At 38.1% G+C, this 71756-nt stretch overlaps 5 protein-coding genes across 10 annotated transcripts; all 5 read left to right on the top strand.

Annotated features, from left to right (window-relative positions):
- The first annotated feature begins 1926 nt into the window (after nucleotides 1–1926).
- LOC138875591 (uncharacterized) lies at nucleotides 1927–4718 on the top strand. The gene is made up of 2 exons (XM_070154435.1): nucleotides 1927–2375; nucleotides 4601–4718. The coding sequence occupies exons 1-2, from the start codon at nucleotides 1927–1929 to the stop codon at nucleotides 4716–4718; spliced, it is 567 nt and encodes a 188-aa protein (XP_070010536.1).
- Nucleotides 4719–29807: 25089 nt separating this feature from the next.
- Nucleotides 29808–41599, top strand: LOC104220995 (uncharacterized). Of its 6 annotated transcripts, none has more exons than XR_011401657.1 (6): nucleotides 29808–30167; nucleotides 30858–31016; nucleotides 39782–39864; nucleotides 39949–40032; nucleotides 40697–40738; nucleotides 41348–41599. XR_011401657.1 is itself a non-coding variant. In XM_070153717.1 (4 exons), exons 1-4 carry the CDS (start codon nucleotides 30092–30094, stop codon nucleotides 41444–41446), a joined length of 300 nt encoding a protein of 99 aa, XP_070009818.1. In that variant the 5' UTR covers nucleotides 29815–30091; the 3' UTR covers nucleotides 41447–41599. The 6 variants fall into 6 exon arrangements, 2 of the variants coding, with proteins under 2 accessions (XP_070009818.1, XP_070009819.1); XR_011401658.1 differs by lacking the exon at nucleotides 30858–31016 and adding an exon at nucleotides 30364–30447; XR_011401656.1 differs by lacking the exon at nucleotides 30858–31016 and having other exon boundaries at nucleotides 29815–30167.
- On the top strand, nucleotides 34024–36615 carry LOC138874450 (uncharacterized). The gene is made up of 3 exons (XM_070152893.1): nucleotides 34024–35728; nucleotides 35818–35936; nucleotides 36035–36615. Exons 1-3 carry the CDS (start codon nucleotides 34024–34026, stop codon nucleotides 36488–36490), a joined length of 2280 nt encoding a protein of 759 aa, XP_070008994.1. The 3' UTR covers nucleotides 36491–36615.
- Nucleotides 41600–55082: 13483 nt separating the features above from the next.
- LOC104220997 (uncharacterized) lies at nucleotides 55083–58665 on the top strand. The gene is made up of 5 exons (XM_070154434.1): nucleotides 55083–55846; nucleotides 55968–57317; nucleotides 57405–57716; nucleotides 57811–57877; nucleotides 57994–58665. The coding sequence occupies exons 1-5, from the start codon at nucleotides 55083–55085 to the stop codon at nucleotides 58663–58665; spliced, it is 3165 nt and encodes a 1054-aa protein (XP_070010535.1).
- A 377-nt stretch (nucleotides 58666–59042) lies between these two features.
- On the top strand, nucleotides 59043–61465 carry LOC104232268 (calcium-transporting ATPase 9, plasma membrane-type-like). Its single transcript, XM_070154433.1, has 5 exons — nucleotides 59043–59094; nucleotides 59785–59852; nucleotides 60343–60480; nucleotides 60597–60697; nucleotides 61411–61465. The coding sequence occupies exons 1-5, from the start codon at nucleotides 59043–59045 to the stop codon at nucleotides 61463–61465; spliced, it is 414 nt and encodes a 137-aa protein (XP_070010534.1).
- The last annotated feature ends 10291 nt before the right edge of the window (nucleotides 61466–71756 follow it).

Here is a 71756-nt window from a genome sequence, read left to right as displayed (position 1 = left end):
TGCTCCTTCTTGCTTACGCTTTGATTATAAATTCTTACAAAATAGTCCCAAAAGGCTCATAAGTTGTGCTTGATTGCAGGTTTGATCGACAAAGTGACGAAATGTCAAAGATTGGCTCAAAATGAGTGAAACCTGCTCAAGTACCAAAGACAAGGCAAACTAAGGACAAACAGGCCTAGTGCGGCTGCACTACACTTTGTGTGGTCTGCACTAGGGGATTCAAAGAACTAGCAAATCAAGCTTCAAGGTAGTGCGGCCGCAATCGATCTTGCACGGTTCGCACTGAAGGCTCCGCGGCCGCACTACCATTTTGTGCGGTCCGCGAAGGAGAAGATCAGAGAGATGTCTAATGACAACTTCAAACCATGTGGTCTGCGATCATGTTTGTGCGGACCGCGCTAGTTGCCTTTGCGGTCGCGGTCCATTCTGCGTGGTTCGTGGAGCTTGAGTTCAGAGAGCCAAGGCTTCAAGTCCCAGAGCCTAGTGCGGCCGTGGTCCATTTTGTGCGGTCCGCACTGATCCCGCAGGGGCATTTTTGTCCAGTTTTTCTAGCTTAGTATAAATAGAACATTTTTCCATTTTTAGGGTATCAGTTATTTTGAGAACGAAGCTGAGCTCGTGAAAAACTATTGTGTAGCCATTTTTGGCATCTTAACTTAGATTTAACGATAGATTCTCTGTATTTACATTAGCTTTTAATTAATATGTCTTGTTCTTCATCTATTTCTCTATTTTCTTCTTCAAGCATGAGTAGCTAAACCCATTAGCTAGGGTTATGGCTCAACCCTAGTGTGGATAATTGATGGGTGTTGCCATCTAGGGTTAGATTGACTATGGGTGTTTGCTATTTGGGTCAATTTTCTGGTTTAATCTATGAATTGGTGGTTGCAAACACTGGTTTATGCTAAGTTGACTTGGCTCTTGAGAAAGAGAGCCTAAGTCTCCAAAATTGACCCAACAAGGAATTGGGATGGACTCAAAAGAATTGATAGTCCCAATTAAAGGTTTAAACCTCGAGAGAGTAATTACCCGACTTGAACCCTAGTTGTTTGAGCTAATTTGCCTACCCATTTGGTCTTGAGAGAGTTAATTGGGCAAAATCACTCTCTCTAACGAGAGGTGTGAGAGTGGGTAAAATTGTGCAACGGTTATAGCATATTTCCCCAATCATGTCAATCGAACCTTAGAAGCATTTACCCGTCAATTAGCCACCTAGGTGAAAGTCACTACCCTAGTGCCTTTCTACCCATTAGATACAACTCTAGCAATTTTCTCATTAGCATAATTTAGTTCTAATTAGTAGTTGATAATATTAGTTTGTTAAAGAAAAATCAAAAGATGTTTGGAAGTGACATTTGGAACATTTACACGACTCTAGTCTAGACAGATACTCAACTCCCTGAGGAATTTGATCCCGACCCTCATATCGGGTAAAAGCTATTGCGGCCCTCTCTTCCTTGTAGTAGTGCGGAGTTGGCAGCAATTAGTTGGCTACTATCATTGCTTTGTGGAGGGATTTTCATCTATTGCAGCCCAATTGACCAAGTTGACTTAGAATGGTGCTCTTTTCAGATGGTCTAATGAGTTGAGGAGAGCTTTCAGAAGCTCAAGACTACTTTGACTACAAACCCAGTGTGGTGTTGCCTACATGTTCAAGGTCTTATACCGTGTATTGCCAACATATCTCGTCGGTTGGATACCCATAAGAAGAATTATCATGTTCATGATTTGGGGTTGGAAGCTATTTTGCACGCGCTAAATATTTGGAGGAATTACTTGTACGGCGTGTCAAGTGAGGTTTACACTAATCATCAGAGTCTTCAGTATTTGTTCAAGCAAAAGGACTTGAATTTGAGGCAACAGAGGTGGTTGGAGTTATTGAAGGGCTATGATATCACTATATTGTATCATCCGGGCAAGGAAAATATGATTGTTGATGCCTTTAGTAGAAAGGCAGAAAGCATGGGTAGTTTGGCATTTATTCCAGATGAGGAGAGGCCATTGGCAACAGATATTCAGGCTTTGGCTAATAGATTCGTGAGATTGGATATTCCTGAGCCTAGTAGATCTCTTGCTTGTGTGGTGGCACAGTTATATTTGTTGGAGTGCATAAAGGCTCGCCAGTTTTATGATCCTTATTTATTGGTGTTGAAGGACATAGTGCAACAAGGTGGTCTAAAGAAGGTGATGATTGGAGATGATGGTGTCATGCGGCTTCAGGGTCGAATTTGTGTTTCGAATGTTGATGGTTTGAGGGAATTGATTCTTGAGAATGCTCATAGCTCACAGTATTCTATTCATCCATGTGTCACGAAGATGTATCATAACTTAAAGCAGTATTACTGGTGGCAGAAGATGAAGAAGGACATTGTTAGGCATGTTTTACAATGTTTGAATTGCCAATAGGTGAAGTATGAACATCAGAAATAAGGTGGGTTCACTCAAAGGTTGGTGATATTGAAGTAGAAGTGGGAGCACATTACTATAGATTTTGTGGTAGGTGATAACTTATATGAATCCACCAAACTATAGAGTACCTGGTCCCGTATGAGACTGATACGTAGAATGCTGTAAAGGCTGAAAGTAAAGAAAGCAAGAGATTTTTCTACATGGAAAAAACCACGACCTACTTTTGTAGGCTTTTAACTCAACTAACTTGTAATCTACCTATTACAAGCCACTTTGCAATCTCCCTATTGCAAATACTTTAAACTAACTTGTGATACAACCACCACAAGCCACTCTCTAACTCTCCTAGTTACAGAGGATTTTAACTTATGACTATTTCTAGTCACAACATAAACTCTAAAGTTTATGAATTTTGTTTGTTCCTAAAACAGCGCTTCTAAGAAAGCAAACTAGGAATTACAATGTAGAACAATTAACAAGATTACAACTCAACTATGGATATACATAATACTTCATTTAGAAACTGATCCTTAGTGGAGTTGTCTTCTTGTTCTTGACACACCAGTGATTTCAATGCCGGATCGATGCTTTTTCTTCTTGAGAGAATATCACTGAATGCACAAATCCTGGAGTGTCTTGCACCAGGTTGTTTTATCACAAAAGGTATCACAATAGGTAGTGATGTCAACTCGTGGTGTACTTTTCCCAGAGAGAAGTGATTGTTGCACTATCTGCACAGCCACTATTAGACAGTTGTATTCTAGCTGGATGGTGGACTTTGTACTTCTGTCAGAACACACCAACGGACTAGGTCCTCGTTGTGTTCCGCTTCTGTAACAGTTATCAGATGGTCACTTTCTTCTGTCACATTCCAGTTGTGTACTTGACCTATACTTCTGTCAGAGAACCTATAGGGAGCAAGTCCTTGTTGTGTTCCTCTTTATATTGATTGCGTACAGTCACTGACTTCTTTGTGCTGGAGAACCCTAAGAGACCGGGGTACCAGGTCCCTGTGATGTTCCTCTTTGTGATCGTTTAGTTCCTTCCTGTTGCTGACTTGTTCATATGAGATGTATAACCTGTGCGACAAGGTTCTCTATCTGGTTTTTCATAACAAGTTTGTTAGATCATCAAAACATAAGAAGTATAAAGCTAAGACATTGAAAACCCATCAATTTCCCCCTTTTTGATGATGACAAACTTAAGGATGAAAAACATTTGTTTAGATCAGGATTAACAATTAATTAACCAGATGAGCCAGCAGTTCCTCCTTAATCTTAGATCTCCCTCCTTTGATCATCACAGACATAGCACATCACAGCATATCATAGTTCCCCCTTATTTTTCTCAACCCCATCCCCATCTTCTCAGCCCCATCCCCATCTATTATATTTCCCCCTTTTGGCATCATTAAAAAGACCAACTAGTATAACAAAGAGCACACGCAGGTAATAAGCATAAAGAAGTCTAACACAGCTAGCTCATGCCATATATGTGCACACAATCATGACAGAAAAGAGAAACCAGAGGAACACAGTGTTGTACATGGAAGAAAATGGGGAGTTGTTTCATTAATATTTACATTGGACTGAGCAAGTCAGGAGCAGTAATGGTTAAGTTCAACATGCCATCACAAAATAAAAACAAGTAAACACAAGTAAACAACAGCCACAGGAAGTTGGAGCAAAAATAGCTAGATACTAGGGAGAATCCTAGGGAGCACTAAGGGAATGAGGCTTGGAGGAAAAGCCAACAATGGTTTTAAGAACCAGGTCCAGTCTAGCATTTGTGGCCAGTTGTTCTTCAAGTAGTTGAAGCGAAGTCTCTCATTTTCCTTTCTCAGTTTGGCAACCTCCTCATGTACAGAATCAAGTCCCTTAGCTGCTTGGCTAAGCTGAATTTCTAGAATGCCATTTCGAGCCCTCAGCCTTCGTATTTCATCATAGGCTACATTTTGGGCGTTTATCAGCTGAGAAATGGTCGAGATGCTTCCACCAACTTTTTATATACATTCACATTCTTCTAGAGTGGTCTTAGAAAATATTTCCTTGTGTGTGCCCACTCTAGGACTTCCCAAGGGAACCTTATAGAATCTGAACACTTGAGTGAGGAGAAAGCCATAAGGTAACCCATGATTGCCACCCTTAAAATTTGCCACCTTCTGCATGTGATCTATCATGATTGCTGACAGGTTGGTTGGTACAAACTCAACAAGTGCTTCCATCAGGACCAAATCTGACTTTGTGGCAATGGAACGTCTCTTAGAGCAGGGTAGGAGTACTTTATTGACCAGTTCAAAGAGAAGCTAGTACTCAGGAAGCAACACCTTCTTATGGACATGTTCCCCCTATTGAATGGCTTGCTCTTTCATGATGACTCTCCGAAAGTTTATTCCACAGACATCCTTAACTGAGGACACACCTTCACATGGAATTCTGAGAATCTTTCCCAATGTTGAAGCGTTGAGTACAATGTCCACTCCATTTACAAGCGCACAGATGTGGTCCCCTTCAACTGTGAAAAGAGATGCATAGAAGGTTTGTACTGTATCCTCGTACACCAGAGGCATGATCCCTTCAAACAAGGTTCCCATTGTTGAAGTTCCACAATCTCCAGAATTTGTCTCATGCCTTCCATCTTCGAGATTGTTGGATCAAAAGTATGTCCCCACAACACTTTTTGAGTTCTTAATTTTTGTTTCCATAGAACACCATCACAGGTCATGGACCTTGTTGAACCAGGTTCCTTTACAGTAGTTTCCCCTTTTTGTTTGCTAGACCCTTCATCAAACTGTCCTTTACAGCTTGCCATCACCACAGTATTGTTTTTAGACACTGTTAGCTTAGTTTGACTCCATTTAGACTTGTTGTTGTTCTTCATGAATGACCCTTTCAGTTCCTCAACAATTCCCTCAACTATCATGGATTTTTGTACCAAGGAACCAGGTTCCCTAGAAGCATCTATATCTATCTGGTTTACTAACACACTCTTGATGAAATCCTTTGGATTCATTTTCCTCTTTTTCCTTGTCTTGACACTCCTCTTACTTTTCTGCAGTGAAGATTCAAGGCTTTCTTCCTGCAGTGACCTGGTGATGGGAGATTTGGAGGAATACTCTAACAACTTGGAGTGAATAGGAGGTTCAGAAGTGAGTTTGCATGGAAGAGAATCAGGTTCATCAGAAGGCTTTTCTGAGGATATCTCATGAGCTAAGGACTCGAGGAGTGTTGTGGTTCTTACATCTTCTAGGAATGGAATTTCTTCCCCCTGGTATTCAGACGAGAGATATTCTCGTTCATTCATCAATGTCTCAGCAGCTACAGCCATGATGCTATGAGCTGCTTACTTTTCAAGTGACTCCTTGAGAGTCGTTGAGTCCAACATGGAAGAGTTCAGATACTGATCAGGATCATCCTCAGGGGCTTCTGACATTTGAGGATTAAAACTTCCTGTGTGGTCTTTGATGAGATCGTATGATTGACTAGTCATAAGATTCCCAAAATAATGGTAGACAGGATTTATCAAAAAATGGGAAAACGGTAGGAGTAGAGGAGGAATCAAGAGTAGATAAGGTGGTAGAAGACGTGAAACAGTGGTGTTTATGGAATGGTTTCAGAGGTGATAGTGAAGTGGGAGCGGTGTTAATGGTGGAAGAATGAGGTGATTTTTCAATCGCCATTAGATGAAAGCTTGGTAGACGAGCAAAGAGAGAAAGAGAAAGATGAGAAGAGGATCCTAGCTCTACAAAGGGGATGAAGGTTCATGACTTGCCCTGAGAGAGAAAGAAAGTTTTATTGGAGGAAGGGCTTATGATGAGTGAAGAGCGAAACAGGTTCTGAATAATTCTGAAATCGGTGGCAGGTTTGTGGGGAAGTGTTACCGTGTAGAGAGGATGAAAGGATGTGACAAGCAAGACATGACACTCAGATGTTTGAACAATTAGATGATGTAGCAGATGAATTAGTTTTGTAAAAAATTTGTTTGGTGAGGACATGCAGAATTTAAGCACATTACTACTAACCTGAGGTGTAGGAACCTGATGCCAGAATAAATTTTGAATAAGTTTTTAGTAGCTTCTCTCTCTCTTCACCTTTCACACATGTGCCTTTATCTTCTATAATCGACATGCATGTTTACCTGCAACAGTATTGATGTGAGCTAGGCTTGGTCAGAAAAAACTTTAGTTGTCTTTACCTGGTGCTATCTTACATAGCCAACTAATGGAGGATCAGGTTCTTCATTTGGACCTTGTAACTCCATCTTCACATTTGATTGATCCAGAGTTCTCTACTCGAGGCTTTGATGCAGATGTCTAGAATTGTGTCTTCTATTTCTTCAATATGCTCGACCTTCTTCCCTTCTTTTTTGATTTGAAGACCTTCTTCAGTTGTTGATGAAGCCATTTGAGTTATGCTTCATTGTTTCCCAAGGGATGAGGCGTGCATCATAACAAGAGAACCGTTCCAAAAGTGTTTTCCTTTTCCATAGAAAAACCTGCATAGATAACATTTTCATACCCCAACAGGATTAACAAAACTGTCACTTGAGGGGTAACATATGACCAAGTCCTGAGTTCCTCTAAGGTATTTCAACTCCTTTGTGGACACCCTACAAGTAGGATTCCTATGGACTTGCACTTTGGATTCTATTCAGGAGCGAAGAGAGAAAGAAAACATATTTATCTAACTCTCAGAATAAAAGAATGATTGACTTTGATTAAAGAGGGAGATGTGGAGATTAATTTGATTTTCCACACTTTGTGTTCTGCTACTTGTGTCGTGCCATGGGCTGCATCCTTGCTCCTCTCTCAGCTTTAGCGGTAAGAAGTAATGTACCAGGTTCTTTGTGAGACATGGAGAATGATATTGCATTGCATTTTGCCAGTCCCCTTCATCTTACTCATTTTGTCATCGTTTCTTTCTTGGCAAGAGGAAGTGTCTTATTGTAGACCCCATGAGCACCCCCTATCATTCAGTGTGCCCTTTGTTGGAGACATTCTGGACTTGTTTCGTGGATTATATTCCAGAGGAATTCCTTTGCTCATCCCTTTTCATTGAGCTTCCCTGGCTAATCCTTCCTGTTGTCGAGTACATGGTATTCTTGTCTGTTCAGTTCTTTCTTTCAGCAATATCACTCTATTGTGAAGTCCTTGATTGTTGGGAAATTGTGCTTTGATCCCTTCTCCCCCTTCCTTCTTCCTTTTGTGAACTCATGTTTGGGGACACTTGAGCTGACAAACCATGGGCCAGGTCCTGCTGAGTTAATTTATTCGGAGGTGAGAGATTTGCATATACCAATCCTTCGTGCCAAGGTTGCGACTTACCTCATCTCATACCACCAGCTTGTGGGAATTCACACTTAGTTGGAGTGGATGTTCTTGTTTCCTTTGTTAGCTGAGACCATTTGGCGAGTTATCAGATTGGTGACTGCACTCTTTAGGCCATTCACATAGTGCACATTCCCACTTGAGTGCCAAAAGAACTTATCTACCTTTTCATTCACTTGAGAATGTACCCTTTACTTCCTTCTTAAGGATACATTCCCTTCCTGTAGGGATGTCAGTGCGAAGAGATTCATGTTGTTTTTAGCTCCATGCTTTACGTATTCATTGTCCATGATCCATAGCAGTCCGCTTCCTCTCATTGTTCCCTGCTCATGCAAATCAAGGGTTAGATTTAGGAACCCAAACTAGTTTGGGTCCCTTGCTACTATAAAGAGGATGAATGAGGGCTTTCTTAGTCCACGCAGGCAGCATACACTTTTTGCAAGTGGTACCTGGTCCTTTGCTAGTAGTCACTATCTTAGTAAATGCTTTGTTCTTCTGAGCATACTGAACCCTGGCCTGACAATTTTCTTTAAAATGCCCATTGTTTCCACAGTGGGTACAAAGCCAGTTATCAGGTACAGTGACATACTTGCTGTGTGGGTTGTAGGGAGTTTTCTCCCTTTGGAACCCGATGCCCTGCTTGTTCCCACTATTGTTGAGATACATGGCAGTGACTGCATCTGAGGACCATGTCCATTTCAAGGATTTTTCAAGATCATTTCTTACTTTTTCTGGCTCAGCTTGGAGTTGTTGATTTCTCTCGAGTTCATTGCAAAGATTGATTTTTACAACAGTTAACTCCTTTTCGAGCAAGATGTGTGACTCACTGGCTACTTCCTTCCCTTTCCCAAGAGTTACATTCCTATGTTCTCTATTGAGTCCCTCAATGGTTTCCTTTAGATCAGCGCATATTACTAGAATGTCATCTCTTTCCTCCTCAGTGGAGGCAATTTTTTCTTCTAACGAATGTTTCTCATTGCTAAGAACTTCTATTGTTTCTTTTAGATCAACAACTACTACCATCAGATTGTTTCTCTCATTCTCCACACTGGTTATCTTTTCATTTAGGGCCTCCTTCTCTAGTTCAAGATTAGCTATGGTTTCATTTAAGTCTACTACACAGACCACTAGATCATCTCTAGATTGTTCGGCCTCCCCTAGTTCTTCAGTCAAGATCTCCTTATCATTTACAAGAATATAATAAGCATCAATTAGGACATTTGATAAAGACCTTAGTTTTTTAGAGGAATAGGATTTCAGATTTCTCTGAACATCCCTGAAGTTTACCTCATCGTCTTCATCTTCTTTATCATCATCATCTGACTGAGCCATCAGCGCGAACAGTGAATCGTACTTCGTTGTTTCAGTTTCCACTGCCATCATGGAACTATTTTCTGCATCTGATTCCCTTTAGGATTCACTTGAGTAGTCTCCCTAAGCAGCAAGAGCCTACTTAACGATATTGTCTGCAGCACTTTTTTAATTGAATCTTTTCGCTGGAACCAGGTTCCTTCTTCCAGCTTTGTCAGGATTTTGCTTGTACTGCTCCTGTTTTGCGAGAGGGCAGTCTTTGATGAAATGTCCTGGCTTTCCACATCCGTGACAAATATCATTGTTCCTTGTTTTGCTTGAACTGCCCCACTTTGGTATGCCACCATTTCTTCGAACCATTTTTTGAAATCTCTTAGTAAGATACGCCATGTCACTCTCTTCATCACTTAAATCACTCCTTTCAGCCTTAAGCACCAGGTTCTTTTCCTTCTTAGGCTCTCTTCTATCACTATCTTTCTTTCTTTTCATCTCGTATGTTTTCAAATTACCAATCAACTCATCCATGGTCAGAGTCTGTAGATCTTTAGCTTCTGTGATGGAATTTACCTTACTTTCCCAAGACCCAGGTAGAACACTTAGAATTTTCCTTACAAGCTTATTTCTGGAAATGACGTCTCCAAGTGAGTGAAGCTCATTTATGATGAAGGTGAATCTGGTGTGCATATCTTGCATGGACTCATCATCTTGAAGAGCTCATATTCAGTGGTGAGCATGTCGATCTTGGATTATTTGACTTGAGTGGTTCCTTCGTGTGTAGTTTGTAAGGCTTCCCATATCTCCTTGGCAGTATCACAAGCTGATACTCTATTGTACTCATCAGGTTCTATGCCACACATCAAGATTTTTTGTCACGATAGTTCTTTTCTACAGCTTTTTTGTCAGTGTCGCTGTACTCTCTTCTCCCTTTGGGCACCAATAGTCCTGTTTCTTCAAGTTTCTTCATGGGAACATGTGGACCATCACAAATGATGTCCCACAGTTCTGAATCTTCAACCATTATGAAATCATGCATCTGAGTCTTCCACCAGCCGTAGTATTAACCATTGAATTTGGGAGGTCTATAGGTTGATTGTCCTTCTTCAAAGTTTGGTGGAGTAGCCATTTAGGATCTTTTCTAGGTGTTAGCCTGATAGGAGGAACCTGCTCTGAACCAATTGATAGCTTATATGAGTCCACCAAACTATAGAGTACCTGGTCCCGTATGAGACTGATACGTAGAATGCTGTAAAGGCTGAAAGTAAAGATGACAAGAGATTTTTCTACGTGGAAAAATCCCACACAAGGGGATCAAAAAATCACGACCTACTCTTGTAGGCTTTTAACTCAACTAACTTGTAATCTACCTAGGGTCATTGTGAAAGGATTGACCAAATTTGTGCATTTCATTCCGGTGATGACTTGTTATACTTCAGAGAGGTTGGCTTAGATCTACATCAGAGAGATTCTTCTCTTCTATAGTCTGCCCATTTCTATCATATCATATAATGGAACTTAGTTCACTTCGCTTTTTTGGAGAGCTGTTCATCGAGGGTTGGGCACACAAATGGAGCTCAGCAATGCATTTCACCTATAGATGGATGGCCAGTCTGAGCTGACTATCTAGATCCTTGCGGATATTTTGAGGGCCTGTAGTATTGATTTTGAAGGCCAATAGGACCAGTTTCTACCATTGGCAGAGTTTTCCTACAACAACAGCTACCAGTCCAATATTCAAATGGCACCGTATAAGGCTCTATATGGTAGGCAGTGTCGTTATCCTATTGGTTGATTTGATCCTAGCGAGGCTAGTATGTTGGGTACGAACTTGGTTCATGATGCCTTAGATAAGGCAAAGTTGATTCAGGAGTGCCTTCGGGCAACACAGAGCAACCAAAAGATTCATGCGAATAGGAAGGTCCCTAATGTGCCTTACGTGGAGGGTGAGAAGGTACTTTTAAAAGTCTAGCCTATGAAGCGCGTGACGAGATTTGAGAAGAAAGGCAAGTTGAGTCCGAGGTTTATTGGCCTATTTGAGATCTTAGAAAGAGTTGGAGAGGTTTATATAGGCTTGTATTGCCTTCCAGTCTAGCAAGGGTACATTCGATATTTCATGTTTTTATGCTTCAGAAGTATCATAAATACAAGTAATCACATGTAGTGAACTTCAGCATGGTGAAGCTTGATGAAAATATGACTTATGAAGAAGAGCCAGTAGCTTTTGTAGATCGGCATGTTTGAAAGTTGAGATCTAAAGATGTTTCTTTTGTCAAAGTGCTTTGGAAAGTTTAGCCAACCGAGGAGGCTACTTGGGAGTCCGAGTCTGATATGAGTAGTAAATATCAACATCTTTTTGCCAATTCACATACATTTCTATGTCCACTCAAGAACAAACATTTCTTTTAGAGGTGGAGAATGTAACTGTCGACATGTCATTTTGAGTTCTAGCTTCTCATTTTTCCATTTGAGACCTTATATAGCTTTATTTAATGATTTCTGACTTGCGTGCGTGGTACGTTTTATTTTCCGGAAAGTTCAAATGTGATTTTTAAAAGAAAACTTAATTTTTGAACTTTAAAATGGTTAAAGTTGACCGCGATGAATATTATTGGTAAACGATATCGGATCAGTGTTTTGACGATTCCAATAGGTTCATATGATAATTTTGGATTTGTATGTATATTTAGTAGGGGTCGCGAGTGACCCGAGGTCATTTCAACGCTTATTGTGAAAAGTTAAAAATTTGAACTTAGTAACTTTGAAATCTTTGAGTTTTGATGTGTGATTTTTAGTACTTGACATTAATATGATATTTTGAGCTTACGAGCGAGTTCATGTGAGGTTTATATACTTCTATTGATATTTGGAGTGGGACTCGAGGGGCTCGGGTGAGTATCGAATAATTTTTGTCCTTGTTGAGTTAGATGTTATGCTAGTGTTTCGCAGTGCTTTGCAATCATAGAGCATGTCTTGTGATTGCGTAAGAGGATTGGGGTTGGGAGTTGGTTATTCTTCGCGATCCTGTAGCTAGTACCGAGTCTTGTGGCGCTAGAGGAAAATGCTTTCCGCGATCGCGATGGTGATCTAGCAATCACGTAGTAAGAGTTGGGGCCAGGGGACATGTGTTCTTTGTGAATATGACTGTAGGATCGCTAATGCGAAGGCTTCCAAGACTTCTGGGATAGTGGGATCGCGAACACATGAGGCATGCCACGAACGCGAAGAATAAAGTTCGCCCAGGTATAAGTAATACTGAAAATGATTTAGCCACCTTTCACCATTTTTGAGACCTAGAACACAAATTTGGGAGATATTTGAGAGGATTTTCATTCCAACTTTTGAGGTTAGTAATTTTTACCTAGTTTTGACATATTCTCATGAATTTTCATAGATTTTTATCCCCAAATCTAGTACTTTTAAGTATAGAAATTAGAATTTTGGGAAAAACTTATGAGGGCTAATTTTGGGAATTTGAACCTCGATTTAAGGTCCAATCTTGAAGTAAATCACATATTTGGACTCAGGGAGAATGGGTAAATGGGAATTGATCTTAATTTCGAATTTCGGTCATGTGGACCCGGGTTGACTTTTTGTTGACTTTACTAATTATGTTAAAGATCAAACTTTTTTGATAGTGTTGATACCCAATTTTTCCTTATGTATTTCTATACAAAATACTTTCAAAATAGCGTGTACGTGCATATGTAAGCACACCCAACAGTTTTGGTATTTTTAATGATTTTAAAACCTACCTACTGCCTATTTTTACACCACAAAAATGCAATAATTATTCCCAAAATTATCATTTTGGTGAATAACTCATTTCGTTCTCACGTTTATGCCAAAATATAATTAAGGTAATTTTTGCATATTTTACAAATTTATTTGGCATTTTTAAAGCTAAATTGTATGTAATTGCAATTATAGCCTATTTTATGATTTACAATATTTTATAATTATAAAATTACTTCCAGCGTTTTTAATTTAATATTTGTATATTATTTATTAATTTAGTACCTTCAATTGGTTTCAGAAAAAACTTTTACTATTTTTATAAAATAAAATGGGAAAAATGGCTATTTAAAATTTAGCCCCAATTACATTTCAATTACAGCCCAATTTGCATCCCAATTCAACCCAACCCCAGCCCCCAAATCAATTTCAACCCAATTACCTGATCCAATTGCCCAAACCCGCCCGTTTCTTTTTTTAAAAATCTGAGCTGTTGATCATTTTTGATCAACGACCTAGATCTTTTCTTTCCTTTTTAATTCCAAACGACCCCTAAACCCTAACCCATTCTTTTAGAAGCGCCGCCTCTAACTCCTCTCTTCTCTCAAATGCTCTCGAGCTCTCTCAAAACCCTAATCGCTCTCTGCCACCTCCAACCCCAAATCCACTGGAATCCATGGTTATTCTGACCATGGACGACCTATACTCACCCCCTACTACTCTCACATGCTTGATACCTGAAGTTTCAAGGCCATACTTCAAGGGTCTTTGCCCAGACCTTTGTCAATTCGAGGTTTTCAGCCATCTCCGGCCTTGCTCCGGCGTGTCCTAGCCTCCTAAGTCTGATTCCGACCTTATCGACTCCAGATCTGATCTTGTTTCTTCCAAGCCTTTCTCATTTCTAGGGTTCTCAGAAACCCTAGCCTATTCGAGGTTCTCTTTCATTTATTTGTTTAGATTTGTGCTTGATCTGTGCCATATTTGATGTTTTATGAGTTTTCCCCAAATTTCCTTTTCCAAATCTTTTGATTTCAAACTAGGGTTTCTGAATCTGTTTGTAATGTTTTGTTCGATTCATCTGCTTATCATCTCTAAGTTCGACTAGTGTTGAAAACCTAATTTTTGGAGATTTGTTTGAGTTTCTGAGTCTATCTGTTTGATTTACTTTGCTTACACCAGATTAGTATTGAAAACCCTAATTCTTTGGGGTTTTATTTGAGATTCTGAGACTGTTTATTTGTTTCACTTGCTTATCGCCTCTAAACTCTACTAGTTTCGAAAACCCTAGTTCTTTGGGGTCTGTTTGAGTTCTTGAGTTTATTTGTGCAACTCGCCTGTTTGAAATCGCTTTGTCTGATTCCTTTACTTCTGCATCTCATTTTCTTTATGTGACTGTTTTGGTTCTGAGTTCTTGCTACCTGTCAAACTCGACTATGATTTTCACTCAACTCTTTGCATGTTTTTGATCCTTTTCTCTATTACTAAACCACTGAAACCTGACTATCATGCTTCGAATGCTTGCTCTATGCTACTACTATATGTTGTTTCTTTTGCCATAGCTTGGCCTCACATGTCTATTACTTGTGCATTCCTTTATATACTGAGTCCCTTCTGTGATTGATTTTCAAACTCATAACTAATTTCAAAACTTTTCGCTCTTACTCGCCTATTAAGGGTTAATTGATTCTCTTTCTTGGTTTGGCCTTACTAAACCCTTTCCAAAAATAAATGCAATCCTGTACTTGGACTTAAGTACCTATTGTATGATTTTACTGCTCCTTTTATGGCAACAACCATTCTGCTTACAGATTAATTTTCTTTCCTTATTTTTGATCCTGTTAGTATCCGTTTGAACAATAATCCCTTGATTAAAGGGAAGTCTTGTGTTAATTGATTCTGATTGTGATCATGCCCATATTTGTGTTAAAGCTATACTTGTTACCTTATTCTTTACTCGTTTTCAAAACTATAAATACCTATACTCTTCTCTTTCAAAGACGAACACACACAACATAAGTCACTACTTCTTCTCTCAAATACTCTTAGTTTTTCTTAAAAGCATTCGAGTTATTCTCTGAACTCATAAGCTAGAGTCCTCTTCTCTGATTGTGCTTTGGCTGCAAGTATTCTGCTTTTCTTCCTGCGTACTTTTCTGCAATTGGTATGTCTCTTCTTGTTTAAATTCTGCCTCTCTCTTATGTGTTTATGCTTCAGTCTTCTCTTTGTTTATTTTACTGCTTTTTGCAAGTTTGTTTATTCCTGCTCCTATATGAATCCCTATCCCTAAACCCTTTGTATGCTGAGTTATGGTTCAGAAAACATGACAACACTTGATATTGTTGTTCATGTATATGGACTGGACTCCCTGAGTCCTAAACTCTTTCAATTCCCATTCCCCTTTCCCTTTACATGTATTCTGAGTTTAAGACTATGGTCTAACAATGTCCTAATCATTGTCTGGACCATAGTCTGACCTTCAACATGTCTGTGCTCATATTTGTTGGCTGAACAGGCTTGGTCAGGGGTGTGCCAGTCTACCTTATGACTAGGTATGACCACCAGCTTGCCTTGGCACCCTTACCCCTCTATTGCACTTGCACTCATTCTTAAAACATTAAGTTCTGCCCCCTCTTGTAAGCCTTGCTTTGGGATCCATGAGCTCCCTCTAAACTTGGACACCTGAGGGTTGGCTCTTCCACACCGCACTGTAACTCTTTCTAATTAATATCTTGGGTGTAAGCACTGCCGAAATCTGGATCTCGGAAGTGGTTCAATCTCATATTGTTAGATACTAAGTCTGAATTAGGCTGCTCGGATGTAGCTGTAATTTCTGATGTATTTTTAATTCTGTCTTATTTTTCTGGTCTGTAATAATTTGTATAAACTCGGGGATCTAGTGAAAAGGGGAGGGGATTTACGTTTATGCACAAAAGGGTAGAAACCATGCCTATAGGCGTTTACTGTTAATCTATGCAATCTCACAAGTAGAAACCATGCTTATAGGATCTAACTTTCTAATTTCTGCAACTATGCATACAAATACCATGCCTATAGGGATTTGCATTTCTGCATTTATAATGAAATTAGGCAAACCGTTAGGTTTAGTGATAAATCAGCATATAGATATCATGTTTATAAGGCTGTTAACATTTGAAAGGTATTAAAATCAGTAACTCGTAGAGATCATGCCTATAGGAATTTCAAATCAGAATTGTTTCACTCGTCTAAAACAATACTGACCCTTTTTGCTAAAACAAGCGACTTTCTGCACGTTTTCTGAGCCCTTAAAACTTTTCTTGCAACCAAATCAGTGCATCTTTTTCCTTCTTGATAAATATTCTCAAATCAGTACATATTTTCTGAAAACTTACTGCTTTCCTGATAATTTGACAAACATTTTTTCAAATCAATCTGAATTCACTTCTTTGTACTTATCTGATAAATCTTTTGAATCAGTCTGCAATTCAGTTCTTTTGTTAAAACTCGGCAACTCTTTTTCTTAAACAAGTATGTTTTCTGAAACTCGTTTTAAACCATTTTCTTTGTATTAAAGCTGCAATCTTTTCTGAAATTTATCTTATTCTGCAACTCCTTTACAATCAGTAGTTCTGTCCCACACTTAAGGTAAAATTGACTAATTAAAGTGGCTCAGTCTTTGACAACTACATTCGAGCGAGCCTAATGCGACTTCCTGTCTAAAAGTATGAGTTGAACCAGTCCGCTTATCGCTTTAATTTTAAAGACCAAACCAGTACATGCAAGACATGCTAAACTCCATGGCTTATCTGATTTAAGGAGGTTTATCTGAGCCTTACCTGCTTATTTGCTTTCCCCTCTACTTGTATTATGTGTTTTTGATTGACGCCCTAGTATTTTTGTCCTTTGAAAACTCTCAAAAGGCCCCAAATATATTTCCCTTTAGGATTAGTAGTCCTAAATGCCTCCGGGACTGATAGGATTGGGACGGGTACTAGCATGCAATAAGTAACAAAACTTTCCGCGCTTTAATACCTTAACGGAGTGGGAAGGGTAGAATATAGATATGATGACCGGTGCGCTAATATCACGTGCGACCCCTCTTCTGAGGAGAGATTGCTGGATATTGCATTGATGTGATCCATATTGTTTGTAAACCTAGGACCCCCTCTCCCCTTTACTTGTTAATTCTTTTTAAGTTTTCTTTTAAACTTTCTAAACTCCTTCTACTTCTTTTCTTTTTCAACTCTTAAACTTGTCTGCGAAACTATGTGAAAACCCTTTTTTATTTGTCTTCTTAGAGTCACAATTTTAGCATGGACGGGAACCATACTAGTGGATCTTGAGGGGTGCCTAATACCTTTCCCTCGAGATAATTTCTAGCCCTTACCCAAACTCTGGTTCTTCATCTCAATTCTTTTCTTAAAAGTGTCCTAATGCACTATAATCATTAGGTGGTGACTCTTCAACTTCTAAGACCCAATTCTCGAAAGGGAATAGAGTTGTCCTTCCAATGTCGTATACCCGATTTCGACACACATATAGAAAAAGGGGGCGTCGACAGCATGGCGACTCTGCTGGGGATTCTTTAGGCTTTTACCACTGCATGCTGCTTGTGATTCTATTATCTCATTAATTGCTTTATTTACTGTCTTTTATTCTTTCACTACAAAACTGACTTGGCTCTTCATGTCTTTTCTTTCCTTTAACTGCCTTCCTTTACTGCTTTATTTCAATACTGTTGTAATTACTGCAATTATTGTAATCATTTATCTTATGAACGTGGAAATACATGTCAATTTGTTTTATTCTTGTAAACTGCATCTTCAACATCATATTCCACTCGTGCCAAACAAATACCATAGCAACGCTTATAATGAGTGGTTGCGCTCTTCCAATATTATCACCCTTTAAATTCGACAAAGGCGTATTTGCGGTAAAACTAGTCGATCAGCGGTGCAGTCGACGGTTCCGTGCCTTTCCCTCTTGAGTTGTCCCCTCAAGAGTACCTGTCTAATACCCCAATAGAAACATTACTCTGTTCAATTGTACATGCATCATGGTCAAACCTAGCTGAGTCAGTTATGTTGTCCGCATAATGACTCATTAAGATAGCCTTGTCCAAAGTCCATCGGGTTTCCCTGAAACCCAAACGGACACCTACATGTTCTGTGCATTTATTTGGAGAACTAAATGCTTGCTATGCTAATTATTGGTTTAAATAGTCGAGTCTAGCGGGGTAGGGGTCTAACACTCTGTTTTGCATAAAATGAGGCACAAAGTCCCCAAATTTGGCATGGTAACCAACATTCATCCAAGGCTGCTAAATTGGTGGAAAGACCTCCACTCCAGTGATCAGACACTCGTCCGCAAATACTTAGGGAATCTGTTCTGGGATAGTGACAGGTCTGTGTTCCGCTTCGGGGACCTTAAAATGACTCCTTTGCTCGAAGAAATAGGAGGTTTAGCTGGTATTCCTTGGGAGACTCCGGGTTTGTTTATGCCAGAGAATCGCAAGGGTAGGGGTTTCCTTAAGATGATGGGACTGAAGAAGAATCCAGACTTGACCTGTTTGAAAGACTCCTACATCCCATTCGACTATCTGTACGAGAGGTACGACCATAGCAAGTCATACCGCACCTACTTAGACGAATTTGCCCTCACCTCACTAGGGCATATTCACAGAAGGGTCTTCGTATTCATGTTTTGTTTCCTGGGGATGATAGTGTTCCCTATGAAGAAGGCTAGGATCCACACTAGACTGGCCATGGTAACCAAGACTCTGATGGAAGGAATTGGCGGATAGCCTTTCAGTATAGCGCCCATGATCGTTGCTGAGATATACCGAGCCCTGGACAACTGTCAGCGAAAGGCCATCCATTTTGAGGGATGCAACCTATTACTTCAGCTCTGGCTTATGGAGCACCTCTAGAAAGGAGAATACCGGCAAGAGATCTCACGCATAGACTGGGATGATCACATTGCCTTCCACCAGCCAAGGCGTATGAATTATATGCCTAACATGTTCGCTTAGCCAGAGGATGCTGGAGAATGGGTGGAGTTATTTGAGAATCTAAAAGAAGACCAGGTACAGTGGATGGTCGAGTGGTTTCCTACGGAAGAATTCATTGTTCGATCCCGAGACACACCATTTCTCATACTCATTGGTCTAAGAGGAACTTATCCCTACATTCCCCTCTGAGTCATGAGGTAGGCTAGAAGAAAGCAAATTATACCAAGGGTCGACAAAATGAGTCACTTTAGGGCTGATTTCTAGGACGATGATAGCCCTCACAAAATGCCAAGCTCAGCACATGTGGCATTACAAGCTCGTTTCGGGGAGAGAATCTATTGAGCTAGACAGGTATCACGTCGGTTGTGTGCCGCACTATTTGGGTTGGTTGGAATATAATTACAATGGTAGGGGTCAACCCGGGTTCATTCGAAGACACAAAATTATCGACGAGAAAGCTGAAGCGCGAGTTAAGTACAATCAATTGCGCAAGAGAATTCGAGAGTGTGAAAGTGAGCATCGGGAAATACAAGAAGTCCATCAGAAGTTGATCGAGGAATGGAAGGATATGGCTTTCAGCGCCAACAAATGACTAGGGTATTTGGAGCGGGGTCTAGTGGAGCTAGAAGGAAAGTTCCTCAAGAGGATTGAAGACTGTCGAAACGCTGAAGGGAATGCAGGCGAACATTTGGCCCAAGCTTATCTGCTGCTAGGACTGCGCGAGCTGGTGAAGCTGTTCGAGGGAGACAAAGATGCCGAATCTGGGTAAGGTCCTTCTGGGACCAAGTAGTTAGGAGTATTTTGCTTTAACGATGTAATAAGGCCGATGGCCATTAGTGACATTTTTACTATTTTAGTGTCGTTTTGGATTCGTCTTATTTTTATCAATAAAATGAGGCATTTAGCATTATAAGTTCTCCAAATTAACTTGTCGCTAGGCCTACCTCGGGCACAACGAGGCACCCAAATTAGGACACGATTTATATTCTTGCACAATATGTTTAAATATTGCAACATTTTTCCTCATAATCCGCACTAACTTGTTACCTTATTATTTTTCTTTTATTTTTTATTCCTCTCCCCAAAAGGTTAGTTCGTGCATTCTGGTACCATCATCATATAGTACGAGACCACCAGGGCCCGGAAAGCTTTGGGGTAGCAAGGCTAAACAAAAGCACCATGCATCACATTTTTACTTTTTACTAGCTGATTTTATTTCCGCATTGTCTTTAATTTTTAAAAGAGCTCTGATATTCAAAACAATTATGAATTCAATCGAAGCGTTTCAGTTTATTATATATCTCGCTCTTATTATTTTTTCTATCATTCACTTTATTTTACAAAACATTACTATTACTTGCCTTGACGTTGAACCAACAATTGTGACTTGCAACGAGACAATGCAACAAACGGATACGGATTCAGAAGAGGTCGTCAGAGGGGTTGAGAATTTTGAGAATAGGCCTAAGTCTAACTTGGACGAAACTGAGGTCGTTAATCTGGGAGATACAGAAAATGTCAAAGAAACGCGCATCAATGTTCACCTGTCACCATCAGAAAAGAAAGATTACACGGAATTCCTAAAGGAATATGAAGACATATTCACGTGGTCGTATGATGATATGACTGGTCTCAGTACGTCCATTGTAGCTCACAAACTGCCAACATATCCATCATGTCCGTCGGTAAAGCAGAAGCTCAGGAAATTCAAACCCGACATGAGTTTGAAAATCAAAGAAGAGGTTACCAAGCAAGTCAAAGCCAAGGTTCTCAGGGTAGTACAGTATCCGACATGGTTAGCCAACATCGTGCCAGTGCCAAAGAGGGATGGGAAAGTTAGATTTTGTGTTGACTACCGGGATCTTAACCGGGCTAGTCCTAAAGATGACTTCCCCTTGCCGAACACACACATTCTAATTGACAACTGCGCCAAGCATGAGTTGCAGTCTTTTGTTGATTGTTTCGCTGGGTATCATCAAATATGGATGGATGAGGAAGATGCAGAGAAAACGGCTTTCATCACGCCATGGGGAATGTACTGTTACAAAATGATGCCATTCTGTTTGAAGAATGTTGGTGCCACCTACATGAGAGCCATGACTACCATCTTTCATGACATGTACACAAGGAGATCGAGGTATACGTAGATGATGTCATCATCAAATCCAAGAAAGCCAGGGATCACATGGAAGACCTAAGAAAGTTCTTCAACAGACTGAGGAGGTACAATCTGAAACTGAATCCCGCCAAGTGTGCATTCGGGGTTCCTGCTGGAAAATTATTGGGTTTCATCGTGAGTCGTCGGGGAATAGAATTGGATCCATCAAAGGTCAAAGCTATCCAAGAATTGCCGATGCCAAAGAACAAGAAGGACATGATGAGTTTCCTAGGGAGACTCAACTATATCAGCCGGTTCATAGCTCAGTCCACTATCATTTGTGAACATATCTTCAAAATGTTGAAAAAGGATGTTGCTACCAAATGGACTGATGATTGTCAGAAAGCCTTCGACAGAATCAAGGAATACCTGTCAACGCCACCAGTCTTGGTTCCGCCTGAGCCAGGAATACCCCTATTGCTTTACCTTGCGGTATTGGATGGAGCATTCGGTTGTGTTCTGGGACAACATGATGAAACAGGGAGAAAGGAGCAGGCCATCTACTATCTCAGTAAGAAGTTCACACTGCACGAGGCCCGGTATTCTCTTTTAGAATGCACTTGTTGTGCTCTGACTTGGGTCGCGCAGAAGTTGAGGCATTACTTCTGTGCTTACACTACTTATCTCATATCCAGAATGGACCCTCTGAAGTATATCTTCCAGAAACCCATGCCCACTGGCAAGCTCGCCAAGTGGCAAATCCTGCTAAGTGAATTCGACATTGTTTACGTAACCCAGAAAGCAATCAAAGGGCAATTCTTGGCGGATCATCTCGCCGAGAATCACGTGGACGGAGAATACGAGCCCCTAAAAACGTATTTTCCCGATGAAGAGGTATCTTTCATAGGAGAAGATATTGCAGAATCCTATGATGGTTGGAGGTTGTTTTTCGACGGAGCTGCAAATTTCAAAGGAGTTGGCATATGAGCAGTCCTAGAATTAGAAACCGGCCAGCACTACCCGGTATCTGCCAAGCTCAGGTTCCCTTGCACCAATAATATGGCCGAATATGAAGCCTGCATCTTGGGGCTCAAAATGGCCATTGACATGAACGTTCAGGAGTTGCCAGTGATCGGGGATTCAGACTTGCTCATACATCAAGTTCGAGAAGAGTGGGCAACCAAGAACTCTAAGATACTTCCCTACTCGCATCACATACAGGAGTTGAGGAAAAGGTTCACAAAGACAGAATTTCAGCACGTCCCAAAAGTCCAGAACGAGTTTGCTGATGCGTTAGCTACTTTATCGTCCATGATCCAGCATCCAGATACAAATTTCATTGATCCCATCCCAGTAAAGATTCATGATCAGCCAACTTATTGCGCCCACTTTGAGGAAGAAGCGGATGAAAAGCCATGGTTCCATGACATCAAGGAGTACTTGACAACAGAGGAATATTCACAACTTGCCAATGCTACTCAGAAGCGCACACTTCGTAGGTTATCCAACAACTTCTTTCACAGTGGAGGAATCCTGTACAGGAGGACTCCCGATTTGGGTTTACTAAGGTGTGTCGAAGCAAAAGAAGCATCCAGGATATTGGACGAAGTGCACGCAGGGACCTGCGGGCCGCACATGAGTGGTTTTGTCTTAGCAAAGAAGATACTCCGAGCAGGGTATTTTTGGATGACTATGGAAACAGACTGTATCTGGAATGTTCGCAAATGCCATCGCTATTAGATACATGCAGATATGATAAAGGTGCCTCCAAACGAGCTTACTGCAACAAGCTCACCATGGCCATTCGCCGCTTGGGGAATGGATGTTATCGGACCTATCGAGCCTGCCGCATCAAATGGGCACAGGTTCATCTTAGTGGCAATCGATTATTTTACCAAATGGGTCGAAGCAGCATCATACAAGGCGGTCACTAAGAAGCTTGTGGCAGATTTTGTCCGCGACCGCATTGTTTGTTGGTTTGGAATTTCGAAATCAATCATCACCGATAATGGTTCCGATCTCAACAGCGACTTGATGAAAGCAATGTATGAAACATTCAAGATCAAACACAAGAACTCTACAGCCAACAAGCCTCAGATGAATGGAGCTGTGGAGGCAGCCAACAAGAATATCAAGAAGATACTAAGGAAGATGGTCAAAAGGCACAAACAATGGCATGAGAAATTATCATTTGCCTTATTGGGATACCGTACCATAGTCTGCACGTCGACCGAAGCAACTCCCTACATGCTGGTTTATGGAACAGAGGCGGTCATCCCCGCCGAGGTAGAAATTCCCTCCTTAAGGATCATACAAGAAGTAGAGTTGGATGATGCAGAATGGGTAAAAGGTCGCTACGAGCAGTTAGCCCTTATAGATGGGAAAAGGATGAATTTAGTTTGCCACGGTCAGTTGTATCAGAACAGAATGTCCAGATCCTTCAACAAAAGAGTTAAGCCAAGGAAGTTTACATCGGGGCAGCTGGTGTTGAAGAAAAAATTCCCACATCAAGATGAAGCCAAGGGGAAGTTCTCTCCCAATTGGCAGGGTCTGTACGTGGTTCACCGGGTTCTAACTAGAGGAGCCCTTATTCTTGCAGAAATGGACGGAGAAGTCTGGCCAAAGCCGATCAATTCAGATGCAGTAAAACGATATTATGTGTAACCACTTATGATTCCCTCTATAATATAATTTGAATTACGCCTGACCTGATTCCCGTTTAAGAGGGGATACGTAGGCAGCCCTATGGGTTCGGTCACAATTTAATAAAAATTCCATTCCCCTCCCCCGCTATTGGAACTGGGGCAGAATTTTGAGGAGGACCCTCAAAATTCCGAAGTTGATTTTAGTCCATGCATCGCCAGAAGCGCCAACCCAGTAAACTGGGGCAGAATTTTGAAGAGGACCCTCAAAATTCCGAAGATGATTTTTTTTAGTCATTCATCACAGCCGTCAAAAATGTCCGCTCAGCAAACTAGGGCAGAATTTTGAGGAGGACTCTCAAAATTCCGGAACGAAAGAGGTTGCAATGTCTGGAACCACGTCGCAGTCGTTGGTTCATCTAAAGAAAACTATTTTCGATTATATACTTACGTTATATTTACTAAATCATGCATAACTATTATCCGGATTGCTGTTGTTTAGCGATGCTACCCCAATGACACACAACGTCACGAGCCCGGGGAAGACGAACTAACCTTTTCCCCTTACAGAACTCACGATTTTTCTTTGGATGCAGGCACTCAATTCGCAAATTAGATATATTTATGCACTCACATTTTCCCAAGAATGTAACTTTTCAGAACCATCACGTGCCCGCAATTGCTATCCGTACACAACCTCCCCATCAACCATATTGTCATAATCGGCTACCAGCTAAGAGATCTTACTACTAATCATCCTTTTACATTCTTGCACTGCATAAGGCTACTTTTCTGCCTTTCGAGACTAAGCCCTATCTCCATCTGCATTTTGCATAAGGCTACTTTTCTGTCTTCCGAGGTTAAGCTCTACCTCCATCATCATCTGCATAAGACTACTTTTCTGCCTTTCGAGACTAAGCTCTGTCTCCATCATCGTTTGCATAAGGCTACCTTTCTACCTTCCGAGACTAAGCATTGTCTCCATCCTGCATTTCTCATCATTTGCATAAGGCTACCTTTCTGCCTTCTGAGACTAAGCATTGTCTCCATCTTGCATTTCCTTGCATTGCATAAGGCTACCTTTTCTGCCTTTCGAGACTAAGCTCTGTCTCAATCTGCATTTTGCATAAGGCTACCTTTCTGCCTTCTGAGGTTAAGCTCTACCTCTAGCCTGCATTTCTCTGCATTGCATAAGGCTACCTTTCTGCCTTCCGAGACTAAGCTCTGTCTCCATCCTGCATGGCTGAAATATCGCCACTTTATTTTCTTGCATCGGCTGAAAGATCGCCACCTTATCTCTCTCGCATGGCTGAAATATCGCCACCTTTTATTTACATCTTGCATCGGCTGAAATATCGCCAAATCCTACATTTTATGGGCTGAAAGATCGCCACCTTCTGCATTTCATAGGCTGAAAGATCGCCAAATTGTCCAAAGGCGTCATTGTTCGGAGGCACCATTTGCATAGCCCGAAAACGTCATGCCATGACCTGAGGACCCCATTTTATCTTTTGCATATCATTATTCAAAGGCATCATAGTTCGGAGGCATTATCTACATGACCCGAGAACATCATTTCATGGCCTGCGAATTTTTATTTATGCTCTTCACAGCCAGGGACGTCATGGTCCAAGGACGTCATCCTAACCGTCCAAAGACAGCATTCATGGTCCAATGGGAATTTGCATCATGTTTAAATTTATGCACAATATATTCGTATTGCTCATTTGCAGGTAAACCGACTAGCAACGGCTGTCTCATCAGGAGCGATCTCGCTCCGGTTCCCGCAGCCTATCGATTTTCAGAAACCTCTCTCAATCTAAACATCGTGTTCATCCGTTTCAAATCTCCATCGGCATATTCCGTCAATGGTTCCTAAACTACATATGGCCTGATTCATGTAAGACCAGGGATATGTAGGCGGCTCAAAGACCAGAGCTCGGTCAAAACTCCTTTCAAATCACCACTTTCGGTCAAAATTGGCCATCATATCTTTACCCGACAACTCTTTCATCCTCCTCGGGTAAAGAGGGGTAGCTGTTGAGACCCAATTTTTCCTTATGTATTTCTATACAAAATACTTTCAAAATAGCGTGTACGTGCATATGTAAGCACACCCAACAGTTTTGGTATTTTTAATGATTTTAAAACCTACCTACTGCCTATTTTTACACCACAAAAATGCAATAATTATTCCCAAAATTATCATTTTGGTGAATAACTCATTTCGGTCTCACGTTTATGCCAAAATATAATTAAGGTAATTTTTGCATATTTTGCAAATTTACTTGGCATTTTAAAGCTAAATTGTATGTAGTTGCAATTATAGCCTATTTTATGATTTACAACATTTTATAATTATAAAATTACTTCCAGCATTTTTAATTTAATATTTGTATATTATTTATTAATTTAGTACCTTCAATTGGTTTCAGAAAAAACTTTTACTATTTTTATAAAATAAAATGGGAAAAATGACTATTTAAAATTTAGAACCAATTATATTTCAATTGCAGCCCAATTTGCATCCCAATACAACCCAACCCCAACCCCCAAATCAATTTCAACCCAATTACATAATCCAATTGCCCAAACCCGCCCGTTTCGTTTTTTAAAAATCTTAGTCGTTGATCATTTTTGATCAACGGCCCAAATCTCTTCTTTCCTTTTTAATTCCAAACGACCCCTAAACCCTACCCCATTCTTTCAGAAGCGCCACCTCTAACTCCTCTCTTCTCTCAAATGCTCTCGAGCTCTCTCGAAACCCTAATCGCTCTCTGCCACCTCCAACCCCAAATCCACCGGAATCCATGGCTGTTCTGATCATAGACGACCTATACTCACCCCCTACTACTCTCACGTGCTTGATACCTGAAGTTTCAAGGCCAGACTTCAAGGGTATTTGCCCAGACCTTCGTTGATTCGAGGTTTTCAGCCATCTCCGGCCTTGCTCTGGCGTGTCCTAGCCTCCTAAGCCTGATTCCGACCTTATCGACTCCAGATCTGATCTTGTTTCTTCCAAGCCTTTCTCATTTCTAGGGTTCTCAGAAATCCTAGCCTATTCGAGGTTCTCTTTCGTTTATTTGTTTAGATTTGTGCTTGATTTGTGCCATATTTGATGTTTTATGCATTTTCCCCAAATTTCCTTTTCCAAATCTTTTGATTTCAAACTAGGGTTTCTGAATCTGTTTGTAATGTTTTGTTCGTTTCATCTGATTATCATCTCTAAGTTCGACTGGTGTTGAAAACCTAATTTTTGGAGATTTGTTTGAGTTTCTGAGTCTATCTGTTTGATTTACTTTGTTTACACCAGATTAGTATTGAAAACCCTAATTTTTTAGGGTTTTATTTGAGATTCTGAGACTGTTTATTTGTTTCACTTGCTTATCGCCTCTAAACTCTACTAATTTCGAAAACCCTAGTTCTTTGGGGTCTGTTCGAGTTCTTGAGTTTGTTTGTGCAACTCGCCTGTTTGAAATCGCTCCGTCTGATTCCTTTACTTCAGCATCTCGTTTTCTTTATGTGACTCTTTTGGTTCTGAGTTCTTGCTACCTGTCAAACTCGACTATGATTTTCACTCGACTCTTTGCATGCCTCTGATCCTTTTCTCTATTACTAAACCACTGAAACCTGACTATCATGCTTCGAATGCTTGCTCTATGCTACTACTGTATGTTGTTTCTTTTGCCATAGCTTGGCCTCACATGTCAATTACTTGTGCATTCCTTTATATACTGAGTCCCTTCTGTGATTGATTTTCAAACTCATAAATGATTTCAAAGCTTTTCCCTCTTACTCGCCTGTTAAGGGTTAATTGATTCTCTTTCTTGGTTTGGCCTTACTAAACCCTTTCCAAAAATAAGTACAATCATGTACTTGGACTTAAATACCTATTGTATGATTTTACTGCTCCTTTTATGGCAACAACCATTCTGCTTACAGACTGATTTTCTTTCCTTATTTTTGATCCTGTTAGTATCCGTTTGAACAATAATCCCTTGATTAAAGGGAAGTCTTGTGTTAATTGATTCTGATTGTGATCATGCCCATATTTGTGTTAAAGCTATACTTGTTACCTTATTCTTTACTCGTTTTCAAAACTATAAATACTTATACTCTTCTCTTTCAAAGACGAACAGACACAGCATAAGTCACTACTTTTTCTCTCAAATGCTCTTAGTTTTTCTTAAAAGCATTCGAGTTTTTCTCTGAACTCATAAGCTAGAGTCCTCTTCTCTGATTGTGCTTTGGCTGCAAATATTCTGCTTTTCTTCCTGCGTACTTTTCTGCAACTGGTATGTCTCTTCTTGTTTAAATTCTGCCTCTCTCTTATGTGTTTATGCTTCAGTTTTCTCTTTGTTTATTTTACTGCTTTTTGCAAGTTTGTTTATTCCTGCTCCTATATGAATCCCTATCCCTAAACCCTTTGTATGCTGAGTTATGGTTCAGAAAACATAACAACACTTGATATTGTTGTTCATGTATATGGACTGGACTCCCTGAGTCCTAAACTCTTTCAATTCCCATTCCCCTTTCCCTTTACATGTATTCTGAGTTTAAGACTATGGTCTAACAATGTCCTAATCATTGTCTGGACCATAGTCTGACCTTCAACATGTCTGTGCTCATATTTGTTGGCTGAACAGGCTTGGTCAAGGGTGTGCCAGTCTACCTTATAACTAGGTATGACCACCAGCCTGCCTTGGCACCCCTACCCCTCTATTGCACTCATTCTTAGAACATTAAGTTCTGCCCCCCCTCTTGTGAGCCTTGCTTTAGGATCCATGAGCTCCCTCTGAACTTGGACACCTAAGGGCTGACTCTTCCACACTGCACTGTAACTCTTTCTAATTAATATCTTGGGTGTAAGCACTGCCTAGAGTTCTTGAAACTCCTTGGATCTCTGAAACACCCTAGATAAGAGAAGGCTTTGGAAATCTGGATCTCGGAAGTGGTTCAATCTCATATTGTTAGATACTAATTCTGAATTAGGCTGCTCAGATGTAGCTGTAATTTCTGATGTATTTTTAATTCTGTCTTATTTTTCTGGTCTGTAATAATTTGTATAAACTCGGGGATCTAGTGAAAACTGTTAATCTATGCAATCTCACAAGTAGAAACCATGCCTATAGGATCTAACTTTCTAATTTCTGCAACTATGCATACAAATACCATGCCTATAGGGATTTGCATTTCTGCATTTATAATGAAATTAGGCAAACCGTTAGGTTTAGTGATAAATCAGCATATAGATATCATGTTTATAAGGCTGTTAACGTTTGAAAGGTATTAAAATCAGTAACTCGTAGAGATCATGCCTATAGGAACTTCAAATCAAAATTGTGTCACTCGTCTAAAATAATACTGACCCTTTTTGCTAAAACACGCAACTTTCTGCACGTTTTCTGAGCCCTTAAAACTTTTCTTGCAACCAAATCAGTGCATCTTTTTCCTTCTTGATAAATATTCTCAAATCAGTGCATATTTTCTGAAAACTTACTACTTTCCTGTTAATTTGACAAACATTTTTTCAAATCAATCTGAATTCACTTCTTTATACTTATCTGATAAACCTTTTGAATCAGTCTGCAATTCAGTTCTTTTGTTAAAACTCGGCAACTCTTTTTCTTAAACAAGTATGTTTTCTGAAACTCGTTTTAAACCATTTTCTTTGTATTAAGTCTGCAATCTTTTCTGAAATTTATCTTATTCTGCAGAAATTTATCTTAAGGTAAAGTTGACTAATTAAAGTGGCTCAGTCTTTAACAACTGTATTCGAGCGAGCCTAATGCGACTTCCTGTCTAAAAGTATGAGTTGAACCAGTCCGCTTATCGCTTTAATTTTAAAGACCAAACCAGTACATGCAAGACATGCTAAACTCCATGACTTATCTGATTTAAGGAGGTTTACCTGAGCCTTACCTGCTTATTTGCTTTCCCCTCTACTTGTATTATGTGTTTTTGATTCACGCCCTAGTATTTTTGTCCTTTGAAAACTCTCAAAAGGCCCCAAATATCTTTCCCTTTAGGATTAGTAGTCCTAAATGCCTCCGGGACTGATAGGATTGGGACGGGTACTAGCATGCAATAAGTAACGAAACTTTCCGCGCTTTAATACCTTAACGGGGTGGGATGGGTAGAATATGAATATGATGACCGGTGCGCTAATATCACGTGCGGCATATTCGACTACTTAATTATTGAACACAAAATAATTAGGCATAAAATTATACACTACAAGAAAACGGATCACTTGCGGAGGTTCTTAATATCCCCACAAAGTGTATCAATTTGGGGAGTGTCATTAAGTGACACAAATAAACCTCTGCTACCCTAAAAATAGAAAAAGAGCGCCTTCATTTCCCCCACATTTTCACCTTTCCCTCATTTTCCCCAACCTTTCATGCCTTTAACCCCTTTCTCCAAAAACTTCCGCCTTTAACACCCTTCTCCCAGTCCCCTCCTCCCCTACTTTTAGTATTCATCTAGTTTTGTAAATCGTATCTGATAAATTAGTTTTATAACTATCGCTATAGAAAAATCCAAAAGAAACTCCTCTATCAGGAAAACGAAGGCAGAGAACGGCGATGGCGTTGAACAACGGCTTACGGTTGTGTGCTTCCAAGCTCATCAGCTCATCTGAATCAATTTTCTCCAATACTGGTCGGTGTTTATCTCTTCGAAATTGATATAATTCTTTGGTTTAGATTTTAAAAAAAATATATCATTTACTTTAATGAAATGAGCCAACTAATTTGGGGGCTGATATATAGCTTATTGATATTTGTTTTTTAATTTAAATTTCTTGCTATTTCTGTATGCTGAAACTGAAATCTCACCAAAAAAATTCAATTTATAGTGTATAGATTTCCGCTTGTGTGATGGCTTCTAGGGATCTATTTTGATGGGTATTTATCGCTTTTTAGATCCGCCCATTTTCTAGGTCAGTGCAATTGTTATTCTTGGTTTCTATTAATGAGAACTATTGTATACTTTCAATGCAATTGGTTTCATCATGTAAAAAATAGAAGTTATGAAAATATGATTCTTGGTAAGCATTTCGCAAACTTGATTCAATGAAATCCTTTTTTCATCTCAAAGTCATTTCAGATGAATTCCAGACAGAGGAAAGAATTATAGTGAGTTATAGTTATGACAATATGATTCTATTTGAAGATACTTCAAATGCTTTAGGCTTGAGGCATCATTAGCTAAAGAGATCCTAACCAATATGACTTTTTTGATGTATGTCGGTGATGTAGGCATTGGAAATTAGTCTGTGAATACTGTGCTTTACTTTACATTCTGTTATATTTTACATTCTTTCCCTATTATTTCCTTACTTGATTGTAGATAATGTGTCGAAGACTACGCGTTTTCAGAACTTGCAAAAGTCAGTGTAGTCGGTGCTTCCTTCACAACCTGTATTACAACCTTTATTAACAATTGAATCATCACATTTGCATGTTAATCCAACATCACCACAAGCAACATTCAGTAAGCATCGTAGACGTGAGTCTATGCATCATTCTTACCTCATTTATTTTGTTTTACTGATTAAACTTATTATGTGACTGTTCTTCTAGTTTAGTAAAGTTATTCGTACTGTTTACATAAATATACGTTATTATCCAGAAGCAACAGAGGGTTGAGGTCCCTGATATTCTTATTGTGAAAGTTGACTCTGTTATCTTCATTTCCAATATTAGTTAATTGATGAACATGTACTAATTACTTAATTAGTTTAACTATATTTTATTGTCAAAGTCCCATTGTTAAAATTGTGCTTGTAGATTAGAAGCATGGAGCTTTGTATTCTTTGCTTTATTGTATACACGAGTAGAAAATTATCACTGTCAATATTCAGATTTTATTTATACACTTGATACTAGTTGAAACACCATTGCCACAAACATATTTTGGTGTTCTTATATATTTTCTTTCTGCCTTTTTTTCTCTTTCGAAGTGTGGAATATTGGAGTTTTGTCCAAGTATTTCCTAGAGTTCTCGTTGTGAAACTCCATTCAAGTATGCTTTAATTGGTTGACTAAGCTCCATGAGATGTGTCATGGGCTGCTTTCCAGACATGCCCCATGACCCCTTGGCCGCGCCCCATGGCGGCCTAGCAAGCCTCACAATGCCTAGCGCCATGGTCGGCCCCGTGGTCTTGGCTGCGCCAAGTGACAAGCGCGCATGTGCCTCTGTCGCCCCACCGATGCCTCTCGCCAGCGCCCAAGGGCTGGCCAATGACAACAGCGCCGCGCGCCCTGACAATGCCGCGCGCGCAGATCCTGATGCCTCGCCAGCGCCCAGCTGCAGGCCCATTCCAGCAGCGCCTCGCGCACAGACCCTGATGCCAAGCACCAGTGCCCAGCCTCAGGCCAGCACATCAAGTGTCGCGCGCGCCCACAGCAACGCGCGCGCAGACCCGCAAGACAAAGATGCTGCCATCGGACTTAGTTTTTCCTTGTAATAATCTAAGTCCTTTTCATTGTAATCATAGACTAGTTTTCATCATTTTCATTTCAGTGTGCTTCTACAGCTTTATTAGGACTAGTCTTGTCATGTTGGTTTATTTTTTTAAGCATTATTAAGGGGGACCAAACAATCAAACATTTTCAAGCAAGCATTTTCTGGTGTCTCTCCCCCTCGACACCGCATCATTGTAATCAGCATTTTCATTCATCAATAAAATCATCATCATCATTCAAAACCCAATTCTCTCTCAGCTTCCGCAATTGCTCACGACATTGGTTTTCCCGCACGGCACTGACAATCTAGTCTAGCGTGCGGCGAGGACCTCATTGGCGGACAGCAACCGCACTGACATCGGTTGCTTAGCCTTACGTTGCCCTTCCAAAGATCATCAGGAAGGCGTTGCGTAACAGTTGGTATCAGAGCCTAGGCTCGACATCGGACGAGGGAAAACATTTGCCATCATCACCATTTCTGACCATGGTGAATCATGGGGAGCGTCTAGCATCCCTAGAAGAGACGGTTGACCGATTACGACCCATCGTAGAAACGGTGCCTGATCAAAGCAACAACCTAGTGCAAAGGTTGGACGACCTGGACCGCCGAATGCGGCAGGCGGAAAATGACATTGCAAACATCAGTCGTGACTCCGACGAGGACCGACAAACGGCAGCCATCGAAACTGCCAATATTCATGGCAAATTTGAGGACCTCCAACAGGAGCGTGCCGACGATTTAGCCCATCAGCAACATGAGGCAGACAGACTAACTGCCATGCAGCAAACCATAAACGACTTGACAGACAAGCTCAACGTTGTCAATGCTGCCTTACAGAGCCTACTTCGAGAAGGCAACCATCACATCAGGGGTGCAGCAGACCTCACCCCCATTCCACAAAAGCTTAAGATACCGGAGCCAAAGCCATACGACGGATCCCGGGATGCTAAAGAAGTGGAAAACTTCATCTTCGACATCGAACAATACTTCGATGCCGTGGGCCATTTGGAGGAATCCAAAAAGGTAGCGACTGCTGCCATGTATCTTCAGGGCGATGCCAAACTTTGGTGGCGGGTCAAACACGAAGCCATCAAGGCCGGTGAAGATACTCTTCAGACATGGGACGAATTGAAGGTAGCCATACGCCTGCAGTTCTTTCCCGAAAATGTGGAATACAATTCCAGGAGAAAGCTACGGGACCTCCGCCACACCAGATCAGTGAGGGAGTACGTGCGCGAATTCTCCGCACTCATGCTAAACATACGCGACATGGGGGACAAAGACAAACTCTTCGCATTCATAGAAGGTTTGAAACCTCATGCCCGTATGGAACTACAGCGACAACGGGTAGACACCCTGCCCAAGGCCATTCAAGCTGCAGAATGCCTTGGCGACTATCATTTGGGAACTCAGAACGACAGGCCCCAGCCGTCTGTCCGAGGGGGATCCAACGGGCACCATCCCAGCAATGGTGGCCCAAGCAAAAGTGGGGGAGATCGGAGTGCATCAAAAACTAAGACTCCTCCCTCCAACAACAACAGTGCTGCATCCATCAACAACAATCAGGGGAGAAAGCCTCCCTCAGAATGCCGTCATTGCGGCGGGGCACATTGGAACAATGAATGCCCAAACATCAAAGTCAATGCTCATCAGACTGTCGAGGATGAGACAGATGCATCAGACACATCTGAAGACAACCAGGTAGGCGCCTTCAATGCAATTGTTGGCTCTATCCCTCATGCCTTAGCGGGGACCAGTGCATGTCCTCCTAAGAAAACATCAGTCCCGATCACCAGGAAAGGGAAAGAAAAGATGGACGAAGGACCTCCTAAACAAGCGAGGACCCTCATGTTCGTCGAATTGAATTTTCTTTTGCTTCTGCTTCTGTTGCTTCTTCTTCTGATTTCTTTTCAGAAAATAGACCCACTGATTTTTTAAATGTTTTTTTCAGTTTATATAATTAATTATTATATATATTATTATTATATGTATTTTCAGTTTATTGATTATGTTTTTTTCTTATATCTTAAATAATAGGGATATTAAAATGTCTCAAAGTTCGAAAGAGAAAGACCCGGCTTGGCAATATGGCGAGAGAACTAATGAGAAGAATATAAATGTTGTATGCAAGTTTTGCAACAAGATTACAACGGGTGGCATTTATCGCTTTAAATACCATCTAATTGGTGGCGATAGAAACGTCACAAGTTGTCCGAAATGTCCACCGGAGGTGAGGGAAGAAATAAAGAATTTTGTTGAGAAGAAGAAAGAGCAAAAAAATCAAATGGTTCATCAACCAATGGTGGCCAATCTTGATGATGATGATGATGATGATGATATTGAAGAATTGTCACTTCCAACAAAACGGGGAAGAGATGGGTCAAGCCATGGATCATCGACTAAAGGTCCTATGGATTGCTACTTCTCAAAGAAGCCGGGAGCAAAGGGCGGTGGAAAAGATGTACAAAAAATTGCTAAAGACATTTTGAGGGATCGTGCGGTTAGAGCTTTTGCACGATGGGTCTATGATGCCGGGCTCCCCTTCAATTGTGTCAACTATGACACTTTTGGAGACTTTATTGAGGCCGTTGGTCAATACGGACCTGGAATGAAGCCTCCCACTTACCATGAAATAAGAGGTCCTTATCTAAATAAGGAAGTGGAGGAGACTAATAAAATTGTTGAGGAGCATAAAGTTGTGTGGAACAAGTACGGCTGTTCCATTATGATGGATAAGTGGACGGCAAGAACGGGGAAAATGATTATTAATGTGTTGGTGAATTCTCCCCGGGGAAGCTTGTTTCTTGAGTCCATTGATGCTAGTGACTCATCCACTGACCACATCAAAATGTTCACCTTGTTTCAGAATACCATCGAAAAGATTGGTCCAAGCAAAGTTGTTCAAGTGGTCACTGATAATGCAAGTGAAAATAAGAAAGCAGGTGGCATGATTGAAGGAGCGTACAAGAATGTCTATTGGACTCCATGTGCGGCTCATTGTATCAACTTGATGTTCGGGGACATTTTCAGGGAAAAACCCTTCTCTACAGTTTTTGGCCAGGGCGTTAGGTTACATTCTTATATTTCTCAGCGGCCCTTGTTATTGAATATGATGAGAAGATTCACCATGCAAAAAAATTTGGTGAAACCGGGCAAGACAAGGTTCGCCACTGCTTTCTTGACTCTGCATAGTATCCACTGTCAAAAAAACAATTTGAGAAAGATGGTCACTTCAGAGGAATGGAGCAAGAGTAAATTTGCAAAGGAAAGTGCGGGGAAAGAGGTTGCACGCATTATTCTTTCTTATTCTTTTTGGAATAATGTCCTTCATGCTCTTAAAATTGGTGGCCCTTTGGTTAAAGTACTCCGTTTGGTGGATGGAGAGCAAAAACCATCAATGGGCTACCTCTATGAAGCTATGGATAGGGCCAAGGAGACTATTCAAGCATCATTCAGTGATGAGCAGAAATATGCAAAGGTCTTTCAGATCATTGATGCAAGATGGGATGAGCAACTTCATAGACCTTTGCATGCAGCTGGACTTATTCTGAACCCATCACTCTTTTATGAGCAGCATGAGAAGAATTCATTGGCTAAAGAAGTGTGGACAGGATTCCATCAGGTTGTTATCAAGTTGAACCCAGATGAAGACTTGCAAGAAAAGATAGTAGATCAGCTTGCTATTTACAAGGCAGCTGAAGGACTTTTTAAGCTCCGACTTGCTATTAAACAAAGAACGACGAAGTCGCCAGGTGACCAAGTGTTTCTATATTTTATAGCTCTAACTTCAATGTATTCTTTATACTTATTAACTCTTGAACATTTTTTTTGACTTCTATAGTTGAATGGTGGGACCAATATGGTGTAGAGACTCCGGAGCTACAGGCTTTCGCCATCAAAGTTCTAAGTTTAACTTGTAGCTCATCTGGATGTGAAAGGAACTGGAGTGTTTTTGAACACGTGAGAAATAAAAAGAATTATTTCGTATTTTGAGATAAAGTAAATTATATCTCAATTGTCCAAACTCCTACTAATTAGTTGACACATCTTTTTTGCAGATTCATACAAAGAAAAGGAATCGACTAACCTTGAAGCGCCTCCATAATCTAGTGTTCATAAAATACAATAGAGCATTGAGGCGTCGCTACAACCACCGCAATATAATTGATCCAATTCTTTTGGACAATATTGATGAGGCTAATGAGTGGCTAACCGGAGTCCCCGAAAATTGCGAAGGTGAAGAAGTATTTGAAGGCGACTCCGATTTCACTTGGGGTGATGTTGCGGTTGGTAGTGGAGTTGGGGAAGATCCTTATGGTTTAAGGAGATATACTCCAAGTTCAAGCTCTATTAGGAAGGGAAAAAGTGTGGCTACTACAAGTCGATCTCTATCCCTAATTGATGAAGATGAAAGTGATCATGAAGAGGAGGGGGAAGAAGAAGATGACGAGCAATATGAAGATAATAGAGGAATTCAAGATTTTGACAATCTTGAAGAAGAAGAAGAAGAGTAGAAGAATAAGATGTTGATTCTAGTGTGGATGGTTTGTGGATGATTTGGTGGTACCTAGTACCTACTTTTAAGTATTTAAATTGAAGTTTTTGATTATTTATAATTTTACATTATGTTTTTTAAGAATTGCGCTTCACTTTAATAAAGCGTGCGCTTCGCTTTGCGCTTCGCTTTTGAAGCGAAGCGAGCCCTTGTCGCTTTTTTGCGCTTCGCGCTCTCAAAAACACTGCCCCAGCCGTCTGTCCGAGGGGGATTCAACGGGCACCATCCCAGCAATGGTGGCCCAAGCAAAAGTGGGGGAGATCGGAGTGCATCCAAAACTAAGACTCCTCCCTCCAACAGCAACAGTGCTGCATCCATCAACAACAATCAGGGGAGAAAGCCTCCCTCAGAATGCCGTCATTGCGGCGGGGCACATTGGAACAATGAATGCCCAAACATCAAGGTCAATGCTCATCAGACTGTCGAGGATGAGACAGATGCATCAGACACATCTGAAGACAACCAGGTAGGCGCCTTCAATGCAATTGTTGGCTCTATCCCTCATGCCTTAGCGGGGACCAGTGCATGTCCTCCTAAGAAAACATCAGTCCCGATCACCAGGAAAGGGAAAGAAAAGATGGACGAAGGACCTCCTAAGCAAGCGAGGACCCTAATGTTCGTCGAATTGAAAGTGAACGGCAAGCCCCTTCACGCATTGATAGACACGGGTGCCACCCATAACTACTTGTCATCAACGCAAGTAGAGCGCCTAGGTCTTGTGGTACAAAAGAGCAAAGGCCGCGTCAAGGCTATCAACTCACCACCTCAGACATTGGGTGGAACAACTACAAATGTCCCAGTGAAACTTGGCCCATACAAAGGAAGCATCGACCTGCGCATCGCAATCATAGATGACTTCGACATCATAGTGGGTTTGGAGTTCATGAGGCAAACCAACACCATTCCAGTACCATTTGCCAACATGCTCCTGATGATGGGAGAAAACGGGGCCAAGCCCTGCACCATACCATGCTTTCCCATAAAGATGGCCGCTGAAAACATCTCGGCCATGCAGTTGGAGAAGGTAGTCAACAGACATGAACCTCAGGTTCAGGCTACCCTTCGCAGCAACAATCAGCCATCATGTCATCGGCCTCAAAAGACTGGTGACGCTCATCATCGTGTGAAGACTTGTCAGCCATGCCACAAGGACAAGTCGGATCACTCATCACAGCCGGGACCCTCGCAGCCATTACATGTCCCTCAGAGACCATGGGAAAGTGTTTCCCTCAGATTCATCACGGGATTGCCCCAAGTCGGCAATCTTGCATCCATCATGGTTGTCATAGATCAGTTCTCAGACTATGCAACTTTCATAGCAGCCCCGCAAAACATCTCAGCAGAAGATACAGCTCGACTCTTCTTCTCGCACATTGTCAAACATTGGGGCCTGCCCAAAAACATTGTTAGTAGGCGCGACTCACGCTTCACTAGCAACTTTTGGACCCATCTCTTCAGGTGCTTTGGGTCAACATTGAGTCACAACTCAGACATCCATCCACCATCGGATGGCCAGACAGACCGGTTCGATGACATGCTGGAGGAATATCTCCGCAACTTCGCAACCGGATCACAGAAGCATTGGGTGAAGCTCCTGGATGCTGCTCAACTGTGTTTCAATTCTCAAAAGAGCCATCATACAAACAAGAGCCCTTTTGAAATTGTTACCGGACAGCAACCGCTTCTCCCGCAAACGGTGAATGCATCAACCATGCCGAAATCTCCTCGAGCTGCCAACTTCTCGAGCGAATGGGAGCGCAACATGGAGATAGTGCGGAGCTATCTCATCAGGGCCCAAGAGCGGGCAAAAAGGTTCACCGAACAAAATCTTTGCTTTGCCCAACATCAACCAGGGGACAAAGTAATGCTATGCATCCCAAAGCGGTACTTGTTTGCAGAAAGGACCCATGACCCTCGCCTGCAACAAAAATACATCGGGCCCCTGCCCATTGAAAAACGCATTGGGAAGTCCACATACCAGGTAAAAACTCCATCCTGGTGGAAGATCCATCCAGTCTTCCATGTCAGCCGCATGAAATCATTGCTTCGCTACAACAGCAAGCTCAAACAACAGAGGGGCGCAGACCTCCCATCCAACAACCATCAGAAACATCATCATCATCATCATCATCATAAGGCTCCGAGGACGGCGCCAACTCAGGTGGGGGAGAATGTCATGGGCTGCTTTCCAGACATGCCCCATGACCCCTTGGCCGCGCCCCATGGCGGCCTAGCAAGCCTCACAATGCCTAGCGCCATGGTCGGCCCCGTGGTCTTGGCTGCGCCAAGTGACAAGCGCGCATGTGCCTCTGTCGCCCCACCGATGCCTCTCGCCAGCGCCCAAGGGCTGGCCAATGACAACAGCGCCGCGCGCCCTGACAATGCCGCGCGCGCAGATCCTGATGCCTCGCCAGCGCCCAGCTGCAGGCCCATTCCAGCAGCGCCTCGCGCACAGACCCTGATGCCAAGCACCAGTGCCCAGCCTCAGGCCAGCACATCAAGTGTCGCGCGCGCCCACAGCAACGCGCGCGCAGACCCGCAAGACAAAGATGCTGCCATCGGACTTAGTTTTTCCTTGTAATAATCTAAGTCCTTTTCATTGTAATCATAGACTAGTTTTCATCATTTTCATTTCAGTGTGCTTCTACAGCTTTATTAGGACTAGTCTTGTCATGTTGGTTTATTTTTTTAAGCATTATTAAGGGGGACCAAACAATCAAACATTTTCAAGCAAGCATTTTCTGGTGTCTCTCCCCCTCGACACCGCATCATTGTAATCAGCATTTTCATTCATCAATAAAATCATCATCATCATTCAAAACCCAATTCTCTCTCAGCTTCCGCAATTGCTCACGACATTGGTTTTCCCGCACGGCACTGACAATCTAGTCTAGCGTGCGGCGAGGACCTCATTGGCGGACAGCAACCGCACTGACATCGGTTGCTTAGCCTTACGTTGCCCTTCCAAAGATCATCAGGAAGGCGTTACGTAACAGATGTCATTGGTTAGTTAGTTGGTTGTACAGTGCAAGCAGAGAAGACAAAGACGCAGAAAATACTAAAGCTTTTCAAGTTTATTTCTCTTGCAAGGAAATTTTCCAGCTAGACTCAGAACTTTTACTTTTCTTCCTTCTCTTTTTGGTATTCTCTCAACAATAGGCATTCAAATTATGGTGTCGCTGCTTCTATCTTTATCATTTTATTGCTGCAAATGCTATTGCTAATTCACTTTATGCCGTGCATTCTGTAGGCTCTTTTTATTCAGTCAGTTTACGTAATAACCACTCATGTGTAGAGAACTCCATGCGGCATCATTGTCCTATTTGTTATGAGGTATTGTATATTAAGTGTATTCTTTTGCTGTGGATTCTACCGCCAATTATTTTCATTCATGCTGCCATAATTTTTGAAATGCAGTATCTCTTTGATTCTCTTAAGGACACAACAATACTGAAATGTAGGGCACACGATGCACAATCACGAGATGATAAAGCGTGACAAGTAATCAGTTTATTTTATTTATTTATAAAGTGTGAATCCACTTGTTTGAATAATTGCTCTTGTACTGCTTATGCTTTTGATGACAACAAATGTCTGACTTAGGATGGAGACCTCTTCAACTTGTAGCAACTCTCCGAAAATGATGCAAGTGGAATAACAATTTGTGTAAAACTAGCTGCTTCTGAATTTTTAGCTATTCACAGATTATATATTCATCCTCTTGGGATTTACTTATTTTATTCTATATGACAATCTTTCCTGTTAGCATGTTATCAGGAAAAAAGGCATTTTTTCTATATTTGAAAAAACTATTAACCTTAAACTCCCAAATTTATCTTCAATGACACTCATAGTCTTTTTTGTAGAATTTTTCTGCACACATGAAAGCTTAACAAAGGTTAATTACTCTTCCTAAGCACATTTCAAAATTTTCTGTTACTTCAAAAGGGCTCAAACCTCAAGACAGGTTTATAGCATGCTTGCAAATGTTTGAAAGTGCTTAAAAACCTTTTTGGTTTTCTAGTTTCAGTTAACAAAGTTTGAGCTGGAACAAAATAGTGTTATTCTACTTGTATTTCCCAAGAACTTATGTTTAACTTGTTTTAAAGAATCTTGTAAACTTAGAACTCATATCCTGCCTCAACTTCCAAATCTTCTCTTTCAGATTGAAGAGACAATCATGCCTGAAGATCTTAGATACAAGAAGGTACTTCTATTTTTTTCTTAACCCCATATTTGTGGCCTTGAACTGTTTTGGCAGTAACTTCACTTTTTTTGATGTCAACTTTAAATGGTTTCGGAATTGGTTTGATTTTGTTTAACTAATTATTGGATTATCAATCCTATTTTGTTAGTATATTATTTTCTACTTTAGTTTCCGAGATGCTGTTATCTTTGATTTTAATGCAAGTTTTACTTTGTTAGTCATTGTGTTGGATTACCAACTTATAATACTTTATTTGTTTGATTCTAGTTCTAATGTTAGCCAATTGAGTTTAACTATATTTTGGCAATAATATTTTTTCAAAGCTAGAAAGGCAGTGGTGTTTATTCATGATATACGTGGAAATAAATATGTAATTAAGCTTTTGCCGTGTGAATTTCTACCAACTTCAGCATAATGCCCTTTTTATATCAAGTGGCAGATTTAACTGCTAGAAGATTTTTATTTTGTTTCTTTTTTATGTAACCAGTCCCTTTCTCCGTAACTAAATTTGAGCATTTTGGATGTTTGCCTACTATGATTGACATATCATCAGAGAAATGCTAGTGTCCTACAAGTTTCTCATCAAATATTTTAATTTCATTATTTCAGCTTGATGGAGGGTCTACTTTAGAGTACAAGGATCATCGGATGACAACAATACAAATCACCAAGCAAATACAAAGTACTATAAGTTTCCATTCCGAATAATAAATATTTGAGTTACCTTGCAGGAGTAGTTAGTATTAGTTTAGTTTGATTGGGATTTGAACAATTGATGTTTGTTAATTGTTATTATGGTTATTTGTAGTGAAGTTTGATTTATGATATAAGTTATTCAATAAAATTATTTATTTAATTCCATTATTCATTATTATTTTTTAAATAGTGAGATCATATTAAGGGGGTTATAAATCCCCATAAGTAATTTTTTTAAAACATTGATATTTTTTTTGTGGAGGTTATAAATTGTCACTAATTGTGTTGAAAACCCCTACAAATTAAAAATTCAATTTGTGGGAGTCGTTGTGGGGGTTTTAAAAAACCGCTTCAATATTGCTCGTGGCACTCATAACTGTGGCGTTTTTAAAAACCGCCACAATACATTTTGTGGAGGTTGAAAACCGTCACAAATTGTCAAAATAACCCCACAAAATGAGCATTCTTTTTGTAGTAATATGATCCTATCCTGTTGATACTTCCTTACAAAATAATGTTCTTGATGTTTATGTACTCCATAAAAGGTCAAACTTTAACGTTATTTTGCATTAACTGCGTTGAGTTCTTCTGAACCTATTGAGAACTTTTCCCTTTCTACTCATAAAGAAAAAAGTTTTTTTATTCTTTCAACCAAAATTAAACTTGGCCCTTAAAAGTAACAATCAATTAAGGCTTCAAAGCGAAACTTTCCGCGGCTAATCACTATAAATATTTTTTTTGGGTCAATGTCCATTGCAGCATAAAAATGTGTCATCTACCTTGCTATCACTGTAACCTTCTTTATAATCTCTATTCTGTGCATAAATATGCAGTGGATTTAATTTAAGTGTAGGTTTTCACTGTATTTGGAATTATGTTGCCAAGCATTGGCTTCTTGAGCCAGTTGTTCCAGTAGCAATTCAAGCTCCACATTTTTGTGGTCAATATCTTCAACCTATGTGTCTCTTCTACGTTTGACAAGGACCTTTTCCTTATATGAGATAGTTTCAGGTTGATTTGCCTGAACTTGCTCCAAAATAGCTTAAAATGACCATTCATCCATATCATCTTATGTCTCTCTGAAAGTTTTGGAAGGTTAATAACGGTTCAAGCATGGAATGACTGTAATGAACAATTTAATAGCAAAATTATAAAGGAAGATAAAGAAAATGGAGAAACCTTAATGTCCGTAGCTCTCAGTTGATCCATGAAAGTTGACGCAACGGCGAAGCCAAGAGACGTACCAGAGAGGTGCAAGGCATCGTGAAGCTTCTTTAAAAAATGTAGCGATACTGACATGGGAAACGACGATATACTCGCATTACAACTGAGATATTTTGCCTTGGCCTACTGGAGCTGAATCCACATGTAAAACCATAAATCAAAATAATTTATGATGATGACGATATCTTATCTTTGTGCACATGCTCCTGCCATTGAGTCTATGACGTTAACGAAATTTCATGTTTTTTATGCATCATGTCGTCATGGATATGAACTAAAGATTTTGAAGTCGAATGGATGATAAATTTGTCTTTTTTACTTCAGAAAGAACATATGGAAGAAATCAATGATCTTGACTGTGACTATATATATCTAATTTTATTTAAAATTTTAAGCATTATCATTAGTCCTAATAATTAAGAGTGTGATGTATCCAATTTCTTGTATTTTGATTTTACCGTTTTGCATTTATTACACCTTTCCGAGGAAATCAAAGGTCTTTCTAAAAATTGACCATCTGAAATGTGTCCGACGTTTGTCTTTTTTCTTTCTTATATTTAACTTTTTTTTCTCTTGTTGTTATCTCTATTTAAATGCACGTATAATTTACATTGTATAAGAAGTGCTATTGCAATAGTATTGCATGATGGCCAAGATGGTCATTTCACTTTTCAAGGATATTTTGGTATTTTGACTTTAGCCTGTAGAAGTTTCCCACTTTTATTATAATATGATGATTAATTGGATAAATTCGAGTTTTTTGGAAGGTTGTACTAAAGGAAAGGCAGTTTTGAAAGGTTGAATTGTTCCGGAAAGAGGTAATTGTCTTAGTTAACCTTATTTCGTGGATTAGGATGTGATTGTGTCTATTTGTTACGTGCTATATATGTTGAGAAAAACGTATATACAAGGTGACGAGTGTATGTGCGCTGCTACGGATCAAGCATGCCGGTAGAACTACCTTATTTATGTTATTTTGCTTTTATATATCATGACTTACTTGTTTTAAATAGATTGTAAAATTCTTGATGTTATTCAGATTGATAGCAATGTTGGGATTGTTGAGACATTGGGCGTTAGAAGTTCTTGAAATATTGGTTTGACTATTGGCGCAAAAGTGATGGTTATCTCCCTTATGATGTGTTATATTTAACCACTCTTGTTGTTGTTGTTGTTGCTCCTCACCTAGTTTAGAACCGATTTTACATATTCTTGGTGAGGATGAGTAAATATGCATGACAGACGTTTTCGTGCTGTGAGGCTGAGAGATATTGCACGACGAATACTTCCGTGCTGTGAGGTTGAGAGATATTGCATCATGGGTGCTTCCATACTATTAGGTTGAGAGATATTGCATGACGGGTAAATTGTGGCGGTTTATTTATGGTGGTCATAAAAAACTCTCACTATACGTTTGTTTTGTGGCATTTGAGCCAACCCCCACAAAATAATTCTTATTGTGGCGGTTTAAGTGTGGGGGTCGTAAAAGACCCCCTCTATACATTCAATTCGTGGCGTTTGTTCCGACCTCCTCAAAAAATTTCTTATTATGGCGGTTTTTTGTGAAGGTTTTTGATAACCTCCACAAATATATCAATTCCAGGTGTTTGAGAAATTGTTATTATTAAAAAAAAAATTAGTTATTTTTTCCACCTTATTTCTTTAAAATTAAATCAAAATACATATTTTAGTTAAAACTTTGCGTATTAATGCAATTTACGTCAATATCTATACCTTCTAGTTTGTCATTTTTATCTCTACATTTTCTTCAACTACAAAAAGAAAGGTTTTCCATTATTTCTCTATGTCTAACTCGCTAGTTTTTCTTTGATTGTCTTTGTGAATTTCTTTAATTCATCTCTCTATATTTAGCAAAAAATAACAATGACTTCTATTTCATTTCTTCCTCTTAGGTTTCTTATTTCTAGATTTATACGAAATGTCTACCCATAAATACGAAACATATATAATTTCTAACCCCGTGAGTATCGTGAATCTTTAGGTGCAAAAAAAAAAAAGAAATTTATCTAACATTGGACCACAACATTAGGTAACAAAATAATAATGCAAAATGAGCCATCACAAAAGTTGAAATGTGGCTCAACAAAAGCAAGAAATGACCGTTGATTCAATTTGGTCTCACCGTCACAAGCGATACTTGTCTCCAAAGAAAAAGACAACAATACAGAGAATTGAATGCATCAGGTATTCAGTGAATCTCACTGAACAAATATGGTCGACGAGGTCTAATATAAACGAAAAAATATGCTTTAGATTAATCATAAATAATATCTGCATTCATAAGTAACGACTACACATCCAATAAACAACAGATGCAGGAGAGACATCCAAGTGTTGTAATTATCTACACAAACATTTGATTTTTTTTATTTTGTTTGAGATAATTTAAAATTTAAAGGGATATAAATAATTGCAAGAATTAGCATGCAGATTTTCTTTATTTTTATTATAGTAGGTGTTCTATGTTCAAATAGTATTTTTAAAGGAGGGTGTGAGGCAAGCTATTTTACTACAGGGCAAGGCGTAAGCCCGATACCTTTAAATTGTTTAATTTATTAATGACGCATAATAAACCAAAAAAAAAGTATATTAGAGTTTAAGAAATTTTAAAAAATAAACTCATAAAAAATAAAATATCTTGTATGTTTTTACAAGTATAAATAATACAATAGTGTTAAAGTTACTGTGAGATACAACTATAACGTCTTAACTGTCAAGCAATTAAAAAATTATAATTTCTTTAAAAATGTATCAAGTTATACATTTTACCTCCCTACAAGTAATTAATCAAGAAAATTCATAAATACTATAATTTAAAAGATTACTCGTTCATGTATATACAAAATTACTTTCAAAGAGCAAAACAATAAAAGCCTGATAATTTAAGACATGAAGACCAATGGCAATAAGATACAATTTTTACTATCTAATTTAGAAAAAATAGTCTAATGATATTCATACTCACGATATTCTCAAATAGTAAATATGCAATTACGTGGCTCGTTATTTGAGTTATTCTCAAATAAAAGTTTAATCATAACTTTGTTAAAGAATTCATGAGCATCAATGGTGTCAATTAGAGAATTTGACACACGATTTAAGTAGGAACTATAGTCAAACCTCTCTATAACAACCTCGTTTATTCCGATATGTTTTGGCTGCTATAGTGAGGTGTTGTTATAAACACATATATTATAACATAACATAAAAATCAATTCCGAAAAAACTTGACTTTTTATAGTAAATGGTTGTTATATAGAGATGATGTTATAGAGAAGTCTGATGCGTTATGCATGTTTTTGGTTGCACACTCGGATGCTTTAGAGCGTAAGCTCACATAACTAAGCTCCACACATATTCTTCGGGACTTTTTGAATTGTCACGACCCATTTCCATAATAGGTCATGATGGCGCCCAACACCGTTATCAGGCAAGCCAACGCGGAAGTATTAGTGAATTCTTATTTTACTTACCCAAAATAATTACAACATTGTTCTTAATTTGCAAGTAAAAGTAGGTGATAATATGCAGCATTCAATAATAATTATACAATCCAAAAGAAACGTCTACTAATGTGTGTGTCACAAGCTGTGGGCAACTAGTAGAATATACAAAATAATATATCTATCCTACTGTCTGAAACATAATAGACAGTCTAAAGTAAGGAAGACTCCATCCAGCTACTGATTGGCACAAGAAGGGAAAGCAGCTCACTGTGAAAGTCTCGGACTATGATCAGGGATGCGCACCAGTCTGATAGCCAGATGAACCTGCCTCAGAGCATGTACAATTAAGTACAGAAGCGTAGCATGAGTACATAAATATTATGTACCCAGTAAGTATCCCGTCTAATCTCGAAGAAGTAGAGACGAGAGGTCAACTTGATACCTACTAGGGCCAAATAATATAATATGATATTATGCCAGGTATGATGGTCAATATATATAACAGTTGAAATAAATATTTCTAAGTCATGTCATTTTAATACCCCAGTTAATCCTTTACAATTTAAACCATGTATCAGGCAGGTCATCAATAATAAATTCACATAGATATATATCATGCACACCTTATGCCGAGGTCGATGGCCCAATCCAACATAAAAGAAACTGTGCACTGCCAAAGGATCGAATGGCGTGAACCATAGATGCATCTATTTCTACCAAGGCGATCGGCCCAACAGAAAAAATATCAATTATCAACAGAAAAATACAAGAAGGCACATTTATATTCAAATAAACTCATACAAGTGTTCAACACAAGAAGGCGCATTTACAGACATGACTTAAATATTATATTAAACATGTACCGGGCTTCGGAACCAAAATACGGGCCCGATACCAATGAGATCAAACATTAATCAATTTCTTGGGACCTCAGATACGTCCAGGTCCCATATTTTACTACGGACCTACCGGAATCGTCAAAATACGGGTCCTAGTCCGTTTACCCAAAACGTTCACCGAAGTCAACAAAGATCAACTTTTTAGGCCAAAAATCATTATTTCATCAATTTTTCCACATAAAGGCTTTTCAAAAATACGTCTGGATTGCGCACGCAAAGCGAGAAGAGATAAAATAAGGTTTTAAGGCCTCAAAACACGGAATCAGGTTCTAAATGAGATATTGATTGTCAAGTTCCCTAATAAAAGTAAAATGTATTTTAGTTTTGACTTCGCTAAAGATGATACCAACAACTATTACTAGGACGAATACTTAAATACCTAGCAATACATAACCCTTCACTATAGAAGTCCCTTGTCATAAGATAATAACTTAACAATCGAATGGGTAAAGTGACACCTTTCAGACGTAAGAACATGAAAAACGTACTTTATATGAAATTATAGGAAGAAATTTCTTCTCAATTTATCCTTTAATCGTAGCAAGGGATATACGTGCAAATCACGTACATAGAGACTAGTTATTATAAAAGCATGAATGTTCTACGCTAAAATATTGGACAACACAAATATCCCTGAAATATTGATAGATTTTTATACCCTTGAAAATTACATTATTTCTTAAAAAGAGATTATTCCAAATTAAATAAAATGATAATATTTAAATTTTACCGTGGATACTTACAAGGAATCAAATTCTTCAATTAAAGATAAATTCAAATCGGATTTGTATCATGCTATAATTAGAAGTCGATTTAGTGTCATATACTAGCTAGTATATTTGAAGTCAAAGTCACGCTCCTTGAGATAAAGTGATCTTCACCATTATTTGATGGGAAAAATCTGTAGCTCAAAACGTGGTACTGCAGCAAATTTAGAATTCTCTTGTAATTGTAATAATGAAAATTAAACCGAGGAAAAGTAAAGAAACCACTTTACTATTTTCCTTTTTAATTTCCCTCGTTTTTTAACTCAACTACTCATATAACTTCTCTTTATTCCCGCCATTGTTTCCCTCCATATTCCCACCTTCTCCTCGACCCCTCTTCTCCCATTATCTGCGTAAGAAACTTCCATTTTCAGAGCTATATATTCACCATATAGTTCCTCTTGGAGAGATGAAATTCCTGGTGAGCATTAGGTCAGTTCTCTCTTTTCTTTTTGTATTTTAATTCTTTTAAGTTTGTTCATTTTAGTTTCATCAATATGATTGCTGGACACGCATTTGTGTTTTATATTTAGGATGCAGATATGTAGTTTATTTCACTGCTTAGGTTTACCAAAATCATGACATTATGTAGTTCGTTGATTTTCTGTGTTCCTCTTTGCCAATAATTTGGGTTTGACTGTTTGTAGAGTATATATTATTTTGTTTTGTTTTGGAGTTAAAAAAGCAGATCTTTTGGGGCTCTAGATTGGATTTGTTGGGTAGTTTGTGGACAATTTTTTGTATCATCTTTTGTCTGATGTTTACTCTCTCTTCATATTTGATTCACCTCTCTCTTTTTCTTATTAATATGCAGCCATGCCAAAGATTAAACGTTTTCGGAATCCACTAAAATCAGCTCGTGAACCACATGATGCTCATGGACATTCTTCATAATCAACAACTCCACTCCAATCACATGCTATAGAGCCCGCAACAATAGTACAAGCCCTCCCACATGTTCATGAAATCCCGCAACAAGAACAAGCTCCAATTCTTCCTTCTAATTCAAGTGCAGCATCTCGCCGTGCAGGACGTGAATCTACAAAGTATTGGACAGTAGAGGCTAAAGGTATATGCCTTACATGTATTTGTACTTCAATTTATGAGAATCTTTTTTTTTGTTCCTTTTTGGTTGAGTAACTTGTTTTCTTGTTAAAGACTCGGAAAATGCTATCAAGCAAATTAGAGTCAAGGTCAATGAAGTTAACAACCTGACTGTTGGGGAGCGCATCATTGTGAATTTTGATGACTACAACGCAGCATATGGTGAAGCGCAAGGATTACTTGCTGGATATTGTGGATCGCTGGCAATTGATTGTAATTTGTTTCCGATTAGTTTTGAGAAGTGGTCAGGGCCATCGTGCATGCCTAAGAAGTACATGGAAGACTGCTTTGAAACAATATTGAAGGTACAAGTGTTATACAAACATATGTACTTATTGCACCTAGATTTTTATACACATGAAAAAACTAACTTCCATTTTTGGTTTGAAGCCTCGATTTGATTTTCGGGTAAGTGAGTCCATTGCATATAGATACTGCAATGCTAGTCTTTCAAAGAAGTGGGCTACACATAGGCAGAAGTTGTGGAATGAATATTTTGACCTAGCCAAAAATAAAAATGAAATTCTAAGTAATGTACTAATAGGTATAAATAAAGATCAATGGGCTAGTTTTGTTGCTTACCGTCAAAAATCATCAACAATGATAAGATTCAAATTATTTTAACAAGTTTCATCATAATTAAATGAAGATGAATTTTTTTAATTTGTATTTATTTTGTTGATAGGAGCTTTGTAGAAGAAATAAAGAAAATCAAAAGAAGCAAAAAATGCCGCATACTGGTGGATCAAAAGCTATCTAGAGAAGACGACATGAGCTGGTATGCACATTAACTTAATAATTTTACTATTTCTGTAATTAAAATGTTTTGTAATAACTTTTTAATAGTCTTTCTTAGTTTTTGGAAACTGGAAAAACTCCTAGTCGCGGAAAAATATTTATTGAAACTCATAAGAGAAGCAATTGATCGTTTGTAAATGATGCAGCAAGGACTATAGGGGTAAGCATAGCTTTGGTGCATTTTTATAACATTATTTTTATTATTTTTGTATAACATTTTGCATCTCAAGTTTCACTATCTTGTACTACTAATTGATATTTTATCTGCTTGTAGGAACAAATTGAATTGAATATGACTCAATGTGATACTAATGAGTGTGAAGTTTCCCCAAATGATGTTATTGGCACGATGTTAGGGGCAGAGCACTCCGGGAGAGTACGATGTATGGGTATGGGAGCTGCTCCTTCAAACACATTCAGGAATAGCAAAGGACGACTTAGTGATCCGAGTGCTTCTTCATCTAGCTACAGTGAATCATCTGCAACATATAACCATTTGCAACAAAAGCTTATGCGTGTGGAATCCCAACTAGAAGGCACCTTAAATGCGCTGAAGGTTTACGTGATATCAAAGGAAGGTTCGGTTCCAGAAGAATTTGCGGGTCTGTTTGCTCTTCAACCACAGGTAAGGAGTAAATATAGCTTGTATTTCTTCTGTTACAACTTCTGATCAGTTCAATATATAGCATTGTACTTCTATGTGATAAAAAATATGAAATCAACAAAAATTGTTAAACATAGTTCATTAGATCAAGCTCTTTTGTGGAAGAGATTCACTATGTCTAAATATTGCTCTCATAATGAACATACTGCTGATTCTTTAGTATTTTTAGATGTCCCAGTTGTTGATGTTGTCTCATCCACCATTTGTTGCACATTCTCGTCATCCTTCTTCGCAACACTAACATGATCCTCAACCAATACATCAAATGAGTTTGAAATAATGGTGTTCATTGATGCTGTAGTCTGGTTTTTAGAACCTTGAGAATTTCTATTGTTAGGTGAGTGATTTACAACTTTCCAAGCCCTATGTTCTGCTTGTGCAGATGCACGTTGCCATTGGTGATTAGGTTGTTCAACTACTGCTAATGCTTATGACCCATTTGCACTCCCCAAAGCAGCAAAATCTTTATTTTCTTGACCCTCATCTTGCACAACATTATATGTTAAATCTGTTTGTTTTTCAGCTAGAACACCCTATGCACCAGTAGTGTTGACAGCTACATAAGTAAGTCGATTACCAGATGCACTCAATACATTAGTAACCGCCAATGTTAAACCTGCAGTTCTTGGTTGATTTTCAGCTTTTTCAAATTGGCCTAACAACAGAAATATAAGTGTGTTCCTAATTTAATTGAGAAGCATGTCTTATATCCAAAGTTTTTCATTTTTCTTTAATAAGTAGATACTTTTTGTCTTTTTGACCAGATTCATTGACCAATATCATCTAAAGTTAGTACAATATACAGTTTAGTATCATCTAATTCTAGTAAAACTTGTTGCTAACTTTGCTAAAGATGGAGGTGGTGGCAAGGAATTTCCATCTCCTTGCAGAAGCTAAGGCTTTGATTCGAAGCTTTAGGATAAGGGCTACATTTGATTCAATCTTGTTTCCCGATCTCGTTTGGAATTAATCTATATAACTTTCTCACCAAATATCATTTTTATTGTTTCAGCCTAATGATATAGAGAATGAACTTACTTCACCAGTTGATGTAAGAGGATCATCGGCAGATAACAACGCAAATCACTAATCAAATGCTTAATGCTTTCGTTGTGCACTACGTTTGCTTTCTAGGAATTTAAATTTATAGTGGTTGTCTAGACTTGTGTTTATATTACTTTAGTTAGTGCTTAATATTTTCGTTGTGGACTACTTTTGCTTTCTAGGAATTTAAATTTGTAATGGTTGTCTAGACTTGTGTTCATTTTACTTCAACTAATGCTTAATGTTTTTGTTGCTATCTAGACTTGTGTTTATATTGCTTAGTTTATTGTACAGTATTTCAATTTCTGACTTTTACTATTATGGATACTAGGTAGAGTGAAGGGATCGAACCTCCTTCATCGAAAAATTACACAATATAAAAGAATGAAAACGGTCTTCTTTTTGTTATATGTGCACTGTTATGAAAAAAAATCAAATGTAGTTGTGAAGGAGGTTCAAAATTACTATAGGCCTTAGGTTCAAATTCCAACTATGACGTTGTAGATTTTTTTTATCCCGTTGTATAAATTTTTGGTTCTGCTATTGTTTACAAGCTTGAACTATAGTGAAATTCTACTAATGAAATGGTTATGGAGATATTCAAAGAAGAACAGTAGCATTGGATAAAGCTGGTACAAGTGAAGTATAGGGAGCTGGTATTCTGGTGCACAATCAGTAAGTTCCATGTATGGTGTAGGATCTGTAAGTGCATTAGGAATCACTGGCCTGATTTCTCAGAAACAGTACAAATAAAAAGTGGTAAATTGGGAAAAGATTAAAACTTGGCTTGACTTTGTTTGTGCACATCCCTCTAAGAAGCAGAATCCTGAGATCGTTGCTCTTACTGCAAGTCACTATTCTACAATGTAAATCTGGTTACAATTAGAGTTTAATCCTCAAACAAAGTTGTTCTGATTGAGATATCAACAGTGTTGCAAAACTGTTGAAAGGAGTTTATTGCTTGGGAGCCTGTTGGGAAAGGAGGTTTTTTTCCGGCAGGTCATGCTATAAGAAATTGTCAGTGGGAAATTTAGTGTTTCAGTGGCCATTGAAGTTTATACATGGCCCAAAAGCTCCACACACTGTGTTTGACTTTTTCTGGATTATAGTTCTGCTACTGCAACCTCAATTTTATTCTCTTGAGGTCAATAAGTCCTAAATATGAAGCATTCCTTATTCCTTTTCTTGTGTAGATCTTGATGGTCCTTGCTCAATAGTACTTGGAATTTCGAAGTTATATGTACACATATTTGCAAAGAACTATGGTCTTTTGTGTTAGGTTATACCAGATGTTGGATACTGATTCTTTTACCTCTTGTGCGTACTCTATTTTTGGAAAAATGGACTTTTGGTTTCACATACCATCTTTTTATGATTCCTGAGTTGTATCCTTGAGTAACATTGAGTTTTAATGTATTGATTGATGAGAATGTATAAAAACAAAGTAGTTTTCCTGGAAGTTGACCATTTTTACTCAAATGCATATCTAATTTAGGACTTCCAGACTCTGAAATGTTTGTCCCTTTAGTGTCACATTGAATTGGCAAAGGGATATTCAGTTCTATATAAAACTTTCTGCAGGGTCCTCCTGGTACCGGAAAAACACTAGTATATTGGCTCTTGCTCATGAGCTTTTAGGACCAAACTATAAAGAGGCCGTTTTGGAGCTAAATGCATCAGATGATAGGTATATTGAGCGTTTGATTCAAAGTATATGTGCCCTGGTCCGATTTGCAAGATTATTTGACCAAGAGATCCTTGGACGCCTTATGGCTGTGGTTGCAGCAGAAAAGGTACTAGCAATCTTAATCCTCGACACACATGCTATTTTCTTCTAGTGTTCCCTTTGCTGATCCGAAATGGTTTCTTTTGATCCTTGTGTTAAATCAGTATTTTTGTCTGTACAGTGAGTCAGATAGCATGTTATTATACCTTAATCTGTTGCCGCACAATGAACCTCCCAGTTGCTCTATATATTTCATGCCTTTCATTGCTAGTTAATTTGGTTATGAGCTAACCAAGATTATGAGCTAAAGGGTAGGAACTTTAATTTTCTGTATCTTTCAGCCTCACAGGGCGTTGTGAAAGTTTCATCTAATCACTTCAATATGCAGTCCATTTTGTTTTTACCTAATGTTATATGAGCTTTCAATCTGCTCTCACTGTTGTTTTCTCCCTATTGTGTCACATAAGAAATTATCACTAATGCTTTTGTGTTCAAACCGTGTACCTAACATGCATGTGTTATCTGAACTTTCTAGGTTAACCGCAATGTTAAATCTCCAGTAGATATATCCATGGATATCACCAGATTGATCAGACACTCAATATGTCAACAACTGCATTTAGAGATGCTGTTAAATTGACACTTGAAGCTGAACTTGCTTCAACATCATACCAGAAGATGGTTCATTGGATCTTATATTCAAAGTCCTTAAGCAACCAATAACGGCAGCATATTGGTGTGACATACCTCAAAAATTCTGTTATAAGATAATTTGATCTTAAAGGAAAAAATACAGTTTTAGTTTATCTATGAAGTACATTCCAACAATATTTATATGCACTTAATTTTCTATTCAGGTGTGATTGCAATGTCCTGGTGCCCCCTTGATAGCTCCTACTTGCTTACATATTGTTAAATATTTAGATAGTATTCAAATTCAAATTTAAAAATCTTATCAATTAAAGTTACTATGAGATAAACTTCAACTTTAACATTTTATCTTTCAAACGATTAAAAGAACATAATATTTTTTAAAAATATTATCAAATTGCACGGTTTACCTCTCTAAAAATTAATAATCAATAAACTCCATCAATAATGTAATTCGAAATATTACTCCTCATGAGTAAATATAAAATTGCTTTCAAATAGCAAAATAATAAAAGTTTGATAATTTTGAGAGACATATAACTAAAATATGAAAAAAATGTTAGATGTTCCTAAGAGATGTAAATTTTGGTTATTCCAATGATACTCATTTTTTGATGTTCCCAATTAGTAAATATGTGATACTTTGACTCATTATTTTGAGTTATTCTCAATCTTCATATAGATGAATAAAACTTTAATCATTCATTTGTTAGAGATATTTGACAAGATTCTTCCTATGATCTTGCTAAATATATCAATAGTAATTATTTTCAAGAGCTTATATTTTTTTAAAATTTTATGTTATAATTTAAATCTATTATTTAATTTTAATTTTATAATTAATTATATAGACTCCTAAAATTAGTAAGAATTAAAATAAATGAATAGAGCACAAGCTATTTAGTGCCCCAAAGTTATTATTTCTTAACCCTAAACGTTATTTTTTCATTTCTAAAAGTTTACATGAAAGAAAAATCCTACGGTTTATTTTAAGCAAGGAAAGCGGCAGGGAAATATCGAAATTATTAGGTTTTCTTCGTTTGTAGTTCTGACCCTCTTTTTTCTACTGCTTGTTATCCTTTGCTATATGAACAAACTGATACATAAGGAGTCCTTTGTGGGAATTCTTCATTGGTTCTTTCTGTCCTTTGTCAGTTTCTGGAATTAACTTTGTTTGAAAGAACATTTGAAATTGTTGGAGTAGATTGGAAGGATAGTCAAATCTGAAGGTACCTGTGGACTGGAGGATTGGTTTTGGAGGTATATTCTAAAAGGGTTCATGTTAATTTATTTATCATTCTTTAATGGATAAATCATGGATTGAAAAGCCACGGAACACAAACGAATACTGGCTTGGTTTGGATAAATTTCTTGATTTTGCGTTTAAGAATGCGGCTGTGGAAGATACAATTAGATGCCCATGTCCTAAATGTGGATTTGGCAAGTGGCACACTAGAGAGATAGTGCATGATCATTTGATTTGCAAGTCATTCCCTCAAAATTATGTTATTTGGAATCTTCACGGTGAGAAACAGGTAGTAGCGCCTTCTGGAGATAGAGACGTTATGCAAGAGATGTTTCACCCAGAAAATCTAATAGAAACAATGCTTAATGATGCATTTGGGTACGATAGGCACCAAGCGGCTGATGGAGGGATATCTCAACCATTGGACTCAAATGAAATATCAAATGAGGCGCATAGGGAGGATACTGGCGACTTTCATGATTTTCTCAAAGATGGAAGTGAGACACTGCATGAAGGGAGCAAGTATACAAAGCTAGAGTTTTTAATAAAATTGTATCATATAAAGGTCTATTGTGGATTAAGTGACAAGGCTATGACTATGATACTAGATTTGTTGAGAGATGCATTTGAATATGCAAAGTTGCCGCCTTCCTTTTATGAGGCCAAAAAAACCATTAGCAAACTTGGCCTTGACTACATCAAGATACCTGCATGTCCAAATAATTGTATGCTATACTGGAAAGGCGATTCAAAAATGGAAGCATGTAAGCATTGTGGTACATCTAAATGGAATCCTAACAAGAAAAAAAGCAAGCTGCAAAGGTTTTGCGTTATTTTCCACTGAAACCAAGGTTGCAACGATTATTTATGTGTGGTAAGACTGCAGAACATATGAGATGGCATGCTTAAGGCAATAATGCTGATGGATTGATGAGCATCCAAGGGATGGTGAAGCATGGAAGACATTTGATCAGACTCATTCTGGATTTGCTTCGGATCCTCGAAACGTTCGCTTGGGCCTTGCTAGTGATGGTTTCAATCCTTTTGGAACAATGAGTACTACCTATAGTATTTGGCCAGTCTTCTTGATTCCATATAATATTCCTCCTTGGATGTGTATGAAGCACACCTCCTTCATCTTATCAATGATTATTCCTGGCAAGCACATGCCTGGAAATAATATAGACGTGTACTTACAACCCCTCGTTAAGGAATTACGTGAGTTATGGAATGATGGAGTTGAAACGTTTGACTCATCATTGAATGAAAGTTTTAGAATGCATGCAGCTCTTATGTGGACAATCAGTGACTTTCCGGGATTAGGTATCCTATCTGGCTGGAACACTCATACTGGTTTTGCCTGCCCAACTTGTAACTTTGACACAGAACCTTGTCGTCTTCGTCATAGTAAAAAGTGGTGCTTTATGGGTCATCGACGTTTTCTGAGAAGAAATCACAGGTTTAGGTTAAATCGAGTACGCTTTAATGGAAGTACAGAGGAGCGGAATCCACCATTAAAATTATCAGGGTCTGCCATTTTGAGACAAATCGAAGAAGGTAGAGGAGCAGGGTTGAATTGTACAGGGAAAAGATCTAGACGAGCAACTAAGCAATGGAACAAGAGAAGTATATTCTTTGAACTTCCTTATTGGAAATCTAACTTGTTGCGTCATAATCTAGACTTTATGCATATCGAAAAAAATATATGTGATAATATCATATATACGTTGCTCCATGATAAATTAAAATCAAAAGATAATATTAATGCCCGAAATGATCTAAGAGAAATGGGCATAAGGCGTGATCTTTGGCCGGATGATAGTGGGAAATATCACCTTGCTGTGTTTTCACTTATGACTGATAACAAAAAGAAGCTGGACACTAAAAAGTTGTTCATTACAACTTTGAAGAATATTAAAGTACCAGATGGCTACTCAAGTAACATTTCTAGCTGTGTTGATTTGGTACAAAAAAAGATTTTTGGGTTGAAAAGTCATGATTGCCATATTATTTTAGAGCAATTGCTACCATTGGCGATCCGCAATGTGTTGCCCGACCATGTAGTTGCAGTTTTGGTGGACTTCTGCTCATTTTTCAGAGCCCTTTCTAGCAAAACCTTGAATGTTTCGGAGCTTGATAAGCTCCAAGAGCGCATTGAAAGCACACTTTGCCACCTAGAGATACTATTTCCTCCAGCATTCTTTACATTAATGGTTCATTCGTCTGTCCATCTAGTAGGGGAAGCAAAACTCGGAGGTCCAGTACATCATCGAAACATGTATCCCGTTGAGAGGTAAAACATTGTAATTTCTAATTTGAAGATACTTGTATTCTGGTCTCTTGAAATAGTTTGTACACTTATGGCCTATTATTTTTGTAGGGAATTAGGCCATTTTAAGTCCTTTGTACGGAATAAAGCACAACCAGAGGGTTCTATAGCTGAGGGTTATTTAGCTGAAGAGTCTCTTACCTTTTGTTCTCGATATATTGAGGATATTGAGACAAGATTCAATAGACCTAGGCGTGTTCGTGATGAACCAAATGTCACTGAGCCTTCTGGAACATCCTCTATATTTCTTCAATTTGGTAAACCTGCATCAGCTTCGATTACATTCCCTTTAACTGATATGCAGAAACTACAAGCTCATCGATATGTGCTTCTGAATTGTGCAATAGTCATGCCATTTGTGGAGTGAGTAACTCATATAATCTTTACATTCTTTATCATTGTAATGTTTGATCCGGCTAGTCTTGTTCTTTAACATTAATGTAGTTATTTCATATAGCGAATTTAGACAGTACATAAGGAGGAGTTCAAGAAGAAGACCTTCACCTACAGAGATAGAGAGGAGAGTTAATAAAGAGTTTGTTGATTGATTCCAAAAGCGGGTGAGTAAGTAATCATTAGTTATTGTTTACATTTGGTTTGAATGAACTAACTTCACTAAGACAATATTTTTTTGATTTAGATTATAAATCCAGACACAATAGATACAATGTTTATTGATCTAAAGTTTCTTGCACGAGGTCCATCAGTAGTTGCAAGAAGGTTTACTGCATATAACATCAATGGGTCCAAATTTCGAACTTTGGCTCGAGAAGAAGGTCTGAGAACACAGAATAGTGGAGTTTTTTTAACCTCTAAAACATCATGTGTTGCAAGTAGTATTGACGGAAATTTAAGGCAAGCAGAGTTACCATATTATGGGAAGTTAGAAGATATTCTTGAGATTAATTATTATGGTCGATTCAAGGTTGCTCTTTTCAAATGTAGATGGGCCGATACTGCTCGAGATAGAGGGTATAAAAAGGATCGTTGGAACTTAAATTGTGTTAATTTTGATAGATTGATTCATACCGGTGAACGTGAAGAACATAAGCCTTACATCGAAGCATCTCAAGCACAAATGGTGTACTATGTGGATGATGTTGTCAATAAAGGGTGGAGTGTTGCTATGCATCTAAAGCCAAGAGATCTGTATGATATGGGAGAAGAAGTAGTGGAAGATGAAGTATATGAGAATGAACCATACCAAGAGCAAGAACTCGAACAGGCTTTTGGTGATGGTGATGAGTATGTACAACTAGCTACGGATCATATAATTGATGATGTAGTAGAGACAAATGTTGCTACTAACTAGCAGCAGATACATACATGTTTGAATAGAAAATTTGTTTAATATGTTGCTTTATCTGAAGGTAATAGTATTGCATAACTAAGTAGTGTTTATTTTATTTATTTGATGTATAAGTATGTTTAAAAATGGTATTCATATTTGGTTTGAAGGCATATTTAAAAGTGATAATCATATTTGATTCGTGTTGCTATGCTCTTATTTATGAGCAAATGCTACCTAAGACGCGAAATGCAGCTTACCTCTGCTGTAGGAAAGAAAATACAGAGGCACAATTGAGAACTGCTAGCCCTCCTGGAGTTGTAGATGATCTTGTAAGCCAGTTTGAAATTAAAGCATTTGATGCATGTGCAAACCCGTACCTGGGTCTTGCTTCTTAAACTATGGCTGGGATTGATGGCTTGCGAAAAGTTTTAAGTATTCCAGAACCAGTAGGTAAGTGAAATAATCTTTTAGTATTACCTCTACTGTATCTTCTAACTATGTTTTTGCCTTTTAGGTTCTTTTCCTTATGCTATATGGTTAAGCCTGGAACACATATTATATCTGTTATGATGGTTCACTATGAGAAGCTAAACATCATGACATCTTTTTTATGTTATATATTTCTGTTATTTTATGTCAACTCAATCAAGATATTGAAGTGTGCTGCACGCCCAATTTAGAATATCAATAGTCTGTACCAAAGTTTGGCAATTTAAATCTACACAAAGTCCTACCACATTTTCCATTTTAAATCTTCCTATCTCTATTACTTACCTTTTGGACAATTCTAGTGCATCACTGTTGTACATTTCTTCTTCTAAATGAAAGCATATGAGATTGTGAGTAGAAACCATGTGAATCAAGATGGTACCTACTTCTACTGTCTTTGGATCTCTCCGCGATAAGTTGCAGTTGCAGGTGGTATTAGTATGAGCTACTTTCAAAGTATTGGAGTATTGACTTGCTTGCATGTTAGTTATGTATTCTCTTGTTGAATTGTTTTATCCTGTTCACTGTCCCTTCTGCCCGAGAGGATTTTCCTTCTATTGCTATATGGTTACTTGCTGAACCATTGAGAGATGAATTCTTTCTCTTGCGTTCTACTCTTTTATTTGCTCGTTAAACTTTCTTGTATTCAAGGAACAAAAGTTGCCAAAGAAAGTTCAGATATCATCATCCTGGATGACAATTTTGCTTCTGTTGTGAAGGTCTGTTTATCATGCTGACAGCTTTAGCAGGAAGTTCTCACTCTTATTAACTTAGTAAAGCCAAACTTGTCTTGCATGCTTGACTTACGGAACATGAACAATCTTTTTCTAATTTTATTGCCTTGAAGATATCCCAACAGTGGCGTTTATATATTTTGGAACCTAAAAGAAGGTGCTTAGTATTACTTATTAATGGTGGGGAATGAACTTTTCTGCTGGGAATTTTGAATCTTCTGGAGTGACTGAAATACTTGGGATAGGCTCTTACTTTCTGAAAAGTTCTTTATTGCTAACAAGTTCCTATCTCAGAATGCAAGTTTTGTCACGTTTAAATTGCCTTCAGCAGCTCAGAAGTCGGATCTATTTTACCTGATATATTTTGCAAACCCATTAGTATCTTTTCTAGTTGCAGTGATTGAAGTTCCAATATTTTTCAGACCGGTGCACGACAATACTTATTTTTATTGATTTTTTATCCCATCAAATACAGGTTGTCCGATGGGGCAGATCCGTATATGCTAACATCCAGAAATTCATCCAGTTTCAGCTAACTGTTAACGTTGCTGCTCTTATAATTAATGTTGTTGCTGCAGTTTCTGCTGGTGATGTCCCATTGAATGCTGTTCAGGTTTAGTTTCACTGCTCTCTTATCATTGATCAGTGTGATTAGCGGATGTACACTTTGTGTGTTCGGCCTCTATGTTCTGATGTTAATCATTTAGGTTTTGCCGTTCATCTGTGCAGCTACTTTGGGTAAATCTTATTATGGTCACCTTGGGTGTGCTTGCACTGGCCACAGAACCACCAACTGATCATCTAATGCGTCGAGCTCCTGTTGGTCGAAGGTTAGTTTGTAGATCAATCTCTGAAAAAAAGAAGCTTGTTTCAACATTTTAATGGCAAACATATTGTTTGTTTCGTCAAGTAACATTAGCTTGGCTGCACTACCATTTTTGTGTATTTGTAGTTTGACAGATGGGGTTGGCTTTTAGAGATAACTAATCCATCATGTGGCTGTGCAGTTGATTTCTTATAAGGAAGTATTATTGCTCTGTTAGATTTTTTTTCTTTCATGTCATTTTGCATAATGTGTAGGAAGTGAACTTGTTTTGAAGCCGTGAGATACTTTTATATAACATCTACCCCTATTATAGCCGCACATTATTCTTTCAGTTGGAGAGTCCGAGCAACATAGCCGCACAATATTCTTTCAGTTGGTTTGAACATTCTCACTGCATTCTTAATGTTAACGTGATTATACTATAAGCTGGATTCTATACGTTTCTGACTCTTTCCACTTATGTTACTAGATTATAGAGACTTCCATATTGCCTCAATATCTTCTGCCATTCATTTTCATGCTTCGGTACTGATGTGCATCCTACTTGTATTAATAACATTTAGTGGTGGAATATGTTCTGTTGCAGCTCTAGCCAATGATTCCCCAAATGTATCAACTTATTTTCAGCTTCTTTCTGTATTGCTAACCTATGTCCTCATAGTTATAATGTTCCTCGTGCGCAGCATCAATTGATTTTTTTATTTAATTCTATCTTAGGGAACTTCTCGTCACCAATATAATGTGGAGAAACCTATTAATACAGGTAAAATGAATTTGATGGCTGATGTTCCAAAGTGAGAAATATTCATTTTACATTAGTTTTCGAGGTTGATATCTCCTGCTTGAACATCTACAGGCTCTGTATCAAGTTACAGTCCTCCTAATCCTCGATTTCCGAGGTGAACAAATTCTTCATTTGGAGCATGAGACGAGGGAGCATGATGTTAAAGTGAAGAATACCTTGATTTTCAATGCTTTTGTCCTGTGTCAGGTAAGAATAGCTGATAAAGAAACATGCTATGATTGGCTTTTGCACTCCCCATAGTATATTTTTCCTTTCTTACATAAGAAAGATATCTTGTTTGTACCTAGTGCTAATTCAAGCACTTCCTCTCCCCTAGGAATTTTGTCTTAGTTACATTTTTGGATTGTAGAAGTTGTCCATTTTCCTTGAATCAGCAGGTCTAAATGTCTAATACGTTTAATACCATAAATTTTTAGCCGACTCGCTTCTCCACCTTGTTATTTTTCCTTTATTGGCCATAAAAAAGTCAAAGCATCCATGTGTTTTCTCAACAAATATTAAACAATTCATAGTTTCAAATCTTCCCTTAATCGTGCCATCAAGGGTGGACAACCCAATTCGGATGGAGGCGGTAGTAATCTCTGCACTCATTTAGGATCTTGGTTGTGTTTTTGGAAATGATTCTCAAATTAAATATGAGGCAGCTTTTTCTCTTGAGCTCCTTCAATTTCCCTGTGTTCCTAACCTTTTCCTCATTTTTGGTTTTGTTCGGGCGATGGGGGCAAAAAGTCTGAAACTGAAATTTCATACTGTTGTTTGCAATGAGCCACATTAGCTTTAGATATTTGCCTGTCTACTGAGATTTAATCGCTGAATCCACTGCTAAATGCTAATTACTCGAAACTGCAGGTTTTCAATGAATTTAATGCTCGGAAGCCAGATGAGATAAATGTATTCAGAGGAGTCCACAAAAACCGTCTGTTGAGCTTTTAAATGTTCTGGCTTTTGTCGTTGAAGTAGTTTTAAATTTGAGTTGTTGCTCTGTTTTGGATTGAGACACTTTATGGGGAATGTAAGAATACTCTTTCCTTGATTATTCCATATTGAATTTCTTTTGAATTTGAGACAGATTTCTTTCCTAGAGCCTACATCAAGGAAGATGAAAGTGTAGGATTTGCCATGATAGTGATGAAGATTCAAACATGGAGATTCCCTATTCTTACCGGGGAACCCTCAAGGTTTATTAAGCTAGCTGTTTTACTCATTTGAAGCCCATGGATACAGAACAACAGAGAGAATATGGTCACAAGATAGGTGAATTTCTTAGCTGATTATTACAAGAACAATGAGAACTCACTGTTTTCAGTCAAGTTCAGGTTTTTACAACAACCTATCAGTTTCTTTTTGTATCCTTACCACGCACTTGCCAAGAATTAGTTGCCCGTAGAAAGTTTAGCCCTTGCATGACAGTGTTATTTTGGCAGAGTTTGTGGAGACTTAGCTAGAAAAAAGTACTCTATTATAATTGCGAATGAAATTAGTAAAACTCAATCTTTTAATGGATACATTTTTACTATCCTAGCTGGTTGGTGATCATATCATATATCATTGCTCATGATAAAAATTTATTTAGTTGCATGAGGATTTGAATTTGTAATATTTGTCTATGGTTATTTTTTATGAAATTTGATTTATGTTGTAACTTATTGGATAGAATTGTTTCTTTAATCCTACAAATAAAAATATTCAAATAGAAAAGAGTTTTCAACAACAAAATATTGTGGCGGAAATAAACTGCCACTATTTTTTTTAAAAAATAGTAATATTATATTGTAGAGGTTATAAACCCCACATAATGTTTTTTTAAAAAAATATTTGAATCATATTTTGGGGATTTATAAACCCCCACAATATCTTTTTTGAACCATTATGATCATATTGAGGGGTTTATAAACCCTCGCAGTATTTTTTTTTGACACATCAAAATCATATTGCGGGGGTTTTAAACTAGCACTAATTATCTTTCAAAACCCCTTCATTACTTTTTCTTAAAAAAATATTTAAATCATTTTTAGGGGTTTTTAAACCCCCACAATATCTTTTTTGAACCACTATGATCATATAGAGGGGGTTTATGAACCCTCGCAATATTTTTTCTTTGGCACATCAAAATCATATTGCGGGGGTTTTAAACTAACATTAATTATCTTTCAAACCCCCCACAAATTAAAAATTCATTTTGTGGCGGTTGTCATGGAGGTTTTAAAATCCGCCGCAATAATGCTCGTGGCAAAGATAACTGTGGCACTTCTAGAAATCGCCACAATTTTTTTTGTGGGAGTCAAAAACCGTCACAATTTGACCAAAAAACTGCCACAAAGTAACTGTTTTCTTGTAGTGGTACCAGAGAGGTGCAAGGCATCGTGAAGCTTCTTTAAAAAATGTAGCGATACTGACATGGGAAACGACGATATACTCGCATACAACTGAGATATATTTGCCTTGGCCTACTGGAGCTGAATCCACATGTAAAACCATAAATCAAAATAATTTATGATGATGACGATATCTTATCTTTGTGCACATGCTCCTGCCATTGAGTCTATGACGTTAACGAAATTTCATGTTTTTTATGCATCATGTCGTCATGGATATGAACTAAAGATTTTGAAGTCGAATGGATGATAAATTTGTGTCTTTTTTACTTCAGAAAGAACATATGGAAGAAATCAATGATCTTGACTGTGACTATATATATCTAATTTTATTTAGAATTTTAAGCATTATCATTAGTCCTAATAATTAAGAGTGTGATGTATCCAATTTCTTGTATTTTGATTTTACCGTTTTGCATTTATTACACCTTTCCGAGGAAATCAAAGGTCTTTCTAAAAATTGACCATCTGAAATGTGTCCAACGTTTGTCTTTTTTCTTTCTTATATTTAACTTTTTTTTCTCTTGTTGTTATCTCTATTAAAATGCACGTATAATTTACATTGTATAAGAAGTGCTATTGCAATAGTATTGAATGATGGCCAAGATGGTCATTTCACTTTTCAAGGAAATTTTGGTATTTTGACTTTAGCCCGTAGAAGTTTCCCACTTTTATTATAATATGATGATTAATTGGATAAATTCGAGTTTTTTGGAAGGTTGTACTAAAGGAAAGGCAGTTTTGAAAGGTTGAATTGTTCCGGAAAGAGGTAATTGTCTTAGTTAACCTTATTTCGTAGATTAGGATGTGATTGTGTCTATTTGTTACGTGCTATATATGTTGAGGAAAACGTATATACAAGGTGACGAGTGTATGTGCGCTGCTACGGATCAAGCATGTAGAACTACCTTATTTATGTTATTTTGCTTTTATATATCATGACTTACTTGTTTTAAATAGATTGTAAAATTCTTGATGTTATTCAGATTGATAGCAATGTTGGGATTGTTGAGACATTGGGCGTTAGAAGTTCTTGAAATATTGGTTTGACTATTGGCGCAAAAGTGATGGTTATCTCCCTTATGATGTGTTATATTTAACCACTCTTGTTGTTGTTGTTGTTGTTGCTCCTCGCCTAGTTTAGTACCGATTTTACATATTCTTGGTGAGGATGAGTAAATATGCATGACAGACGTTTTCGTGCTGTGAGGCTGAGAGATATTGCACGATGAATACTTCCGTGCTGTGAGGTTGAGAGATATTGCATCATGGGTGCTTCCATACTATTAGGTTGAGAGATATTGCATGACGGGTATTTTTGTGCTTGTGAGAATGAGTGAATATGCACAACAGACATTTTACTATGTGGATTGAGGACTTGTATGTTATTTCATGGTTGTTTTGAAAGGCTTGTTTAGCGTGAATTGTGGAAGCAAAAAATCATTCTTTACCTTAGTCATTCCTTTCATTATATCTCTTACTATTTGTTCCTGTCATTACACTTATTATCTCCCTTGTCATCTATCTCGTCATCTTACGTGTTACTTTTATTGCCATCTTATTTGCTATATCCCTCGTTATTTTCTTGTTATTTAACAACACAGATTTATATGTGGGTATTTTTTCTTAGCCTCGTTACTGCCTTATTGGTGTTAGGCTTGACACTTACGGAGTACAATGGGTCGGTTATAATCATACCACACTTCTGCACTTCTTGTGCAGATCCCAATGTTGGTCCCAATGGAGCTTACAAAGGTATTTAGCTCAGACTATTTAGGAGATTGAGATAGTGTTGCACGCTATTCGCAGACACTGGAGTCCCCTTCCTATCCTTTATTTACTGTTTTATTGTACCAGAAAATATTGTATTTTCTTTCAGACCTTGTATATAGTTCTCTTAGTAACTCATATACTTGTGACGCCAAATCTTGAGGAAAGGATTAGACAGTGTTGGGTTATAGCCTTATTATATATCTATTAGTTTTTGCTCTATTTCTTTATTATGATGTTGTTAATTATTAAACTTGCTTTGCTTATTCTTGCTAAGTGTTGGCTTGCCTAGCAAGTGGTGTTACACGTCATCACGACCCCTTGGTTAGGATTTTGGATCGTGACACTAATATTATATCAAATTGCACGTAAACACCCATCATTCTAGTAGCTCTCATTCTCACTAGCACAGAAATACCCGTCGTTGCATATCACTCACCCTACTATGCATATGTATATCAGTACCAAACAATGTGGGATGCATGAATATGGTCAAGAGGAATGAGTAAGCATAATATATTACTTGTGATATAAGAATGACTACAGTACCACAGACACATCAACATTTCAAGAGCCATCTTATCCAAATATTGCTACAAGGTCTAACCATGATCTTTATCATGCATATGGAAGCTTTAAATATCACAAGAATAATGGATATATACATGTGTTTATGATATAAGGTATGACTACAACTCAGTCAAGTATGTCAATAATCTCAAGAACACTCCATCACGTTCAATTAAGATGTCATAAGTTAATACATGATCCTTGCACGGATAATTCTACTCATGTTATCATAGAAATCATGTAAAGCATAAGTCAAGAAGAACACGCAATCCAACAAGTCGTAAGTAACCTAGAATCTACCCCAGCATGAATAACCATGACACATTCATATACGCTTGTCACCTCTCATATACATCACCTCCTCATGTAGCAAACAATATCACTTAATAAAAAATATTCCCTCAAACCAAAGCTAGACAAAACATTTACCTTATTCGGGCTAGTCCAAAGCTCCAAACTACTTTTCCTTTACAATTCCCCTCTAATCGGCTCAAATGTAGCGAAATAATGACTAATAAGGCCAAATAAAGTCATAAAAATTAATTTCAAACAATAAAGTTTCGACCTTTAATCAATTCTCACAAAGTCAACAATGGTCAACTCGGGTCCACATGATCAAAATAGGGGTAGATACCGTTGGCATAACTCCACGATTTAAATAGGTGATTAGTTTCTAAATTCGAGTCCCACGACACTCAAAACCTTAAAATATACTTACTTCCTTATCTTTCAAGCCAAACCCCTCTTTTCTTCCTTAAGATTCCGTGGTTTAGAACAAAAATTAATGATAGATTTATGTTATAATCATATATTGAGTGAGAATCACTTACCCTCATCGTCTTAGGTGAAAATCTCTTCGAAAATTGCCTCAATCCGAGCTCCCTACCTCCCAAAATGATATAATAAATTCTAAGTATGAAATGGAGTATTATAGCAAAAAGTTGAAATTTCAGCTTCAGGTGTCGAACGCCCACTCGGAAGTGAAGCGTCCGCACTTCACTCCTCCAGGCCTGCAACAAAGGGTGGACTCGAAGCGTACCTTGGCCTCCATATCTGATGCATTTTTTTTCAACTCTTACACTTTCAAACCACTCTCCAAACACCCCAAACTCACCCCTCCCCCCTCCCCAGACCTCGCCCAAATATTCTAACAAGTCCATAAACGTTATCTGGACCTATCCAAGGTCTCAAAACACATACAAAATCATTACATATAAGAATCAAAGGCCAACCACATACTAAACTCGCTTAAGTACATTAACTTCTAATACTTCCAACTAAGCGTTTGATTCATACCTAGACACCTCGGATTACTGCCAAAATTTACACACAAGTTCAATTTAACAATATAAACCTATCCAATGTCTCGAAATATCAATCAATTCTAATTACATCAAACTTAACTCTTGGTCAAACTTATGAACTCTTAATCTTCAAATTGCAAACTTTCGACAAATGGTGTCGGACTTTTCTAGGAACCTACAAAACCTAACTCGAACATATGTATAAGTCCAAAATCATAATACGAACCTACCGGAACCATCAAAACTTGATTCCGAGTCCGACCCAAAAGTCAAATTTTGGTTAACTCTTTAAAGTTAAAGTTTTCATTGAGGAACTAAGTGTTTCAAATCACTCCCGAGCCTTTTTAAACTCGAACTAACCGTACATGTAAGTCATAACATATCATATGAACCTACTAAGGATCTCAAATCACAAAACTAGATGCTAGAACTCAAAACGACCCGTTGGATCATTCCAACTCTTTTTTTTCCTTCTTAACAACCAAGTCAATTTATCCATGACACTCGATCTTTCAAGACACATCAAGACGAATTATCATGTACCAACAAAATTATAAAATCATATTTGTAGTACAAGAAAATCCAATAATTAATTTAAATCAAATTAATTCAGTTGGACTAATTCTTACACATTAATATCAAGCATATTTTATTTATTAATCATCAAAACTATACAATACTCAACGAATTCTTCACTCTCTCAAGATGTTTGATTGAAAGTGAGCTATGGAGATTCTGGCTTGTAGTCCACCAAGTTGATAATCTTTCCTCTCACATATGACAAAGTAATCTAGAGTCTTATAGCATGTTAACGATCCTATTCTTGGTGGCAACATAGCAGAAGATTTCTAAGATTACGTAGTTTAGTTGTTTCTTTCGGTAAACATGAATTGGTACAATATGACTTGTCAAGAGTCTGCCTTGCATAATCTCTTGGTAAGAATAAAAATACTAGTGTGAGATAAGTCCAACAACCTCAAGTATATTAGATCTCCAATAGGGAGATGATAACTCCTTTAAATTTGGGACTCTTGGATCAAGCACCGTTAAAAAAAAAAAAAAGATTTTTTTTCAAGGGCAAAGAAGAATAGGAACACACTACTTTAGTAAAATCAAGGGATATGAAAATTTCCTTCACTATGTTACTAGGCGTATTCTGCTGCTTGATGTGCTTGCTGAAAAAAGAGATTTATTCAAATCATGGATGAAATCAGGCATCTTGAAATAAGTGTTACAAAATAAAATTGATCTTCTCAACCTCTTGGAAGAAGGATCTCAAGTATAATTATTTTTATACTTAAGGCCCCGTTTCCATGGAAAAAAAAAATTCTTTTTTTTAAAAAATTTGTTTGTCCATGAAATTTTGCAAGTTTTTTGAAATTTTTCGAAAATAAGCTTTTCAAAAACCAAAAAGTGGTTTTGCCCACATTTTCAAAATTTTCACAATTTTTTTCAGAAATCACAAAGCCAATATTTTTTCAAGTGAAATATATATCTAAGCATAATTTCAAAGTCCAAATACTATTTTTCAACTTAACTCAAAATACTACTTGTTTTTAAAAAATTAATTTTTTTGTCCAAACGCCTACTTAATTACCCACGTCCTGTGGCTCTAAGTTTCCTTTCAAGAAAAGAAAATTGTGTGTCATCCAAAGAGATATTAGCTTTTCCTTTTTTATTTTATTATCATTCAGGAATACCGCACAATACAAAAAGGGGAGAAATTAAAAAATAACCTGATTTACAACTGGTCGTTCAAAAATAGCCCAATTTCAAAAGTAATCGAAATTTAACCACTTTTCATGTAAAGATAAATCTTAGCAAAAACACTGTTCAAAACCCGAAAAATATGCCAGTATATTATACTGGAGTTCCAGCATAAGTATGCTTGAACTCCAGCATATTATTCTAGAGTTCCAGGATATGTATGCTGGAACTCCATCATATTATGCTGGAGTTCCAGCAAGTATAATTGTCCAGTATAATATACTGGAGTTTGAAGCACCGATGCTCCAGTCTCCAGTATATTATACTGGAGTCAGCAAAGTATACTGGTTCAGCATAATATGCTGGAGTTCATACACAGGTGTACTTAACTCTAGTATATTATGTTGGACCGGTATCTGTTGCAGCAATATAATGGCTATTTTTCATTGACTTCGTAAACGCTGACTATTTTTGAATGACCAGTCCAAAAACTGACTATACCGTGCTATTTTTACTACAAAAAGTGTCGTCTCAAATTAAGTGGAAAGTGATGATAACTTAATTTCAAAGCAGTCATACAAAAGTCTCATCTTGCGATAAATTTTAAATCCCATTTTCTCTCACATGTTTTTGTTCACTTTCTTCTATGTTGAAGGGTAAAAGACCTCAAAGAGTCTTGACTGCTAGAGGCAGACCATCACATTTCTTCACAATTGCCTTTTCGGTGACCATAAAGTTAGAATTTATTTCTGCTCGATGCCCAAAAACACATTGCATAAATAACAATTTGATATAAATATATTATATTATAGATGTTTATTTAGTACTCCGTTGTACATAAGCTTCTTGAAGAAACTTATCCATATGAGATTCCGCCGTAAATATGTTATCTATTTAGTACTCTATTGGAAATAAGCCTCCTGAGGAAGCTTATCACTTCGGTACCCGGTTATGGATAAACATTACCCCCGGTAACAGATTATCCATACCGGGTACAAAGAGCTTATCCTTTCAGTATTCCGTTATGGATAAACATTATCCCCAGTAGAAGATTATCCATACCGGATACAATGAGCTTATCCTTTCAGTACTCCGTTATGGATAAACATTACTCTCAGTAAAAGATTATCCATAACTGATATAGTAACAGGTTACATAACATTTTTTTTTTTTTTTATAAATAGAAGAGATTTCAGTTCATTATGTACATCAGTTTGAATCAGAATAATATATCAGTTTCTCTCTATACTTGTCTTTACTTTACAGTCTTTATTTTATAACACGTTATCAGCACGAGACTCTGCCATCTCGAGCAAATACTTTGAAAGTATTAGAGGTACGAACTTTCTTTTCCTAAATAATGTCAAACCTTTCTAATCTTAAATTTGTAGCCCTGGATATATCGGGCAAAAGCTACATGTCTTGGGTACTTGATGATGAAATTCATCTTGATGCGATGGGTCTGGCAGACACCATCAAAAGACAAAAAATCAGGCATCAAACCAAGACCGTGCCAAAGCAATGATATTCTTACGTCATCACCTTGATGAGGGCCTGAAAATGGAATATCTCACTATTAAAGATCCAGTCATACTGTGGAATAATTTGAAAGATAGATATGACCACCTGAAGATGGTCGTTCTTCCACAGGCACGTTATGATTGGACTCATCTAAGGCTACAAGATTTTAAATCTATCAGTGAGTATAATTCTGCTATGTTCAGAATTATTTCCCAATTGAAATTATGTGGTGATAATATTACTGATCATGATATGTTGGAGAAAACTTTCACCACTTTTCATGCCTCGAATATGCTCCTGCAGCAGCAATATCGAGAGATGGGATTTAAAAAGTATTCTGAACTTATCTCACATCTTCTTATAGCAGAGCAACATAATGGGCTATTAATGAAAAATCATGAAAGCCGACCTATTGGTTCTTGTCCATTCCCTGAAGTGAATGAGACGAACTTCCACCAAGCTAAACGTGGAAGAGGTCGTGGCCCCAGTCGTGGTCATGGCCGTGGTCGGGGAAGAAACCCCAATCATGGTAATAATAATGCACCAAAGAAGCCTCCTCACCACCAGCAGTGGAAAAGGAAGGAACAAAAGCATGAAGCGGTGCAAGCGCCAAATGCAGAAAATGCATGCTATAGATGTGGAGGAAAAGGGCACTGGTCACGTACTTGTCGTACGCCAAAGCACCTGGTTGAGCTTTATCAAGCCTCCCTGAAGAAGAAACAAGTCATGTAATCGGTGGTGAATCTGTAGAAATGTAAATATTTTAATTTTTATTGTTTGTAATAGATAGTATGATTATGTAATTATTGTACATAAATAAAAGTTATGCTTTGATAATGATGTTTACTATAATATATTTTATTTATGTTATTTTGAAGAATATGGATAATCCTCAAATTATATTTGGATCAACGACAAATCATGAAGATATTTGTGTTATTGATAGTGGAACAACTCATGCCATATTCATGGATCTGAAGTACCTTTCTTATTTGCATAAGGAAAAAGCAA

Source organism: Nicotiana sylvestris, chromosome 8 (assembly GCF_000393655.2).
Source record: "Nicotiana sylvestris chromosome 8, ASM39365v2, whole genome shotgun sequence".
NCBI classification, from domain to species: Eukaryota; Viridiplantae; Streptophyta; class Magnoliopsida; order Solanales; family Solanaceae; genus Nicotiana; species Nicotiana sylvestris.
Note: the sequence above shows the minus strand (reverse complement) of the source record. Positions and strands in the feature narration are given on the sequence as shown.

Coding starts and splice junctions, on each gene's coding strand:
- LOC138875591 (XM_070154435.1), top strand. CDS start 1,927: ATGATTGTTGATGCCTTTAGTAGAAAGGCAGAAAGCATGGGTAGTTTG. Junction 2,376..4,600: donor ATGAAGAAGGACATTGTTAG/GCATGTTTTACA, acceptor GATTGCTGACAG/GTTGGTTGGTACAAACTCAA.
- LOC104220995 (XM_070153717.1), top strand. CDS start 30,092: ATGGCGTTGAACAACGGCTTACGGTTGTGTGCTTCCAAGCTCATCAGC. Junction 39,865..40,696: donor ATTGTCCTATTTGTTATGAG/GTATTGTATATT, acceptor CTTCTCTTTCAG/ATTGAAGAGACAATCATGCC. Junction 40,739..41,347: donor AAGATCTTAGATACAAGAAG/GTACTTCTATTT, acceptor TCATTATTTCAG/CTTGATGGAGGGTCTACTTT.
- LOC138874450 (XM_070152893.1), top strand. CDS start 34,024: ATGTCTCAAAGTTCGAAAGAGAAAGACCCGGCTTGGCAATATGGCGAG. Junction 35,729..35,817: donor AAGAACGACGAAGTCGCCAG/GTGACCAAGTGT, acceptor TGACTTCTATAG/TTGAATGGTGGGACCAATAT. Junction 35,937..36,034: donor ACTGGAGTGTTTTTGAACAC/GTGAGAAATAAA, acceptor TCTTTTTTGCAG/ATTCATACAAAGAAAAGGAA.
- LOC104220997 (XM_070154434.1), top strand. CDS start 55,083: ATGGATAAATCATGGATTGAAAAGCCACGGAACACAAACGAATACTGG. Junction 57,318..57,404: donor AACATGTATCCCGTTGAGAG/GTAAAACATTGT, acceptor TTATTTTTGTAG/GGAATTAGGCCATTTTAAGT. Junction 57,717..57,810: donor ATAGTCATGCCATTTGTGGA/GTGAGTAACTCA, acceptor TATTTCATATAG/CGAATTTAGACAGTACATAA.
- LOC104232268 (XM_070154433.1), top strand. CDS start 59,043: ATGGCTGGGATTGATGGCTTGCGAAAAGTTTTAAGTATTCCAGAACCA. Junction 60,481..60,596: donor TCCCATTGAATGCTGTTCAG/GTTTAGTTTCAC, acceptor TCATCTGTGCAG/CTACTTTGGGTAAATCTTAT. Junction 60,698..61,410: donor CGAGCTCCTGTTGGTCGAAG/GTTAGTTTGTAG, acceptor ATTCTATCTTAG/GGAACTTCTCGTCACCAATA.